The 61,058-nt window shown below is 34.2% G+C and overlaps 2 protein-coding genes across 4 annotated transcripts; both read right to left on the reverse strand.

The window, feature by feature from the left end:
* Window positions 1-18,546: 18,546 nt before the first annotated feature.
* LOC133829591 (auxin response factor 19-like) lies at window positions 18,547-25,446 on the reverse strand. Of its 3 annotated transcripts, none has more exons than XR_009891835.1 (15): window positions 25,011-25,445; window positions 23,772-23,881; window positions 22,701-22,799; window positions 22,541-22,597; window positions 22,260-22,403; window positions 22,095-22,179; window positions 21,888-21,978; window positions 21,633-21,797; window positions 21,392-21,514; window positions 21,154-21,229; window positions 20,909-21,038; window positions 20,086-20,803; window positions 19,943-19,996; window positions 19,670-19,842; window positions 18,547-19,490 (listed from the first exon to the last, which is right to left on the reverse strand). XR_009891835.1 is itself a non-coding variant. In XM_062259317.1 (14 exons), exons 1-14 carry the CDS (start codon window positions 25,045-25,047, stop codon window positions 19,761-19,763), a joined length of 1,977 nt encoding a protein of 658 aa, XP_062115301.1. In that variant the 5' UTR covers window positions 25,048-25,446; the 3' UTR covers window positions 18,547-19,760. The 3 variants fall into 3 exon arrangements, 1 of the variants encoding a protein (XP_062115301.1); XR_009891834.1 differs by having other exon boundaries at window positions 23,772-23,887; XM_062259317.1 differs by having other exon boundaries at window positions 18,547-19,842; window positions 23,772-23,887; window positions 25,011-25,446.
* A 13,304-nt stretch (window positions 25,447-38,750) lies between these two features.
* Window positions 38,751-41,735, reverse strand: LOC133829593 (purine permease 3-like). Its single transcript, XM_062259319.1, has 2 exons — window positions 40,912-41,735; window positions 38,751-39,405 (listed from the first exon to the last, which is right to left on the reverse strand). The coding sequence occupies exons 1-2, from the start codon at window positions 41,662-41,664 to the stop codon at window positions 39,031-39,033; spliced, it is 1,128 nt and encodes a 375-aa protein (XP_062115303.1). The 5' UTR covers window positions 41,665-41,735; the 3' UTR covers window positions 38,751-39,030.
* Window positions 41,736-61,058: the final 19,323 nt, after the last annotated feature.

Genomic DNA, 61,058 nt, shown 5'->3' on the forward strand with positions numbered 1-61,058 from the left:
ACTTACATTAGAACTACTATTATAGAATAATGTTTATATCATATGTGCCCTACTAAAAATATACTTGCCTAATACCTAGCTTAGCCATAATTAATTAATTCAAAATTTTTGTAATCTTCTTCTTGTATTATTATTTTTTTTTTGATAATATCTATTCTACCATGTTGAACAATTAGCATTTATATAATTTATTAAATAATTAAATTTGTTTATTTATTGATAGATGATTGCATATGATTTAAATGTTACAAACAACACATTAATTCATTTATAAATAAAATTATAATATTGTTTGATTTTATTTTTCTTTTTCAAATAATATCTTAATGAGTTCAATGGAACATTATGCTTGCATATTTTTAGCATAAATTAATTAAATATGAATGAATGTTAGGAATATTTTCATGATTTGTTCTTTAAAAAAGGAAAGTAGCCAAATATATATATCTTTTTTTATTTGTTGACATTTGAAAATGATATTTTTGGATATTTTTAGACAAAATTATTATTGAGATATCTTACAAATGTTTCTTTTTCACTATTTATTCTCTCTTTGAACAACAATCTTCTTTTCGAGTTTCTCTGTCTTGACATTCTCTTTTTAAATTCTCATCATTGTCGACAAAGTAATTTTTTTTTTATGATTTTTAATAATTTTTTTAAGTAATTTAATAGTTGGGATAATATTTTAAATAATTTTTTATATAAGTAAATAGTAATTAAAATATTTACTCTTTTCTATACTTAAATTAAAAAATTATTAAACTTTAAAATTTAACTTCAATAACAAATTAGAATTAAGTATAATTCTAAAAAAAATTAAAAAAACATGTAGTAATAATAAAATAAAATATAGGGGAATTCTCTTATAGGGCTTCACTTTAAGCTCTATCGATGAGGCTCTTAGTGTTCTCGACCCGTGAACAGTTTTCGGCGTGATTTTTTTATGACCGTGTATATTGTAGCTATTTAGAGCATCCTGCAAATTTTTAAAAAATTCCGAATAGTTTACAGTACTGAAAACTAAATTCAAACATGTTAGTGTACGCATAACTAATTTTTTATCCGTGTGGAAATCAACATATTTGAACCTAGTTTTCGGTACTGTAAACTATTCGAAATTTTCTGAAAATTTGCAGGATGCTCTAAATAGCTACAATATACACGGTCATAAAAAAATATCATGCCGAAAAATATTTATGGGTCGAGAAACACTAAGAGCCTCACCGATAAGACTTAAAGTGAAGCCTCTAAAGAATAATTGTCCTACAAATATATATAAATCTTCTTGTTTTGGTCTAAAAATATAAATAAAGAGAAATAGTAGAAAAATTATAACAAGTTAGTGGGGTGGTATATGCAATAATTTTTTTTATAGAATTATAAAAAATAAAAAATAAAAAGGTGATTGATTGAGTAGTTAGTTTTCAATGTTTGGGTTAGATTAGATTATTAATTTTTTTGAGTAAACATTATTAGAAATTAATAATTAATAAATAAATGAGTGGGTCCCACAAAAGAGAGCCGTGTTTCCTGGAAAGGTGCGTGGTAGGGCCCACTGCTCTGACCATACTCCAAAGCTTGCTTTTCCAATAAACCCATCCGACGTGGCACAATGAACGGTGGATGATGAGTTCAAAGACTTGTTAGGTTGGTATGATGAGGTTTGCTACTCTTTATTGTATTTATATTTAATTAAAATTAATAAAAAAGAAGAGAACTTATAAACTTCATTAACTAAAATTATTGAAAATTTTGATGGTGGGAGTTTAAAAAAAAAAGTCTTACTGGTGGGGTTTTGTTTTGTGTTATCAACTTGTGAAGAGTCTTCAGCGCGATTTTTTTATGATTGTGTATATTGTAGTTATTTAGAGCATCCTGCAAATTTTTAGAAAATTTTGAATAATTTACTGTACTGAAAACTAGTTTAAAAATAGGTTATTGCACGCGTGACTAATTTTTTTATACGCGTAGAAAATAGTTTGTTTGAGCCTAGTTTTCTGCACTGTAAATTATTCAGAATTTTCTGAAAATTTACAAGTGACTCTAAATAATTACAATATACACGATCATAAAAAAATCGCGACGAAAATAGTTCATGGGTCGGAAATACAAAAGAGCTCCTACCATAGAATACTCCAAAATTATTAATAAATTTTCCCGATTAAATAATTAATAGTTATTTAATTAATTAACATTTGCATGCCAAATTTTCTTAATATATGATTTGCTGGTAAATGTCACTCTTTATTTAGGATTTTTTGGTAAAATGATTTATTTTTTAAGTCATTTTGCACTCTGAATTAATTTTAATATTTTTTTACAAAATCGTCTTTGCATTCCAGTAGTTGGTCGAAATTTTTCAAACAGCTCGTCAAAATTTTTAGTCTGTTCGAAATTTTAGACAGATATCATTTTATAAAAAATTATCAAAATTATGTCAGAATACAAAATAACTATATGATTATTTTTATTAAAATATATATATAATTTATGTAAATATTGAGAGATTAATGGTCAAATAAACACTAATAATTCACATTTATTATTACGGGACTCTCTAGGCCAAAAATAATTATAATTAATAATTTTGATTAGATATAAGAGCAATTTGGAGAATAGTAATGTTATATTAGTTGGAATCAATTTAAAATGTTGTTATAATTGATATATATTTTCTAAGTGGTGATCATTAAATGTTATAATAAAAACTTTACATAAAATATTATGATGAACCTTAATCATGGCCCCCCTAATTCTTCTTTTTTTTCTTTAAATTTTATTTAATATTTAAAAAAAAACTAAACTAAAAAATATATTATTCTATGTACTGTCATAGTAAGAGTTTTTTTTGTTCTGTAGAACATAATTTACTAGTGGAGATACTTCAAGTAACTATATACAAATTCCTTAAATTTTGTAATATTACTCTGACAAAATATTCTTCAACAAATTCTTTGAGAGGGTTGAACAACTTACAATAAGAGGAACAAAAACACCATTATAAATAACAACAAATACAATCTAACATTGGTATAAACTTGGTAATATAAATATAATATAAATAATATACAAAATATATATAATGAAATAGTTTGAACCACAACCCTAACCAATAATATCTACACACATAATTCACACCGAATCATTAAACATACCTATAATCAAGGGATTAAACCTAATTGTACAAACATGCACATTATTATAAGAGTAGTCGGTGAAAATGACATCTTTTTTAAAATTATTTTGTATTTTGACATAGTTTTGATAATTTTTTGTATAAAATGATATCTGTTTGAAATTTCGACCAGCTGTTTAAAGTTTTTGACCAACTGTCTGGAGTGTCAAAGTCATTTTGCAAAAAATTATCAAAACTATGTCAAAATACAAAATAACTTAAAAAAAAAAAAGAGAAATTAGTGAAATGACATATTTTTTTAAGTGATTTTGCATTCTGGCATACTTTCGATAATTTTTTGCAAAATGACCTCTGTCTAAATTTTTCGACCGGCTGCTTTAATTTTTCGACCACCTGTCTAAATTTTCGACTAGCTGTCAAAATTATAAGAGACTATTTTGTAAAAAATTATTAAAACTAGACTAGAATACAAAATAACTTTAAAAAATATGTCATTTTACAAAAAAAAAACCCTAAAAAAAAGTCATTTTACCAATAGACGTGATTATAAACATACAAAATCTTTCTAAAAATATTAAGGGGAGAATCCATTAATATGTAAATAAATGAATTATTATTAGTTGTTCAAACAAAAATAAAAGAATTATTATTTCGTTATAATATATGGTATATTTATGATAATAATAATAATAATAATGAGTTGATAATTATGTAAAAATAATAAGAAGAGAGAGGAGCGTGCATGGAATGGAATCAGCTCAAATTCCGGCAATTATCAAGGACGCGCGGTTCCCCATGTACATGCACGCCAACACATTCACTCACCATACGTCGATTTCCACGTGTCATTCTCTAAGCATGCCACGTCATACAAATCATATCATATTATATTATTATTATTATTATTATTATTATGATTGAGATGGGACTAATATTGGAATTTAGTAACAAAGGGAGTTTTTATTTTTTTTTATATATAGTAACGTAAAGTAAGGGACAAGAGAAGAGAAATTGAATATGAGTTTGACCATGTATGTCCCCACATATCATATCTTCTATTATAATTATACCCTCCTTTCTTCTTCAAGATTTTTTTTTTTATTTTTACTATTAAACCCTTTCTTAATTTCTACTAATCATATTGCAAATTAAAACAAAAGATTAATTTATTTTAGGATGTTAATTTTAGATGAAAAGCCACACATTGTGGTTTCTTTAATTTGGAATAGTATCAATGCACGCGCGTGAAAAATAACATATTTGAACCTTGCTTTCGGTACTGTAAATTATTCGGAATTTTCGAAAAATTTACAGTATGTTCTAAATATCTATAATATACGCGGTCATAAAAAAATTAAAATGCACCTGAGAATTTGCCTATGTTATAATTTCTACGTCTATATAATTGCTTTAATTATAAATACTTTCCAAACAACAATAAAATTAATTAGAAGATTAATAGCAATGGTTTATATTTTTTTGTACCCTGTATTTTGTCTTATAATCTGTTTAGACTATATATTTTTATAAATTACTTTTTAAACACTGTATATTATAAAATAATTCAAATAAACTCGTTACAGGTCACTTAAAGTATTATCAATAATATGAGTGTCATTTTTCCTAAATATTTTGCTTCACTTATAAATTGATGCCAAATATTTTTTTTTTTATTTTAGTACATATTAAATATATTCGTATTAATAATATTATTAAAAGTAATTGAAGAATTCTAATTAGACTCTCTAATCCTCAATAAGGACATGAGAATTGTAATTATAATTATTCTTAAAAACTTAATTTTTTTTTATTTTAAATAAACATACACAACAAGCATTGAACATGTATTAAAAAAAATGTAATTAGAAAATTATGTAACTTTCAATCATATCCAAATAAAATTTATAGATTTCATGTCTAGATCATATCTAGATCATATCTATATTGTGTTGAGGTTAAATGAGAATTTGGATAGATATGAAAGAAGAATAAAAAGTCTAAATTTAGTCAAAATATAGAGATGGGAATAAATATATATATATAAGAACATATGTGTGTATATATATATATATGTGAATATGAATAAATAAGCACGAGTTTCAATAGTTTTGGTTGTTTTCTCATTGGCTTTATTTGGAGCTATAGGAGGAGTGGGTATCAATTTATTGGGATTAGTAAGTAGTGTGCCAAAAAATTATTCTTTTGTGTTTTTGCTTTTTGGATAAACCCAAAAGATTTCACAATCTATATCTCTATACATGATGAGTTGATAAGATTATATATTAATATTACTATTACATTAATATGAAAAGGTAGAAAAAAAAAGATATGGATTATGATGAGATGAGGAGATGAGATTGAATAACATTAATAATTTTGATATATATAAAGAGAGGTAATAATTAGTGATTTGATAATATTAATAATAAAATTAAAGTGTATATATATATATATAATCAAATCAAATCAATATATCACTACTCATTAGTCTTCACTATACGTACGCATGCATCAAATTATTATACACATATGATTATGTCAATATATATATGGTTAAATACTCAATTCACACCAAAATGTGTTATCGAAGTAAACAGTATCTTATATTTTTAATAATATTTATTTAATATTATATAATTTAAAATATTGTATATATTTGATATTTTGTACTTTGATCGATAAATTTTTATTAATATAACCAAACTGCCTTTAATTATTTAGGTTTCAAAATAAGTATTTAATATATATGGTTAAATACTCATTTCGTACGAAAGTATGTTATCGAAGTACATAGTATCTTATATTTTTAATAATACTTATTTAATATTCTGTAATTTAAAATATCGTATATATTTGATACTTTGTACTCAAATTTGATTGATAAGTTTTTATTAATATGACCAAACTGTCATCAATTATTTATGTTTCAAATTCAAATTTCATTACTTAATTACATATAATTTGTGGTAATTTGGTCATATTGATAAAATTTTATCGGTTATATTTTTAGTGTAGGATACCAAATATGTACTATTTCAAATTAGAGGGTACCACATGAATATTATTAAAAATAAAAAATATCAAGTTTATATTTCGATAAAATCCAAGGTGCTAAATGATTATATACCCATATATATATATATATATATATGCTTATGCGTAAAGTAGTATATAGTCTTAATAACTTTTATGTGATCACTACAAAATGCTTTTCTCACAATTTATGATGAATTAATAAGTAACTTCTTTTTCACTTTAATTATTTATTCAAAGCAATTACCCTAAACCATCTATATAAGAAAAATCGGTTCAATTAATATCAATAAAACTTGTACTTGTTTATATATATATATATATATACATACGATGGAGTTGGAGTTAATAAAAAGAGAGATAGCGATGTACAAACTTGCTTTTCATGTCATAAAATTTGATAATAAATTAGACAATTATTCTATATTTATGGACCACTATAGATATATATATATATATATGTATGTGTGTGTGTGATGAGGAGTAATAACTATATATACATGGAATTTTCAAGAACATATATGGTTGTATTAATTGAATTATCATAGATGCAAATATTAAATATCATCAATTGATATTAATTAATTGTTACTTAATTATTCAAATGTGAATTTAAAGCTATATCATCACAACTTGTTTTTTAATTAATTGTGGTGAGTTTTTTGTGTTCAAGCTGTATATACATGAACCCAAAACCCTTTCAATTGATCACTATTTGAAAAGTATATTATGTTAAATATCCATTAAAATTAACAAAAGTTAAAACCAATAATTTTTGTTATCTATACTTTTTATATAAAAGAGATATATCATGAGAAAACAAAATTTAGTAAATAAAAAAAATATCTATTGGAATAATAAATTACAAGAATGTGCTAATTAACTGATAATATATATTTTAAACAAACCAAAATTATTCCTAAATGTTATAATTTACTTAAATTCATTTTTCTTCATATATTTTTATTTAAACTTACTCTATCACATATCTCTTCTGTATAAAAAAAATGTGTAGATAACGAAAAATTATTGGTTTTAACAGTTTTTTATATTACCTTTAACAGAATATTCTTATATTTAACAGAATATTCATATATGTAACGGTAGATTATAAACATGACTTAAAATTAAATAAATAAATAATTAAACAAAGTAAAATATGATATTTTGAGATATTGACTTAAATTTAAATAAAATTAAATACGTAAATAATTAAAAAAATTAAAATAGGATATTTTTGAGATATTTTACAATGATAATTATTTAAAAATAATAAAACCATACATTTTATAACTTAAATAAAATTTAATTAAACTTAAACTTAAACTTCACATATTAAAATAATATTATATTAAACATATAATATAATATAATCTACTATCAACTAGAAATAAACTTAAATTTAAAATTAACGTATAATATTAATATTATATTAAACATTTAATATATAATTTCTTATTGTCACTATCAAATTCAAAAACTAGAACAACTTAAACAAAAATTAATTAATTAATTAATTAAAATAGTTGATGCATGTATACTACTTTACACTATGATTTTTTCTATTCTTATTTTATTTCTATTATTAATTTCTTTTTAAATATTATTGTAATTGTTGACTGTTTTTCAGCCAACGACGTGAGAACGTTAAAAACGATAAACCTTCAAGAGAATTTAAACGACACAGACAGTTTAATCAAGAAACGTAAATAACACATAAGATTTTATAGTGGTTCAGCCCCGATCAGTCAGTAATAGCCTAATCCACTTAGAGATTTTATTACTTTATTACACTCAATATCAGATGAACCAGTGTCAACTGAGTTTCTTCAGTGTAAATTTTCAGGAATACAAAAAGGGTTCTCTCAAGAAGACGCACTTTCTCTCTCTAGAAACTCAGACCAATTGTCAAATTGCCAAAAGTCCTTTTTCTGATCCCATTAACCCTCTATTTATAGGCTTGGGACCAGAAACTGATATCCCCTTAGGATCGGGATATTTTATTACTCATATTATATTTAAATTACACAAAATATTCAAAATACAACAGAATCCTCAATTTGAGCGAAGAATGAGGGATTCCCGCGCGTGCCTAGACCGATTCTTGCTGAAGCCGTTTCTGAGAATCTTGACTTAGTCCTTCTCTATCTGGTCGACCCATATCTCCTACTGACCACTCATGCAAGTGCTGGTCGGACACATGCATGCTGGACATATGCAAGTGCTGGTAGGACATACACTTGCTGGTAGGACATGCACTTGCTGGTAGGACATGTACATGTCTCTCCTCTAACATGGCACTCTCCTCTAGCATGCCATTTCTTTATTTGGACAACCATGCACTTGTTGTACATACGCATAAGGACCAGACCTTTGTCTCTCCTCGGACATGTGTCCGACCATGTCCTTAGCCTCTCCTCGGACCAAAGTCCGACCACGCCCCTTGGGCTCTCCTCGGATGCACTTAGCTTGGACGTGACACTTCTCAAGCAGTCAAAACTCTTCATCAGTCTACCGGGTCACTTTATCACAACTCTGAGGAGTCAATGTATTTATTGACTATTTAATGTGTCTTTTACAGACCATGTACTGCCACTTGTCACATTTATTGCCACGTCATCGATATCCAATTTTTGGGGATAACAGTAATTTATATATATATCATGTAGCCATGTAAATATATATTTATATCAATATTGTATTTAGATATCATATATGTATAGATTATTGATATAAATATTTATATATACTCTATAACTATAATTCATTCTATTATATATATATTTAAAAGAAAGTGAACCAGTTTTTATTAAAATTATAGATAATATTTTGCCTTAATTTTTTTAATACATTTATGTCATACATTATATTAAACATTTTTATTTATTTTTATGATATTGTTTATTTATTTAAAATTTATATGATAATGAAAAAATATAATAAAAATAAATACACACTACTACAAAAAAGGGCAATTGTGTCAGCATTTGTGGCAGTTGGGCACTGCCACAAATGCAGGGGCAATTGCGTCATAACGTACACTGACGGCGTTGAATGGGGTCATTTGCGTCAGTGGGCCACTGACGCGTTTGCGTTAGTGGCCCACTAACGGTAACGGCCTGTTTGCGTCAGTGGGGCACTGACGCAAACACCAAAGTAAAACGCGCAGTGGGCCACTGACGCAAATGACCCGTTCAGTAAATAAGCCCCATTTCGTCCCCGACAGAGCCATTACCCTAAAAACTTTCAGAGAAAAAATGAAGAGTTTCAGCGGCGCCCCATTCGATTTTCCCTCATTTTGGTAAGCTTTTTTCATTTTTTTTTTAAATTTTAATGTAAAAATAATGATGTATATATGTTTATGAAACTTATACATAGTTTTTATTTTAATATTTTGTATAGATTTTACATTTTTGAAGATTATTGTTGAAAACCCATAAACTTTCTTAGTTTTTTTGGGTTTTCTAATTCAATAACTCATATTGCTCAATTACCACAAATAAGTGCAATTTTATTAATTTTTATGATTTAAATTGAATTTTTGTGATTTTTTTTTATAAATTGATTATATTTCGGATTTTTTTTAATTTTTGGATAATTTTATATTAATAACTATGTAATTATTTTAGGTTTAATAATAAACATATTTACAACTTTAAAATTAAACAAACTACATTGATCCACAACAATATATATAACATTATTTATTTATTAGAAATTTATATATATGACAATTTGCTTCTATCTAGTATATATATATATAATTTCTGGATTATAGTACGAGAGATTTATAATTCATGAACTCAAATATATTTTTTTCCAATGTAGTCGAATTTCGAAAAAAATAAAGAGACATGCATGGCCCACAACAGTTGCTGCCACATGCAGATCGATGTATATATACTTCTAGTTAGTTCTTCTCTGCCAAACAGATTATAATATGTATATATATATTTATATATATAAATTATTAGGAGAGAACATGGTTCATCAGCTAAGAGTACAAATTATTAATATAAATATATACACACACTAGTATATATATATATATATACCAATGATTATAATATATATGGCATATGCCAATGAGATCATTTGCCCAATTTGGTCAAATTAATACAGATCCATATGTCAATGCCCGATCAATCATTCATAACACAAATGTTCATGTTATATAATAATTTATATATATATAAACTTATATACTCATATATATATGATCATACCCAAACATATATGTGGTTTAAAAATTCATCTAACCCATGTGCATGGAAGCCTAAACATTATCATTTTCCCCATCAAATACATATACATATATATAATATATATATATGCATTGTAATCTCTCTGAGCTGTATCAACAACATATATATTTGCAAGATATAATCTAATGAATCGATTTTTATTTTATACAAAAGGCCGGTGCTAGCTAATAATTATTGTGTGCATATATGGGAATATATATATATATAATCTAGTATATATATATATATATAAATCGTTATATATGCAATGGTGAAGATAGTCAGCACCATCCATCGATTTATGATATGCATAATAATTATGTTAAGAATGTGTGTGTATAATATATATAACTCTAAGAAATATATATTTTATTACGTTAATACTATATTAGGGTACTATTAAAAAAACAAATAATAATAATATGAATATATAATGAGTTATATGAAAGGAGAGGAAAGTGTACACGTACGTGCACAAATGTTTCCTTAAATGATATATATATATAATCATCTCTACCATAACAAATCATATAAATATATATATGTATATATACATGATGATCTATATGTATATTTATTCATATAGAGGCTAGAGTAGTAGTTGTGGTAGTAATATTATTGCATGCATGGCTAGGGTTGACAATGGTTTTTAATTTTGATGTTTTTTGAGAAAATATTATTAGGAATAATAATAATAATAATAGTAATAGTAATAATAATAATAAGAAGAGGAAGAAGAAGAAGAAAACGACCAAGTGTAATGGACATGTGGGTAAAGAACAAGGCAACATGTTGGGGTTTTGTTGTGTCCACAAGGCATTGACACGTCCTATGTGGATGTGGGGTCCACCAATGTCTCCTCCTAATATATATATATATAATACACATTACATCATCACAACCAACCAATCACATTTCGCCACGTCGTATCCATGCATGGTATCTCCCGTCAAATTAGTGTGTCTAACCAATGTAATTGTGACACTTCATATTTAATATTTCATTTATAAAAAATTGCTACTGCTTTTTCACAACAAGTTAGGTTTTAATATGAAGTGTCAGAATTATATTGGTTAGCCACAATATGAGACACACTAATTTGACAAGAGATCTTAATTCGTGTATTTGTGGACAATTATTTATCTTTTGTAATTTTTCTGTACATGCTAGGGTTAGGGTTTGGATTTTATCTGGTTCATATTACCTCGTTTGCTTATTTGTTTAGATGGTCTTCAATTTTATGTTATTTGGCAATTTTTGGTCCCTCATTTTTTCTCTTCTCCAAGCTTTTAATTAGTTTCAATATAATTACATTCCTAATATTAAAAAAAATATTATGAGTAGATTGATCGAACGGTTGTTAGTCAATCTAAATTTAAATCTAAAATATATAATAGTTCGGGCAGACCCAACTAATAACAAGAGAGGCAACTCGCCCTAAGGTTTTAAAAGTTAAATTTTAGTTTTTTTTTTACAAATTTTTTAAATTGTACTCTCACTAAATTATTTTGACATAATATTTTTATATATGTAATTTCTATATGTTGATACTCATCTATGTATTTATAGTATTATATCTTCAAATAATTAATTTTTTAAAAATATAAATACTTTATATAATTAATATAACTATATAATTTTTGCCTCCAATTTGTATAACAAAATTACCACAATTGGAATAAAATCGACAACTTAAAAAAGATAGTGTGTTCTATTATTATTTTTTTTCTTTTTGACAAAATGGTGTCTTCTATTATTACAACCATACAAATAATAAATGGTCCTTCTTTTATATATTATTCATAGAGCACATGCAAGTCATATACCTCAATTATTTCAATGAAAAATTCACCATATTTAGGGTAACCATATTGAAAAAAGTAGTATATAAAGCCATATTTATGTACACATTTGCTTTTTCAATTTGCCTCCAATAAAGTGGCATGTGATAATTATTTGCACATATATAGTTTTTTTTTCAATTATATAAACCAATATTTTAGGACAAAAAATCAATATCATTTGGTAAGTGACTAAACTTTCATGGCTATACTTGGGGAGTTATATGTTGGTGGTGGGTCTTTGTTAATTATGGTTTGGTTTTACCTTAAGACAAACAATTAATTATTAGACAAAGACATGTATTCCCAGCATATAAAATTATAGGGGAATTCTCCTATGGGGATTTCATTTTAAGCCCTATCGATGGGGCTCTCAGTGTTTCTTGACCCGTGAACAGTTTTTGGCGCAATTTTTTTTATGACCGTATATATTGTAGCTATTTAGAGCATCTTACAAATTTTCAGAAAATTCCGAATAGTTTACAGTACTGAAAACTAGGTTCAAACATGTTGCACGCGTGACTACTTTTTTTTATGCAAGTGGAAAACAACATGTTTGAACATAGTTTTCGCTTCTGTAAACTATTCAGAATTTTCTGAAAATTTGCAGGATGCTCTAAATAGCTATAATATACACGGTCATAAAAAAAATCGCGCCAAAAACTGTTCACGGGTCAAGAAACACTGAGAGTCCCACCGGTAGGGCTTAAAGTGAAGCCCCTATAGAAGAATTATCCTATAATTATATATATATAAATTTATAGGGAGCTTTTTAGGTAGGGGCATTACCTGCCGTAAGAACATTTTTTATTTTTGATACTCAGATAAATTATAATTAAATTTTCAGAAAATTCTGAATAATTTACAGTATCGAAATTAGAGTTCAAACAATATGTTTTCTATGCGTATAAAAAAAATTAGGCATGTGTATAAATGACTGTTTGAACTCTGATTTCGGCACCATAAATTATTCGGAATTTCTCGAAAGTTGACGGGAAGTTTGTTATAATTATATTGTACGACATCATGCAAAAAAATTAGTTTATAATTTCTCAAAATGCTGAAAATAAAAAATGTCCATACGGTAGGGGCAAAAATCATGCCCCTAGCTAAGAAAATTCCTAAATTTATATATACAAATAATTACTTAACCTAGCTAATATGCTAAGGAAAAACAACTGTATGTGCCAAATTAAGGTCCCTTCTCTGAAATTTTTGTACCCAATACAAAATTTGATTTTTTTAATTGATTATCATATATAAAAATGATAATTTTTAAATTTAGAAATCTTAATTATGCATATAAAAAAAATTATATTCTTATAAAATTTGGAGTCCCTAACTTTAGATTGAGGTCCTCGATCAACATATGCAAATCTATATATATTTGAAGATCACACAAAGATCCATATATATAAAAACATTAATTAGTTTCACAATATATATATATATATGTAGTAACGTCTAAACTTTTAATTAAACTAAAAACATCACTCTATTTTTTTAATAAGCAAAATTGTAATTCAAATAACTAAAAATATATATAGCTAGCTAGCTAACTCTAATCACACTCTATTTTAGCTAAATATAGATAATTAAAAAAAAACTTTAATGTAAGATATAAATAAATATATTTTACTTTAAAATAATAATAAAATATGATTTAACTTAATCATGTTTGTTGGTGTAGAATTTTATTCATTTGTTATATAGAATGAAGCAAATGAAAGAAATGTCAATAGTCACTAGTTGATTTACTATGCTTGAGACTTATACTTTCTCTTTAGGCTATAAATCTCAAACATGGACTTGCATGTGACACCCATTTATAGCCATTAGATGCTCATAAGCTTAGCAAAATGGACTTATCCTTGGAGGCAAAAGGAAAGGTTTGCCCTTAATTGATGTGGCAAATTACAGGATGAGCTCATTTGGCAAATAAATAGATAGACTCGGATAGCATGAAGTGACCCCGAGGCCTTGGGAGACGAACTCGGTGCTTGTAGGGCTTCCCTATACAAGCACACAAGTGTACTGGGCCAGGCCAGGCCAGCCTCTAGATTCCTACCAAAGCGTAGGGATCCAAACTTGGTCATCTTACCTCACTTTGGGCCCACTATCATGATCTCTCAAGAATTACCCAAATTGTAGCAAATTCTCTTACTATTCATTCCAAATTGTTTATTTGGTTAAAAAGAAAAGATGATGAATAAGAACAATGGGAGGAATTAAAATTAGTAAACCCCACCAATATTTATTAATTTCAAATTGAAGAGAAAAGTAGAGAATTTTTATTCTTCTTGGAATTTTGTATAATTCAGAGTAATTACTCAATTTTGCGTGTTTGTCTGACCATTTAATTTCACAGTAACTATGTAATTTGAGCTAATTGAGAGGTCTCAATCAGACTCTTTAATTCTTATAACCCTCATGAGAATTGAGTGTAATTACAATATGTTATTACTCATTACTATCAATTTGAAAACGTATTTCTTACGTAATATTATTTTTTTGTGTAATTACTAATTGTTTTGCTGAACATGACAATAAGAATTTATAAGTAATTATCACTTGACATGCAAACATACTTTGTATTTTACTATCCTAGTAATTACACAGTTGTTTCCAAAGACGTCCCTAATATACATCTAAATCAAAATAACTTATTTACTCTTATTTTTATTCAAAACTATTTATATAAAATTATAAAACTATAATTTTATATTTATCTTATTTTCCTTCATATCTCTATACTAACTAATATAACATAAATATTTTATTTCCCCTGTATTACCTCTATCACTACTTTTCTTTCCATTAAACCAATCAAAAGTTGTAAAGTAAGTAGAAAAAGATATTGAGAATATATATATATAGAGGAATTCTTCGATAGGGGCTTAACTTTAAGCCCTACCGGTGGAGCTCTCAGTGTTCTCGATCTTTAAATAGTTTTCAGCGCGATTTTTTATATAACCATATATATTGTAGCTATTTAGAGCATCAGCGCGATTTTCAGAAAATTTCGAATAGTTCACGATACTTAAAACTTGGTTCGAACATATTGTTGCACATGTGACTAATTTTTTTTATGCGCGTGGAAAGCAATATGTTTGAACCTAGTTTTCGGTACTGTAAATTATTCGGAATTTTCTGAAAATTTGCAGGATGATCACGGTCATAAAAAAAAAGTCGTGCCGAAAACTGTTCAGAGGTCGAAAAACATTGAGAGCCCTACTGGTAGGGCTTAAAGTGAAACCCTATAAAAGAATTGTCCTCTTTATATATATATTGATTGTATATAGATAAGGCTTGTGAGAAAAAGTAGACACACATGTTCAATAGTGATCTCATTGGGTGACATATCAAAAAGAGAGGACCATATATATATATATATATATATATATATCAATTGATATATCGATAGATGTACCCCATCTTTTTACAATTTATTTCATAGCTATATAGTACGTACGTAGCTATGGTAGTAGTGTAGTCCATACATAATTAATTATATATATGCATGCATCTTTTTCATCTCTAAAAATTCAAAAAAGTGTACCTACTTTTATTAATTTCACACTATAAAGCTACCTTCCCATATGGGTTTCTTCCTAACCTTTCAAAGTGAAAGCTGCTATCAAAAAAAAAAAATCTATATATATATATATAAATTCTTTTTCTTAAAAAAAAAATACAAGTGAAGTGAAAAAAAACAACACTAAATAACCCCATGTTTGGTAGTGAAGAAAAGTAAGAAGAAAGAAAATAGAGGAGAGAAAAGTGAAATGAAAAAAATTAAATTGAGTTAGTCTCATAAGATGAAAAAATGAAGGAAAAAAAATGAGAAAAAAAATGAGAAGAAAAATATATAGTGAGAACTACCAAGTTTTTTTCATCTTCAATTTCTGTTAGTCTTATAAAAAATAAAAGTAAAAAATCTAAAATATATTTGAATTAAAATATTGTCTTAATAATTTTAAGTATAAAATAGTAATTTTACAACATAATCATTTTTTTTTCTTTCCCACATACCTAACAAAAACAACTAGCATATTTTATTTTATTACATCGGACTTGTGAGGAGAAAGATCATTATTATTATTATTATTATTATTATTGTACATAATAATTAATATTGACAAGTATATATATATATATTAATATATATATGCATCAAGATAATAATTGATTAATTATATTATTGTACTTAGCTGCTCTGAATTTTTAATTCCACCATGAATGAGATATATATTTATTTTATATATATGGCCAAAAAATGCATTAATTGTATTTGTATGAATATATCCAACATCCATGTGTAAATCTTAATGGTACATCTTCCAATATATATATGTCACACTACTACAGCTAGCAATGGCAAAGACATATTTATTTAGATATTTTTTTTAGATGTAATGTATAATATAATGGACAATTCTCTTACGGAGACTTCATTTTGAGCCCTACCAGTGGGACCCTCAGTGTTTTTGACCTTTGAACAGTTTTTAGCGCGATTTTATTTTATAACCGTGTATATTGTAGCTATTTAGAACATCGGCATGATTTTTAGAAAATTCTGAATAGTTTACAGTACCGAAAATTATGTTCAAATATGTTGTTGTACGCGTGAATAATTTTTTTTATGCGTGTGAAAAGCAACCACGTAATGTTGATATTATGTAAATCGAATTTGGACATATAATTAGCTATAGGAGAATTCTCCATAATATATTTATATATATGTATATGTATAATACATTTAGTGGGGTTATTTTTTTTTACAATTTTTTTGGGATTCTGGATGGAATTAATTAATTAAAACATATAGTGGGGTTTGAATAATATTATAGTGGGGAACAATCCTCATGATATGATTGAAAAGGAGAAAATGAAATGCAACCACATAATGTTGATAATATGTAAATGGAATTTGGACATATAAACATTAGCAAAGTGTGAGAGAGATCACTTCAAAGCTACATTGAATGCAAACACACATGCCAAAGTCAAGCTCTTCTCCCACATAATGAAATCTCTAGACAAAATATAGCATTTATCTAATTAAAACATGGAAAATGACAATTTTCTTAATTTGAATATGTATATAACAAAAAATAAAGTCATGGGCGAAGACCTGACCCGCCTATATTTACAGTCAGGTCAGGTTTGATTCAAACAATTGATATCAACTATGTCGGGCTATATAAATGTATAGAGTAATTGTTGAAAATGACATCTTTTTTGAAGTCATTTTGTACTCTGTCCTATTTTTGATAATTTTTTACAAAATGATATCTGTCTAAAATTTCGACCAGCTGTCCAGAATGTGTCAGAGGTTATTTTGCAAAAAATGATTAAAACTAGACCAGAGTGTAAAATGACTTCAAAAAATAGGTCATTTTGCCAAGGACCCATATATATATAATATAAATAGTAAATATGTGTCTAACTCATAACATATCTCTCAAATCTAGGTCATCAACTATAAAATTAAAATTAATTGAAAAATAAGCAACTATAATTAATTATAGCATGTATGAAAAGTACTTCAATGGAAAGAATGAAGAGACCAAAGTGAAAAAGATGGCCACCCTTGTTGGTTCACATTGCTTTGCCTAGCTCATGTATGGTTTGAAATTCTGAAGTATCAATTGAATTGTAGAGTTTGAAATAGTGAATAATCAATTTCATCATTACCCAATAGCTAGTAAAATGTTTCATCTTCTTTTGGTGTATATGGTCAAAGTTTTTGATATTTAAAAAATAAAAATAAAATATATTTTACAAATTCAAAAGTTTAATACTCAGTATTAAATTATACTTAATCCTTTAGATCATTTATATATATATATATATGATAATTCTTTTATAGTGGCTTTACTTTAAGTCCTATCAGTGGGGCTCTCAGTATTTTCATTCCGTGAACAATTTTCGGTGCAATATTTTTTATGACCGTGTATATTGTAGGCTATTTAGAGCATCATGCAAATTTTCAGAAAATTTCGAATAGTTTATAGTACTGAAAACTAGGTTCAAACATGTTTCCACGCACATAAAAAAAATTAGTCACGCATGCAACATGTTATTTAGAATTTTATAAAAATTTGCATATATTCTAAATAGCTACAATTATAAAAAAAATTACACCAAAAACCATTCATGGGTCAAGAATATTGAAAACCCCACCAATGAAACTTAAAGCAAAACACCTCAAAGAATTCCCCTATATATATAAATAAATATATTTTCTTTTGTCAAGAATAGACTGAGATACATCTACACATTATTGTAAAAAAAAAAAAGGAGTGTTATTTCAATTTGGGCTGGTATCAAAGCCCATTGTCACATGTGACAAACAACAATTAAGCCCACACAACAACATTTCTCAATTACATGTATTCATATTAAATATAAATAACAGTTCATCATTCACCTTAAGGGTGAATAGAAAAACATAGAATTAGAATGATTTAATCCATCAAAAAAGTTTATCATCTACCCAAATTTACATCAGATATGATTGTTTGGTAACATGAGAAAAAATAAAAGAAACAAATCATCAATATTTTCAATCTTGTATTAATGGGGTTCCCTGAAGTCACCATCCCAGCTTTTCAATATCATGAGCTATATATATATATATAGGACAATTCTCCTATAAGAGAATCACTTTTAAGCCCTACCAGTAAGGCTCTCAGTGTTTCTCGACTTGTGAATAGTTTTCGGCACGACTTTTTTTTATGACCGTGTATATTGTAGCTATTTAGAGTATCTTGCAAATTTTCAGAAAATTCCAAATAATTTACAGTACCGAAAACTAAATTCAAACATGTTTTCCACGCGCATAAAAAAAATTAATCACGCGTGCAACATGTTTAAACCTAATTTTCAGTACTGTAAACTATTCGAAATTTTCTGAAAATTTGCAAGATGCTCTCAATAGCTACAATATACACAATCATAAAAAAAAAATCATGCATGAAAACTGTTCACGGATTGTAAATACTGAGAGCCCTACCGGTAGTGCTTAAAGTAAAGCTCCTATAGGAGAATTCCCCTATATATATATATATATATATATATATATAGCTACACAAGAGAGGTCAAAAGTTGCAGAGCTTGGAATTTGTGTTGCTTGCCTCTTCTCAGGTCAGTTAACATGATCATAAATGGAGGGAGGAACAAGCTGCAAGTAAGTGAAGTCATCTGAACCAGCCCATGCTAAGGGGTTCACTGCAGCAACACCAGTGATTTTCAGTTTAGCATCAGCTTTTGCTTATAGTATACCATGCAGCAAAGGCAGTTTGTACTGAAAGGTCTAACCAAACAAGAAAAAACACAAAAGCATTGCCTTTGCCATTGCTTTGTCACTTATTTTAGAGAAGAATGTAGTATAGTTTTATGCAGCATACCAAAACCAGGTCTAAGATGCCCACTTTCATCATCATCATCATCATCACAAGAAACCAGTAAATGAGTAGGGTGATCCTTTGTATGATTTCCCTACAGCAGCATTGGGATTTGAAACGAAAATCGCGACAATGTCACTCCATCTCTTGTGTGCTCTGAATGTTCCAATAAATACCTGTTAAGATGAAATCAGCAGGAAGATTAGTGCACTTTTAACACCGAGTAACAAGGCATGTCCTCATGTGAATCTATATTTACAGCAAGCAAGGACATACTTTTGGATGTCCACCATTGAACAAAGTTTCTTTCCTGATGGTGCCACATAGTACCTGCAATGTTTTGTACTCAAGAGTGTTAGAAAATGCTCAAGAGATTTTGAAGATAGTGATAACACATCAAAGAAGAGAATGATTCATACACATCTGCTGCAAACTTGGCGCTTCCTTCACCTCTGATCTGCAGCAACCGTTGCCAACCAGGAGGGGACTGAGCAATATTAGGCTTATCAATTACCCAAAGCATGCTGCCATCTTGGTTTACATCAGCTGGATCATCACATGAAATATCAGGCCGCCATTCGCGAGCAGTTTCACAGAAAAAAGGTTGCTCCAGAATATGTTCACGAAATTCTTCATACTTCTCTTTTGTTGGAATGAGCCTCCATTTAAAACAAGCAGCGCACTGAACTGTAAAAGCTCCCACAGACGGCAAAACTGTTGATGGTTGGTTTGGGGAACCAAAGTATGTTTGATATTTTTGAGGCTGACAAGGAGAAGGCTCAGGAACAGGTGTTGGTGAACCGGAGCATGTTTGATTAACCACAACATCACTCATCTGTTGCTGTGGTTGTGTTTGCATAACAGATCCCGGAGAGTTGATTGGGGAAGGCAAATTTGGGAGCTGATCATGCTGTTGTGCTTGCTGAGGTAACCTCTGGGAACCAAACTGTAAGTTGTTTGCCTGATTTGTTTGAGGTGCTGACAAGCCCAACTGCTGAAAAATATCAGCTCCAGGAAGATTTTGCATGTAATTTGGCTGGGTGGAGCAGGTTAAGGCAGGGTTGTGAGGCATGTTCAACCACTGAGCTAAGCTTAAGTCAGGAGAACCCTGGTTGCCCTTCATGACAATGCCAACATCTACAAAATAGATACCAAAGTTGATCACTTATCATATCTCCACAAGGCCATGTTAATCAACATTACAACAAAAGTTAGAGAATGGTTATATTGTTGATCTCTTACCTGGCATACTCGCTTGCCTTGGACGCTTTGGTCTGAAAAATGGACGGGAGCAGATTAAAAATGGAACAGGTTCAATCTCCCAGATTGAGACCCTGTTATGCCTTTCCCTTGACTTGTCACACCAACCAACCTATTCAAGTATACAAAAGGATATCACATTACTATTCTACAATAATAGTCAGGAAAAATACTAATATCATCAAATGAAGAGAGAGGAGAAGAAACAAGTTTCCCCATCAGCTAACCTGCAAATTACGCCACTGCGAATTCTTCCATCTAGCGGGATCAAGATCACTAATACCCGTGATTGTACCCATAAAACTGCCACATGAATTCATTTTGATTTCAGCCCAAAATTATCCTTATTCATCAGCATTGCAAAAACATTCTTGAAATTTAGAAGGCAATATGTTAATTGAGATCTAAGCAAATCTAAGCATAAACCAATGTCAGGTTCTTTTGTAAGTACAAACGTATGACTACCTTGTTGTTCTTGACTTTTCGATTTCAAACATCATCTGAAAATGCATGCCAAGTGATATTTGGTTTCTGCACACTGCCTTGTAGTACTTGGCTAAAGGAATAACAAATTCTGATGGACTATACCTGAACATGCAAAGACAAATTACACAGTTAACATAATAACATGTAATAAGATATCAAACTTTGTATTAATGAAAGCTTAGTAAGAATTTCCACTTCTAGGAAAAATTGTCATACCAACCTAGGATTGTAGAATACCGTGAAGGGTCTATTGTTGGCTGCAGCGTGAGCAGCTGCTGCCAGAGTTTCAATATGCATACTGTCACTTGACAATGCAGAAGATGATAGGTTTGTAGGTTGCCTGTTAGCACGTCTAATACCCAGACGAAGATGTTGCTTCTCATCCCTGATGACAAGCAATGACTTTCAAGAGGTTCAAACATGAGGTACTTTGCACTTCATAAAAAAAAGAAAATACAAGCTCAGTTTACCATACCTGATAAATAAAATAGAGTCATCATCAACAAGTTTCTTTCTAATAACAAACAGACTCCAACCGGCTGTAAGGAAGTGGCATTTCGGTTGTCCTAGACAAAAGAGGGAAAAAGTATTGACAGCAAAAATTTAGAAGCGAGATGACCAAATATGCACCTAAAAAGCCAAATTTGGAAGATTTTGTTTAACCAAAAAGGGAACAACATACCAAGGCAGATATGGTGGAAGATCCAAACCTTGTCATGCAAATCCCTGGCAACAAGTTCTTGAGCAGGTGATTGCATAGAGAAATCCTTGTACAGAAAAAAGAACAACATGAGAGTCTGCATTCATGTTTGGAAATCTCTAAATAGCACCAACAACAACTACTTACAAGAGGTGGAAAAATCTTCTCTGCTGCACGGCGGGGCACATGAATACTTGTATCAGTTGTTGCCAACGTTTTACAGAAAAACTCTGGTTGAGGTTTATTTGTCTTGAGAGCAAAGTCAGACCTCAGCAGTGCTTCTTTGTCGACCTACAAACGAAAGAATGCTGAATTTGCATTACTTTCCAAACTCAAATGACAATCTTTATAAATCTATAGAGATACCAATCAATAACTTTTAGAAAACAACAAAAGAAAGAATGAATTGATTTAAATAAATTGCTTACAGTCTGAACTGGCTGGAGTGTCATCTGAGCATATACTTCGTCTGTTTCTGGGTCAGCCTTATGAAAGAACACACAAGAAATAAGACAAAACTTGATTAGAAACTATTCAAAGGAATATGTGTCCAATTGTAGATAAATATCAAAGATTAGCCATACATACATGAAGGCTGACACTTTGAAGAAGACACAATAGCTTGGATGGAAGATTTGGGTAGTTGGACATTTGAGCATATACATCTTTCTTCATGGATGCTGCAACCTGAGATTGGAAGTTTCAGATATAAGACATGAGAAGACAGGAAATTGTAAACAAATTATCTATATTAATCATTATTATAGTTACAAAACTAACAACTTTATTAAACTAGTTTCAAGATAAACATATAACATACTCTAAACTGAGAATGAACAAACAATATCAGCAAAGTCAACATATTTTTATCATTTCTTTTCTTTGCTTACATCCCAGACCAGACCCCTATGAAATTTGCAGTGTTTAAAAAAGCGGTTTCTAGGCGCGCCTTAGTGTGAGGCAGAAAAAAAACGCATTGAGGCGTGCGCCTTGCTTAGCAGAGGTGAGGCATACGCCTCACTACAGTGAGGCGCTGAGTTGAGGCGGGTGAGGTGGAATTTGACTAACGCGCCTCAGGGGTAATGGGCTGTTTTATGCCCAAAAAAACCCAAAATAAAAATCTTGTATAAATAGGTCCAAAAAAACTTATTTTAAACTTATGATTTGTCAAGCAATGATGAATTGGAATATGATTTCTAAATCATCATCCCATTATTACTAAAGTTAACTTTATTTTAGAAATTTAGATAATTTATGAGATATTTATGTTTAAGTTTTATGACATTTTTTATTCTATGTTTGAGTTTTATAAGACATATTAATCTTACCTTATATCTTTAAATGTTATAAAAATATTTTTTTTAATTAAATATTTGAGGCGTACGCCTCGCCTCACAAAAACAAAACGCCTTGAGGCGTAAAAGCAGTATTTTAAACATTGGGAATTTGTGAGCTTTTTGTAATAAAAACTTCACTTTTTTACTAAACTAGTTGGACATTGATTGTAATCAAACAAATTTATTAAATATATTATCTATTATTTATAGTTTCAAACTCTAAACTAAGAATGAAGAAACAATATCAGCAAAATTAAGATGCTAATGGAGGTTTTTAGATTTTAGTAGCATAACATAATAGCAACTAGCAAACAGCACAAACCTGCTCAATGTGGCCTTGAGGAAAGTAAATCACGTGGGTCCCAGCCGGCGGCAAGTTCACCAGCGGCCCAGCGCACGCCTGCCATAGCTCCGGCTTTATGCTCTTCTTCTCTGTTCCTGCCATTGTTTGTTAGAATGCTTTACCTTTCATTTCTTCACTTTCATATGAGAATTGTGTTGTGATATTTTAAAGTATTATGATATTTTATAATGATGTATATTAAAAATCAATGATATAACTAATGGATTTTTTATTCATTTAATATATCAAATTAATTGTTTACACTTATCTGTTCAAACCAATTTGAATTTGAATTCCCTAATTTAAATCAATTAAGTTGAGAAAATATCTGCAGCAGAGACTATAAATATAAAGTACCAATCCCCAAACTCATATCTCATTCTGAAAACTTGGAAGTCGAGTACTTATTCTAATTCTTTTCTTTTTACTTTTTATTCTAATTCTTTTCTTTTTACTTTTGTAGATTAGATCGAGACTATCAATTACAATAGAGATATTTAATATTCGATCATCTATTCGTATATGTTCAATCTCTATAACAATTCTAACTACGTGTGTAGAATTGTTTATATGCATATATTTATTTTAATCTAACAAATTGTTAAGATACACTAATAGTGTTCAACAACACAAGAAATTGTAGATCGAGACTATCAATTACAACAGAGGTATTTAATATTTGATCATCTATTTATATATATATATATATGTTTAATCTCTATAACAATTCCACCAATATGTGTAGAATTATTTATATGCATATATTTATTTTAATTTTGTTAAAATACCTAGGGTCCAACACCACAATAAATGGCGAAATATAATATCAGATATAACCCAATTTAATTTAATAATTATTACAAGTATAGCTAAAAAAAGTAAAGGGTCACAATTTAAAAGTGTCATATATCAACGTTCTTCATTCATTCCCACTTATTAACCCAACAACATCTTTTCCGTTTGTTTCCCGAGAAAACAGGCCCAAAAGAAAAAAAGGACGAATCTTTATCCTCTTAAATCCCAATTGAAAGATTGAAAGTGAAGAGATAGTCCGTACAAAAACTTACAACGATCGAAACAAAGCCAGTAAAGACAAATCCAATTAACTGTTTTACCCGATTCGTCGGCTCTATCAAAGCTGTGATATATATATATCATATACATTATATATTGTATATATATATAGAGAGAGAGAGAGAGAGGAGAGAGAAATCTGACCTTCGCATGGATTAGGAGAGGCTACCGGGGCCTTCATTGCTAGTTTCGGCGACTTTGACTTTAAAAAACCACAAGAAATTGTCACTGACTCATCTCCTGCGGAATTAAAAGCAGAAACCTTTACTGGAGCTCCTCTGAGCTACCAGAACTCGCAATCAGATCGAAAAAGAAGCCAGACCCAGATGCCAAGATCTCTCCTTTGAGCTCAGATCAGCTCACTAATACAAAACCAATCGAATCACAAAAAAAGTCGAAAACTTTATGTGGATATGGGTCAAGTGAAGAAGAAATGGGAGGTGGTAGAGTTGACCCGGGTTGCAAAATCCGGCGATATGGACGGCAGCGGTGGGAAAACAAAGAAGAAGGTGAGAAAGTGGAGATGAAGATAGACAGAAAGTTGAGAACTTGATATTGAGAAAAGGAAGAGCAAAAAAATTCTCAATGGGACATGAGATGAGAGAGACAAAGAGCTTTTTTTTAAATGAAAGAAAATTTTAAAAAAAAATTCAATATATTTACCCGCTTAAATTTTCCCGCGTCAATTTTATTTTTTAGGAAATTATAGCATAACATGAATAGATATTTAAAATAAATTAATATTTTTAAAGAATTAATATTGAAAATAAATTATATTTATAGGAATTCAATTGCACTTGCGATACTAAATAGCCCCTAAGAGCAAGTTCGGTGCATGTAGTTAAATTAGTGGCTTAATGATATGGATTCACAGGCTACGAGTAGATATTGCTTTTCAAATTTGATGCAATCGTTGCCTGACCTCTATCAGGCAAGACAACGTTTACTATCCCATTTTAAAAAAAATAAATTATGCATATTATATATTATATATGTATGTAAAAATTGGCTAGCAACAATAATTATCACCGTTGCATAAAAGATGTTTGGCACACAATTGTAAACAAAATATCTAAATTATTACCATTTCTAATTGATGTTGGCACACAATTTATTAATTTTTCTTCTTCTATAAATATTCATTTATTTCATTCAATTTTCACACCATTGTAGAAATACTTTAATTTGAATTTAACCCTAATTAATTCATGAGAAATTAAACAATAAATAATAAAGATTAGCGGAAGCGTACCGGAATCTATTGAATCGATTGTACAATGGTTATGATCTTCCAAATTTGCAGTCAAATCTTTTTGGGAACCTTAGTTTCTTGATGATGGGGATTCAAGAGTGAAATGGTACGTACTGCAAATTGGGGACCATTACCTGTTTATTAATAACTGCCAAAACAGTAACTAATATTTATTGGCTATTTCTAATTTGGCCCCTCATCAAATTAGAAATTGTCCTTATGGTATCCACATATTAAAATCACGACAATCATGGTCTTAAGTCATAACTTTATTCCAAAATAGATCACATAATTTTGACTCATTTATATGATGACCCAACACACAATAAATATATACAATTGTGGCCCTAAATAAATTCCCAACAATCTCCCACTGGGCCACATATGTATACATATAAATGTGTTAACCTTATTGAGCTCATAACTTTGTCATCACAACCATAGGCATGTGCAATCTCGTCCATTAACTATATCAACATAGGATCAAAGCGGTTTTCGATGTATCAATCACAACTAATCCCATCAATGGTCACATATGTCGATATAGTCAAATGACATAGATCAATCATGATGATGTAGTATGAAAATTGCATGCATGGTGATCTATCCATGCCAATTTTCATTTGGTCCTACTTTACTTTATGGAGATCAAAACTTTAGCTTAAATGTGCAAAGTAAAATAAACTGAATAACTTAATTTCTCATCAGAAAAATATCCAAATATACAAGTTTCATGAAACAAATATAAAACATAAAGGATAATAAAGACAAACTCCCACTGAATCTAGATATCATCATACTCTAAAACACCCATATGAGCAATGTGCTCATGAAAGACTTTGGGTGGCAAACCCTTTGTAAGGGGGTCTGCAATCATGGAGTTTGTACCTAAGTGTTCTATACAAATATGTCCATTCTGCACCATTTCTTTCACAACAAGGAACTTGATGTCAATATGTTTTGACTTTGTCGAGCTCCTGTTGTTGTTGGAATACAATACAGCTGATTTATTGTCACAATACAACTTAAGTGGTCTTTCTATTCCATCTAGAATGCGCAGCCCGGTGACAAAGTTCCTTAGCCATATACCATGGTTGGATGCCTCATAACATGCAACAAATTATGCTGCCATAGTGGATGAAGCTATGAGTGTTTGTTTCGCACTTCTCCATGATATAGCTCCACCACCCAACAGATATATGTAGCCTGAAGTGGATCTCCTACTATCTTGGCATCCCGCAAAGTCGGAGTCAAAATACCCAATGATCTCAAAGTGATTTGACCTCCTATATGTGAGCATGTAATCTCTTGTTTTTTTCAAATATCTCATAACCTTTTTGGCTGCTTTCCAATGATCAATTCCTGGATTGCTTAAGTATCTGCCTAATACTCCAACAATGTACGCAATATCTGGACGCGTACAAACTTGAGCATACATTAGACTCCCAATAGCTGAAGCGTAAGGAATCTTTTGCATTTCTTGAACTTCGAGGCTTCCTTTAGGGCATTGCTTAAGACTAAATTTGTCTCCTTTAACGACAGGGGTATCACCTGGTTTGTAGTTCTGCATGCCAAATCTTTTAAGCACTTTATCAATATAGCTCTTTTGTGATAACCCAAGAATACCCCGAGAATGATCTCGATGTATTTGAATTCCTAAAACAAAAGAGGCGTCACCAAGATCTTTCATCTCAAAATTTCTTGACAGAAATTTCTTGGTTTCGTGCAACATGCCTATATCATTTGTGGCAAGCAGTATGTCATCAACATACAAAACCAGGAAAACATGTTTACTCCCACTGAACTTGTGATACACACAATCATCAACAACATTCATCTCAAAACCAAACGAGAGAATCACTTGATGAAATTTGTGGTACCATTGACGGGAAGCTTGTTTGAGCCCATAAATGGATTTGGTCAATTTGCAAACCATCTTCTTTGGGTCTCCTGACACAGTTTTCAGGCTGCATCATATATATTGTTTCATCAATGTTTCCATTTAGAAATGATGTTTTCACATCCATTTGATGAAGCTCTAAATCATAATGTGCAACAAGTGCCATGATTGTCCTAAAAGAGTCCTTTGATGAAACTGGAGAAAAGGTCTCTTTAAAGTCAATCCCTTCCTTTTGAGTATATCCTTTTGCTACAAGACGAGCTTTATACCTTTCCACATTACCTTTTGAATCCCGTTTTGTCTTAAAAATCCATTTGCAACCAATCGGTTTCTTTCCTTCTGGTAATGGGACAAGCTCCCAAACTTTATTGTCCTGCATAGACTTATACTCTTCATTCATTACTTCAATCCAATTTTGAGAGTTAGAACTTTTCACGGCCTGATGAAAGTTGATTGGGTCATCTTCCATCATTCCATTGTCATCCTCATGTTCTTGGAGAAATATAATATAATCATCCGAAATAGCACTTCTCCTTTCTCTCGTGGACCTCCTTAATGACACTGGTTCTTGAGGTTGTTGAGTTTGTTCTTCTGGAACAATTTCCTCATTTGGAATAGGGGTTTGTTCAACATTGTCTTGTTGAGGTTCTGGATTCACTTCTTGATGAATGATAGGTGTAGGAACCTGAATATTGTTAAAAGTGATAGTAGAAATTGGGTTTGAATTCAATTCCTCCTCAAAAGCAATGTCTCTTACCTTATTTCTCCCCCCAAACTCAACATCCTCAAAAAGTGTTGCAGTTCCCGTCTCACAAATATTTCTAATTGTGGGATCATAAAACTTATAGCCCCTAGATCGCTTAGAATAACTAATAAAGTAGCTGCTCACTGTTTTGGAGTCCAATTTCTTTTCAAGTGGCTTATAAGGCCTTGCTTCAGCTGGACATCCCCAAATGTGAAAGTGTTTTAAACTAGGCTTTCGTCCTGTCCAAAGCTCATAAGGTGGTTTTGCAACTGCTTTAGTTGGTACTCGATTCAGAATGTAAGCTGTTGTCTTTAAAGCTTCTCCCCAGAGGGACTCAGGTAAGGTAGAATGAGCAATCATACTCCTTACCATATCCTTAAGAGTCCTATTTCGTCTTTCAGCAACACCATTCATGCTAGGTGAGCCTGGCATGGTGTACTGTGGGACAATACCACATTCCTCTAGGAATTTAGCAAACGGTCCTAGACGTTGTTCGCCAGAGCCATCATATCTACCATAGTACTCACCACCACGATCAAATCTGACGTTTTTAATCCTTTTGTTGAGTTGATTCTCAACTTCAGCTTTATAAGCTTTGAACACGTCCACAGATTGAGATTTTTCATGAATGAGATATAGATACCCATAACGTGAGTAATCTTCTATGAATGATATAAAATATTGTTGACCATTCCAAGATGTCGTAGGGAATGACCCACAAATATCTGTATGAATCAATTCTAAGACATCTGAAGCTCTGTTGGCACCTAATCTCTTGGTTTTGGTTTGTTTTCCCTTGATGCAGTCTACACAAACATCAAAGTCTGTGAAGTCAAGAAACTCTAAAATGTCGTCATACACAAGACGCTTAATTCTACCTTTTGAAATGTGACATAAGCGTTTATGCCATAGTGACGCTGAATTTGCTTTATTTAATTTGCGTTTAGTACCACGTGATTCCACATGCAAGGTTTTATTATAGGATACAATTGTTTCTAGTAAATAAAGGTTGTCATAAGCATTCAAATAACCAGTCCCAACAACATTTGAATCTAAAGACAAACTAAACTGATTGTTTCCAAAAGAACAACAATATCCAAATTTGTCCAACAAAGAAACAGAAACTAAATTCCGTCTAAAAGACGGTACAACAAAAGTGTTTTTCAAATCCAAATAAAAACCAGTTCCTAACAACAACCTAAAATGCCAAATTGCTTCCACTTCCACCGATTTTCCATCGCCCACGAAGATGTGTCTTTCACCATCACTTGGCTTTCGGTAGATCAGACAACCCTGCATAGAAACACTTATGTGAGTAGTAGCACCAGAATCTATCCACCAAGTGTTTCTAGGTACAGAAACTAAATTAACCTCAGAACAAACCAACGTAAGAATCATACCTTTCTTTACATGCCATGCATGATACTTGGTACAATTTTTCTTCACATGTCTAGGCTTGTTACAAAAGAAACAACCATCTGAATCCTTCTGATGTTTCTTTTGGGTTGGACCCTTAGCAGCTTCATTCTCAGATTTCCTTTTCTTGCCCTTATCTTTAGAGGCACTGGCCAAATGAGCACTTTCAGTTTTATCTTGCTTCAATTTTTCTTCCTCTTGCACACAGTGAGAAATGAGCTCATTTAGAGTCCATTTCTCCCTTTGACAGTTATAACTAATTTTGAATTGGTTAAAATGTGCAGGAAGCGATATCAAAACCATAAGAACAAGCAAATCCTCATAAAGCTCGATCTTAAGTGCCTTAAGTTTCGAAGCAATTTGGTACATTTCCATAATGTACTCCCTAACATTTCCTCGACCCTTATACTTCATGGACATCAAGGAAGCCAGAAGTGAAGTCATTTCAGCCTTATCATTTCTAGCGAAACGTTTTTCAATTGCATCAAGGAAATCCTTGGCCTTAGTGATCTCTTCAGATTCTGTGCCCCGAAGGCTTCTGGAATGCATTGTTGCATGATCATTAGACTCCTGCGATTAGAACGATCCCATCTCTCAAACTCCATCTTTTCATCAGGAGTGCTTTCTGCAATAAGAGGTGAAGGTTGTTCTTGCCTTAATGCATAGTCTAATTCCATGCAACCAAGGTTTACAAGTAATTTCCCTTTCCAATTCTTGAAATTTGTCCCATTAAGCATGAGAATAGAGTTAATATTGGCAGTTATTGTGGCAGGAGTAGATGAATTAACTGAATATATAACAAAATAACAAAACAAGCTCACATAATAATCCATATAAAACAATAAATTCAAATAATGGTTAATCCCATCTCAAGATACCAAATATAACATCAATATCAAGTCTTTGGACAATAATATTAACTATAAGTGATACTCTTGTTGTAGCGATCAAACATTGACAATGAGTTATGTCAAACAATATGCAATCTTTGGACTAACATATTGCTCACACAAAATACTATATAATTGTCACACATTTATTACCACAGGTATGCATGAAATTCGAGCAAATACTAACTCACTTTTGGGTCCGTTAATAAACGCATGAATTACATACATACATACATACATACAATTATCTTAATATTTTAATTAAATTAATCTACACAAAAGTGATCACTTTGGTGATATTTTGTTTCAATTAATCTATTTAAAATATTAGATACTTTTGATAAAATCCAAAACCAAAACTAAAATTTATTGTTACTGTATCATTATTTGACTGGAACTAAAGTATTATATACGTCATATAATAATCATAATAAAACAAAAATTGAACATGACGGTTCATTCAACAATTGGAAGAATCCAATATGCAAAGAAACAAATTAATGATTATTATATTAAAGAATTATACTAAATGAGAAAGGAAAGGCTGTACTATCTTATATACATAATCATATTCACGTTGGATGAAACTGTATCCAAAATAAACCAATATAACCATGGAATTCAGTTACCAATGTTGGCAACAAATCGGCTGGGACATCCCCCAGACTGAACAGACGATCAGGATACAAAATGGACGCTCTAGCAAAGTCATGACCAACCATATTAGCTGACCGTTTAACAAAAGAAAGAACTACATTTTGCATATCACCAAGTAAGGTTCTACAATCGTTTATAATCTTCCCAAAAGAAGAGATCATCTCAGTGGTACTTCGTATAGCTTGAACCATCACTAGGCAGTCAGACTCCACATATACTTGATGCCATTGTTTCGATTTTATCCAGCTCAGGGCCTCGCACATCCCCATCACTTCTGCTAAAATTGGATCAATGCTTCCATGATAAAGGCGAGTGCCTCCTTCTAGTAACATGCCTTTGTCATCACGAGCTACAAAACCGACCCCAAACTTTTGGTGCTCCTGGAAAATTGCTGCATCCACATTCACCTTGACACTGTGTAATCTAGGAACAGTCCATTGCTCAGCTCCATCCCCCCTCTCCAACGTCGAAGATGATGAATCAAAAGCAGATTTCTGAGCATTTCTCCAATGGTCAAGGAATCCTTTTGCAGAACCAACAATATTAGAAGTACCAGTGAATTTGTTATTCCAAACTGCATTGTTTCGAGCTCCCCATATGGCCCAACAAACTGTAGACAATAGGCACTGAGTCTCTGAATCATATCTCTGAAAACATTTGATCACCCATTCTAAGAAAGTCATGCCCTATGTTGCTTTTGTTCCAATACCCACTCTATTCCATACCTGCTCAATCACTCTACAAGACACCAGACAGTGTACAATAGATTCATCTTCCATACCGCAAATTGGACATAAAGGGCTAACCTCTATTCTTTTTGTGAGTAACTGGATCATGGTAGGAAGACAGTTTGTTGCAGCCCGCCACAACAAATTCTTGACTTTCGGGGGAATCTTAAGCTTCCAAAGCCGTTTCCAAAATGGAGTAGAGTCCACCTCATTCCAACGCCCTAGCCTCTTCTGTATTAGATTATAAGCACTCTTAACTGTGTACATTCCCGAGGTCTCTTGAGACCAAATATAATGATCGTCCTGTTGGTCAAACTGGATAGGAATGTCTAATATAAGATTAATATCCCTTTGCTCAAATAAATCTCTAATGATCTCAATGTCCCAATCCCTCCCTGATATGCTCATCAGATGATTTACCTTTGCCTCCTTTAGTGCTGGGTGAGTAGAAATAACCATAGGATTGTCATTGTCTGGTAGCCAGGGGGTGTTCAACACATCTATCCTTAAACCGTTGCCCACACACCATCTAGTGCCATTACGAACCATGTCCTGAGATTCCCATATACTTTGCCAAACAAAGCTTGGATTATTCCCCAGTTGAGCAGATAGAAATGTGCCTGTCGGATAATATCTTGCCTGGAAGACTTTAGCTGCTAAGGAATGTGGTCTTGTTAGGAGACGCCAGCCTTGTTTTCCCAAAAGTGCATGGTTAAAATCTTGTAAGCTCCTGAATCCCATTCCGCCCACACTCTTGTGACGCCCTAGTTTATCCCAAGACATCCAATGAATCCCACGACCTTGTGACCCAGAAGACTTCCACCAAAATCTTGCCATTTGTTGTTCCATGTCTCTACTTATCTCAGCAGGTAATAAGAAGACACTCATTGCATAACTAGGGAGCGCCTGAGCCACTGTCTTAACCAATATCTCCTTCCCAGCTCTAGATAAATATTTTTTGTCCCACCCTTGCATTCTCTTACGAATCCTGTCCTTTAAATAACCAAAAACTGCCGTTTTATTTCTCCCTAGCGTACTAGGTAGCCCAAGATACAAACTATTGCCGTCTGCCATCCTCATTTGCAGCTGAGTACATAAATTGTTACGCATAGCATCATCAGTATTATTGTTAAAAAAGATAGAGGATTTACCAAGGTTAACCTTCTGCCCTGAAGCTTCTTCAAACTTGTTAAGTAGCTCTTGTATTTTGGACGCTTCATCAACCGTAGCCTTACAGTAGAGATAGCTGTCGTCTGCGAACAGCATATGAGAGACACGTGGTGCACCATTTGCAACTTTGCACCCATGGAGCCAGCCATTCCTTTCATATTTCCTTATCAGTGAAGACAGACCCTCAGCACACAAAATAAATAAATAAGGGGACAAAGGATCCCCTTGCCGAATACCGCGTGAAGGGACAATCGGCCCCATTTCTCTCCCCCCATGAGTGATTTTGTATCGGGCAGAGGTGACGCATTTAGATAGTAGATGAACCCAGTCTCTGTGAAAACCCATCTTCAGAAGCATAGCATTCAAAAAATCCCACTCAATGCGATCATAAGCCTTGCTCATGTCAAGTTTCAATGCCATATAGCCTTCCTTGCCTTGTCTCTTCCGTTTGAGATAATGCAGTATCTCAAAGGAAATCATGACGTTGTCAGATATTAAACGACCTGGGATGAAAGCGCTTTGATTCTCCGCCACTATTCCGTCCATAATTGGTTTCATCCGGTTAGTGAGAACTTTGGTGATGACCTTGTACATAACATTACAGAGAGAGATAGGTCTAAGATCCGCCAGAGTCTCGGGGTTCTTTTTCTTTGGGATCAAAACAACATTGGCCATACAACAATTCTCCTCAAACTCGCCCCTTGCAAAGAACTTGCGCACTTCACTTACAACATCACTGCCAACGATAGTCCAACAATTTTGGTAGAAAGCAGGTGTCATTCCGTCAGGTCCCGGGCTCTTGTCTGGATGCATTTGGAAAACCGCCTTCTTCACTTCCTCTTCATTGACTGGTTTGAGTGATTCTTCATTGACTGCGTTGGGGATGCGATGCTGAACACACTCCAATATCTCGGTGTATTGAGCCCTTGAAGTCGAAAATAAGCTATTAAAATATTCAATCATCACTGATTGAAGTCCATTTTCCCAATCAACAAACTCCCCTGCCTCATTTTTTAGCTTCTGGATTGTATTATTCCGTCTTCTAGTGCTAGCTGCCTTGTGGAAATATTTACTATTTTGGTCCCCCTCTTTAAACCAAAATTGTTTGGCTCTTTGTTTCCAAAACACTTCCCTCTGGTCAAGAATGTAAAAAAGCTTCCTCTTTACGTCATCATACCTTTGAATGGAAGCAGAGTCTCGCTGCCTTTTTAAATACTCCAGCTCTTGTTTACAAAGTCGAAGTCGTCGTCGGAAATTACCAGTTAGCTCCCTTCCCCACGTATTCAATTTCTCAGCACAAAAATGCAATTTTTCTTCAAAAGATTTCCCTTCTTGACTGTTCCAGCAATCCCGAACCAATTGGTAGCAAAGTGGCTCTTTGAGCCAAGCATTTTCGAAGCGGAAATGACGATGAGTGAAATGATTCTGCACGACAATTGGTTCCAGAAAAATAGGATTATGATCCGAAGGAGAGGTTTCCAAATTAGAGAGCTTCGAATTCGGAAATAGTCCATTCCACCTGGAGTTGACGATTGCTCTATCCAGCCTAATTTCAGTCCAATACTCAGTTCCTCTCCCCCTTTCCCATGTAAATGGATATCCCACCAGATCAAGGTCAGTAAGATCGCCATGGTTCATAGCCGCTTGGAAGCCATCAATCAACCACTGAGGATACAAACTACCCCCTCTTTTGTCTTCATGAGCTGCAATATTATTGAAGTCACCAATGACACACCAAGGAAGCTGGGACGATGCCGCCAGTGAATGGAGAAGAGTCCATGAGGTGCGACGAAAATTTCTTCTGGGTTCTCCATAAAATCCAGTGAGACGCCAACGTGGTTCACCCTCCTTAATCACTTCCAGGTCTATGTGGTTGCTTGAATAGCCCAATAGAAACCCCTCTTCGGCATGTTTCCAGAGTAAACCGAGCCCCCTACTTCTGCCTTGGGCCTCCACACAAATTATCCCTTCAAAGCCCAACTGATGACCAACCCATTCCAGCCTTTGTTTTTGACATTTTGTTTCACACAAAAAAAAGAAAATTGGGTTTCTTTTGAGCAACAAGCTCCTTAAGGAATTGAAAGGTCCCTGGGTTCCCAAGCCCACGGCAATTCCAGCTCAATACATTCATAATGCTTGGCGGGTCTGTGACACAGAACCCGCCCCAAATACGTTTTTTGGACCACTTGCTTCTCCCGAACTCACTCCAGTAGCCTCTGAAATGATAAATTCAGAATTGTTGTTCTCAAAGTGACTTGGGCCTAATGCCAAGCTTTCATTGATGTGGGAGCCCATTACAACATCTTCCTCCAAAACAAGCCCAGTTGAATCATTCCTTGGGCCTATAATTCCATGCCCGATATTCCCCCTTCCCAATTGTTCCACGCGCTTCCTTTTGGCCTCCATAACAAGAAGGGTATTTGGATAAGTCACACGTGGAGCCTCATCACTTACATTAGCAGTGGACTTTCCATTATGGTTATATCGTGGGCTGGCCGAAATCAAATGACTTGTCGGTCCCATAACTGCTCCTTCAACCCCATTAGCTTCGCCTATATTGTTGGGAGGGTCATATAGTGGTTCCTGATTTTTCGCCAAAAACATGTTGTCTTGCATGGTCCTGTTAACACTTGGAGGACCCGAATTTGGTTGCTCTCCACCACTGTAAACCGCTCCTTGCCGTAGCCACCGTGAGCCAATAGTATGGTTCCGACGTCGAGGTGCAGCCTTCATGCCCAGACCATACGGTTTGACGAGAAGATGCTGAGGAGTATCGAAGATTTTTTCACAAAAACGTTCAGAATGACCAAATATGCCGCAGATGAAGCAGAACGTAGTCAAATCTTCATACTTAAACTGTACACAGCAAATCTGCCCATTTTGGTTCTTGATATTCATTTTCCGCTTCAAAGGGAGATCCACATTTAGCAAAACCCGAACGCGCATATAATCACGCCAAACGCCATTAAAATTGTTTAAGTCGGATTCCACGAATTCTCCAATACGATTACCAATATCCCGTACCACGCATTCCGACATAAACCCCGGAGTCATGCCATGAATTTGCACCCAAAAGTGTAACCTGTCAAAACCACAGCCTGTGGATTCTCTCCTACTTTTAGACGCTCAAAAACCAACGGGACCCGATCGAAAGTCCATGGACTGCCTTCCATCACACGTGATATATCTACCTCATGGTAGAACTGAAAAAGATACCGGTTCTGCTCAAGCTCCTTAACGTATACCCCCCGTCCCGGTCTCCACAACGACGCCATTTTGTGTTGCATCGCCTGAAAGTCAAAACATCTGTCTGTGAGAAAGCGACCAACCAAGCACCATCTAGCATCGACTTCAGATAAATCTTCCACTCCTTGATCATATATCAGATCCTCCTCCTCTTCATTTTCCAGTGAGATGTTCATGTATTGATCCTCCAGGCTTATTTCATTGTCTTCCATTGATAAGATGATAGTTTGAGACAGAAACTTACGAAGTTATACAAAGACAGAGAGAATATCTACCATGTCAAAAGACAAGACTTGGGAACCTCTACAATCAACAAATTACATATGTTTATTTATTACTATTATCTTGTTATTCTTATCTCACAAATATGAGAAAAGGACAATGGATTATGGAACATAAATTATCTTACTTGTCATTCTTATCACTTTAAATGCATATAGTGTACCACCATTCACAGAGCAACTACACCATTACAGAACACGGAGAAAGAAATAGAAAAAATTGTTGATACCCATAAGTATTAATAAACAACAAACACAATATTAATATCTATTTCTCTCACCCACCTGATACTGATAAAAAAATGTTGAGTAAACTATTTTAAAGTAAAACAATTACATGACTTTCAAAAAAAAAATCAAAACTGAAAGCATACTATTTTTAAGGCACCAAGAAGGACGCTATTTTTTTCAGTGGTAAAACCCTAATTCTTTCCCTTTTTTTCCTTTTTCCCTTTCTTTCCAACTTTGAAATGGCCCTCCCACCAAATAACTGAATCTGCCCTTTGTTAACGGAAGAGATAAACATAAACGTTTTAAGGACCCAAGTGATACAAATTAGAAAGGTTGGAAATTTAATTACTATAAAATTAACTTTTGAGACCGTAGTGTTACAAAAATAAGTACTGGACCTAAAAAAAACTCTAAATAATAATAATAATCATAATAATAATAATAATAAACGGCACAAATAAACCCATAGGGACAAAACAACCTTCCCCACATTAGCCTTCCCTTACTATAATTATACATGGTATTGACCATTTAATCTCTCTCACACCACAAATTCGGGCGGAAGATTCTTTGTTTTTTGGTAATGATTCGGGTTGATTATTTTAAATTAATGACCACCAACTACTCAAAACATGGAACAGTTTGACTTGATTGATATTGGTGATACACAATACAATATACTCGGAAGATTAAAAATATATATACATCTGCAAAGGGATAACTTGAAAAATACCCAGTTTTAGAATTAGTTAACTAAAAATAGCCACTAATAACATTTAATTGAATGTTACCCACTTTTTTAAGCACATTTCTCATATTACCCTTAAAACACTATTAGAAGTCCAATATAAAAATCTTAATCTTTGTCTCTATGAATTTTAACGTAGAAGAGTTTATAGTTATGTGAAAAAAAGAACCATGTATTTTGGGTATAATGGGTAGAGTCATTAATATTTTGAGTATTAATCTAAGAGTTTTAAAATGAGGGTAAAAATTAAAAAAATTAACTTAAAATAGGTACTAGGTGTAATTTTCACATCTTTTCTGCAAAAGCACAAGGCTTGTGACCTGTTATTTCGTCTAATTTATTCATATAATTTTGTAACTACCACAACAACAAAAAAACGAAATTAAAATGAGAAAAAATTAGAAGAAAAATATATGGAATCAAAGCCCTTGCTTCACCGTCCCCTTACACTTGGCAAGATTTCTTTCTCCTAATAAATCCATACACAGGATTGATTGACAAATGCCATGACAATTAAATACACATGCACATAATTACTAATATATAATAAATATATATATAGAAAATTATTTGGTTATCCCTGAGACTAATGGTACATTTTATTGTGTTTTTTTTTAACATAATTTGATAGTTATAATTATAATATTTTATATAACAATGTATATTATAATTATAACAAGCATCTTATTAATTCTTAAGAAAATTTTAATAATTTATTGAGTAGATAATTAGATTTAAATAGTTTGTTGCACGCATATTTAATTTTTTTTTATAAATACATGAAACACACTATTTAAACTCTAATTACAACATTATAAATTATTTAAAAATTTTCAAAAATACTAGCTAAATATATATATATATATATTGTATATGTGTGCGAGAAATGTGATGATGAGATCATGGGGTCTGAATACGAGGCATCTCTAATTGTGGTTGTGGGGAAGTGGACCTATTCTGCATCTGTGCCTCTTGTTTTTCAAGTTTTTTGCTTTGTTTGATTTCACCATAAAAATATGAAACGAAACCCCACAAGGAAAGTGCGAGTGCCACACCTTTCTCGGCTTGGAAATTTTCTTTGTAGAAAATAACAGCTAATATCTCCGTCACCGGAAGAAGAACCGCAATTACTATTCCAGACAGTAACGACGAGGCACAGAATATTAGTCCTATGGCTCCCAAGAAAAACCCTTGCCAAATTATCGCACTCCATGCAAGCACCACGTAATACATTGTTTCTCCTAGATCAAATTTTCTAGCTTCTTTAGGAATAGCCTGAAATAATATACATGTAATTAAATTATTAATTATTTATTACCTTAGAGCATATGCAACCCAACTGCATTACGGCATTTATATGCCGTATAATGGTATTTCAGTCTCCAACCCAACTGCAATCTCTCCTCTATTTAGCCGTGGATGAACAGTGCCACGGCATATATATATTTTTTTTTATAAAGATAAATATATTATATATATATTTATATATATAAACATATGAGTATTATTTGGGTCTATACTTTATGTTGGGTTTTTTAAATTATAAATACACATATAATTTAATTTTTTAAATAAAATTTCAAATATTTCATAATTAATTTTTTATATAATTTATTTTAATTTGTGTGAAAATTCTTACTCTACACTATAAGAAAATAAAATTAACATTGAAATTGATTAAATATACAAAAGATAATTAATAATGATATTTTTATTTAATTGATTAATTAAATAAATAAACTATAAAATAATATAATAATAAAAAGAATATTTTATTTTATTAAAAAATAATATAATAATAAATAATATATTTTTTGGTGTAACTTTTGGTGTTGTGGTTGGAATGGAAAAAAAATATGGTGCTAAGATTCTTTAATTTTGGTGTTGGTGCAACACCATAATAAGGTAATGGGTTAGAGATGCCCTTAATATTTCTTCAACACCATTTTCTCAATAAAATATATATCGAGGACAGTTTATAACAATAATAAAAATATATTTTTATCCCTTTTCTTTTTCTGTCTAGACAAAGTAAGGGTAGCTAGGAAGGAGGATAGGGTAGGTAGGTTATTATAATATATATATATATATATTTATATAATTATATGGAATGGGAGCGATTTATAATTCTTCATCGCACATACTGGTTTTCTACTTAATAATAGAAAAAGGAATAAAAATATTGTTTGTATAGATATGTAGCAATACCATTGTTATTATCGAATTATAATAGTTAAGAAGGAAAAAGGCAATAATTTAACAACTTTTTTGGCCAGGTCAAACAAAAATCATAATAACAATAATAATCTTTCTAAAATTAGTCATTTTTTTGTTGTAAAAAATCTTTGAAACTTGAGCAAAAGCACAAATAATTTTTTTAAAAAAAATTATTGTGTTTATATAAAATAAAAATCAGTATACTCCTGATTTTCTTTTTGTATAATCAAATATATAGGTGTGCTGCAGGATAAGGATAGAGAGACAGTGTAGTTATTATGGAGATCTCCGAAGTCTTGATAAAATCAAGTATTAATTTAACTTTTTGTTTGGCTCCTAATTATATTTGTCAATTGTTAAAATTTATGAGTGCAGCGACCTTGTTGGACCGGCAGTTGTAGTAACTGCGTATATTTTATAATTTTATTTCAAGAAAAAAAATTATATATTTAAACTATCTAATAATAAATATACATAAACAAAAAATAAAAATAAGCACTGATCATGATCAGTTAATAATAAATAAATAAATAAATAAAGGAGATTAATAAACCAACCAAATACCTTGAAATCTCTGCCAATAAGCATGCCGACGGTGCAAAAAGCAGTGGCGAAAAAACACATGACCAACTGAATCTCCAACACCAATGAGTATGTAATCCTCTGCTTCGACTTCTTGTACATCAACTCTATGAGCGGCAATATGAAGCCGTACAGCACCGCCGCCGCCACCGTCATCAGAAACCCCAACACGTAAGCCTTCTCCGACTCCCCCTTGGGCCGGTCACCGCTCGTGTGGAGCGCCAGCACGGCCCCACCGATCGTCAGCAAAACGACCGCGTTTACCGAATACGGCGTGAACTTCTGCTTCACCAGAAGGTAAGCGAATCCAGCTGTGAAAGCCAGCTGCGATGCGATTATAAGAGAGGAAGTCGAGACCGGGAGCCGAGCCACGCCATAGGCGTACAGGTAGTCGTCGAAGCCGGTGATCAAGCCGACCACGGCTGAACCCATGAACAAAGACGGCTTCATCTGGATGATCTTGTTGGATGGACTGCCACGGCGCCGGCGATGGTAGTAGGCGGCGGCTAACGGGAAAATGATTATGGGCCAGCCACCTGTCTCGAGCCAGCTGGAGAGCCAGACTCGTTTCCCGCCGTGGAGGAAGTAGAGCCGCATGATTAGTGGCCCCCCACAGTTTCCGATCGTTAATAATATGCAGTTGATTATAAGAAGGATCCTTCTTTGTTTGGTTTTTTTGCTCTGATCTTCCTCCATTTCTATGGAGTTTGATTTTGGACTTGAAGTTTGCTCCATTTTTGAGGACTGTTGTAAGTGTGGGGACTTCTTTATAATAACGAAGAAACTCCACCCACAAGTTGATAAATATACAGCCTTCATTTTTACTTTTTTTTTAGATAATATTACAAAATCTTTCCAAAAGTATTCAATACTCTACTAGAAACATAGTTATTATAAAAAAAAAATACTTTTATGGTTTTAAAAAAATGTTGGAAAGACCTCAACTTTAATTTTTTTAATTTTTTTTAGAAATTATAGTAAATGACCCAAAATAATGACACGAAGAAGTTAATGTTCTCATTTTTATAATTGTAGAGAAATTGCTATTTTATATTGTTGATTAACTAAGTTATCATTTTGCACCAAGTTCCAAGTAAATATTATGGTTTACCTAATGCTAAAGAGGTTAAAAAAAGGAAGGGTAAATGTGGAATTTCGCTATACTAATTTGTTATATTTGACTATTTATTGATTTTTTTTAAAACTGAGACATTTATCTAAATAATAGTTGTTTTGAAAGTTATTTTGCTCGTTTCCCTCTTTTTTTTTTTTTTTTTTCTGAACGGCACCTATTATAAAAGCCCTTTGAAAATCTATGTGAAAAAACATAGGCATGTTTGTCATTTTAATTTGTTTTCTTTTCAAAGTTGCATTTTAGAAATATGAATAAAAAAATCATTTTTGTTGTTTGGTGAAATAAGAGGTGTGTCCATAATATTTTCTAAAAATAATTTTTTTAATTTTTTTTAAAAATTAATAATATACTTAGAAAGAGAAAATGTTGTGAATGTCCATAATAAATAATGAGAGAAAATAATCAAAAGAAATAGATTTTTTTGGGGGAATTTACTCATTTGGTACTTGTGTTTTTATAAAGTATCGTTTTGGTACACTCTGTTTTCAATAATGCTCATATGGTACCTTGTATTTTAAAATCATACATATTTGGTACCCTAGACTTGGATTTGATAGATAAAATTTTGTCAATATGATCAAACTGCCATCAGTTATATGTAAATAAGTAATTAAATATAAATTTGGAACTCATATAATTTAGAGCATTTTGATTAAATTTGCAAAATTTTATTAATTAAATTTGAGTTTAAGGTATCAAATATGTACGATTTTATAATTCAGGATACAAAATATGTACGATTTCAAAATACAGGATACCAAATGAGCATTATTGTAAACACAGGGTACCAAAATGATACTTTGCAAAAACACAGGGTACCAAATAGTTACCTACCTTTTTTTTTAGAAAATGAGACTATTATGCAAGAATATGAGAAAGAAAGAAAGTGATAATACAACATTGAGATAATAAAAGAGAAAATGAAGAAAGAAAGTAATGTGAGAGAAAATGAAGAGATAAAGTAATGTCAGTGAAAACGAGAAGAGAGAAAGTAATGTGAAAGAATATGATGAGAGAGGAAGTAATGTGAGAGAAAGTAATTATAGAGGAAAATAATAAGAGATAAAGTGATCATGTGAGAGAAAATGATGAGAGAAAGTGATGTGAAAGAACATAATGAGAGATAATACCCCCCCAGACCCCTCTCTCTTCTTCACTAGACACCTCTATTCTCTCTCTCTCTTTCTCCTCAGAGTTTCCTCACGCCAGCGTCGCATCCCCTCCGTCTGCTCTAGTAAGTTTTATTTTTTCTCTAGTTTTTCTAGTTCTATCCTCTCTCTCTCTCCTTCTTTGATTCTCTATCTCTCTCATACACACATAGATCTCGCAGTCACTGCCTTATGCCGCCTTCACTCTCTCCCACCGACTCTCATTACAAGAAAAAAGTCTTTTAGCGGCGACAAATGTTTGCCATTAATAATGTGGTTATTAGCGACAATTAGGATTTGTCGCCACTGATCATTGTCGTGATTTAAAATTTAATTTAAGATATTATCAGCAGCAACATAGTCATCGCTACTTGCAGATAGGTTGTCGCTGATAGTTGTAGCAAATAAAAATTTTAATTTGAAAAATTATTAGCGGTGACGTGATGCCGCTAATGGTGGTTCAAAATTTTTTGTGGGAAACCTTGGTGGTTAAATTTTCGATGCCACTATTAGCGACGATGACATCGCCGCTAAAAATTTTCTCGGTATTAATAATTGTTATAGAAACAGTGTCATTTTCTATTAGCGGTGAATTTTTGCAGCGACAGGTATCGCCGTTAAAAGTAACCTCAATATACCAGACGAACCATCGTCTTCCTCTTCATCCTTCCTCATTTGAACGAAATCAGAACCTCTCTATAACGTCTCAAATTCTCTAATAAGATTTATTGTCTTGATTTGGGGGTCAGGTGTAACGCCCTAAACTCCAGGGACCGTTACAGTGTGCCTTTTAAACAGTGATAAACTCGCTAATCGAGTCATTTGACCACAATCGTGTAACTAAGTATGATTAGCGGTTTAGGATTAAAAATTTTGGTTAAGTTATAACGTTTCACTAAAACGTTTATTGTATACATTGGGATCCCAAAAATATAATTTAAAGGTTCATTACAAGAAAATATTTACAACCAGCCGATCTAAGCGGCAAAATAAGGTTTAACCCTAGTTCCTCTTTAAACCCTCGGGCGTGGTGGTCGAGCAGCCGCATATGTACACATCGTCACCAAAGCTCTCCAATTCAAGGATGGACTAGCTTTCTTTTGCCTTTACCTGCACCACATAGTATCCGTGAGCTGAAGCCCAGCAAGAAAACTCAATATGCTCACGATCAGTATTATCGTGTCATAAAATCATAAAGTGCATGTCTAGTAATAACAACCTTAATCATGCATGCAAATAAGTTCAGATAATGATGGGGTATCCAGGATAAGGAATTCCTGCCCTCCTGATTGGATGACTGTCAAGTCAATCCTAATCAGATGGGTGATTTAACACTAGTGAATATAACATCAAACGATGATCATAATAATCATCCAGGGCTTTTAGCCCTAAGTAGAGGAGTGACAGTTGTAAAAGTCAGTCAGGTGGGTTCCATTCCCTTTACAAATAAGTGATCACATCACTAGCTTAAACAGAATAAGTGATTGATAAGCAAATCACCAATGCAAACTAATCAAGTGACCATAGAGTCACTATTGTGGGTTCCGTTCCCTTAGCCATGTGACAATAGAGTCACTTGGGCCTTTTGGCCCTGGCTCTGAGTAACTAGTTATAGAACTAGGCAAGAGGGAATGACCATAGGGTCACAACTGTGGGTACTACTCCCTTGGCCATGTGACGATAGGGTTACCCGGGCCTTTGGCCCCGGCTCTAAGTAATTAGTCATAGAACTAGGCAAGCGCTTTTAGTTTTCATCGAACTTAGGGTTGGTCCAGCATTAATGCTCATAACGAGTCATTCAATGCAGATGTCGATTAGATCTAATCTTTCATCGGCTCTACGTTCATGACGCCTATGCCGCTCCTGACTCTTAGGTCAGTAACACATGACCAGTGCTCAGTACCGTTGATGAACTTGACTAGTAAGTCACAGCTTCACAGACGGATCTGACACCATTGTCGATTCTGACTAGTAAGTCAGTGCCATTCACAAGTAAGCAAGATTTGCTAAGCATTTAATATGCAATCCATGTCCACATTTAAACTCTCAACATGCCTCAATATTCACCATGCATGTCACATACGGGGTGCAATTTTCTTACCTCTGATTCAAGCAAGAAACAGTAAAAGAACGACCCTTGAGAAGATCGACCTTTTGATTCCTTAACGGTCACCTAGTCATAACCAATTACAACTTCCATTAATGAAAATCAACAATAATAGGGTCTTGACCTAAACCTCACTCCCGGGACCCCAAATTGTACCCAAACGGTGAGTAGATTCGATCCCAAGCCAAAAAACCTTAAAAACGCCCAAAACAGAAATCTAATGGAACAGGGTAACGCCACAGCGCTATACTTAGACCCAAAGCCTCATGAGTAGCATTGTAGCGCACCCTAGTGGGCGCTATAACGCTACACCCAGCCAGAAAGTGCCCTGAAACTTTCCCCTTTGACTCCTCCATTTCCAACCTGAACCAATAGCTTACCAACTTCATTTTAAGTCCCAAATGAACCCAAAAACCATCTATACATGTCCTAGGTTTCACAACCTAAGAAACCCTTGCCAAAAAATCCAATTGAAACTCAACTTTCAAACCAAAATCCCAACTAAAACTCAATGAGAAAACAGAACAAGAACTACGGTTTTAATGGCTAAAAACTCACCTCAATCTCAGCTTAGCATCCTCTTCAATGGTAGAACACAACCCTAGATTATCAAAGCTTGGTTCCTCAAAAGAAGCTTCAAAAATCAAAGAGAAAATGGAAGAAGAAGATGATCGGGAGAGGAAGATGAAGCTATGCTCTATTTTGGTTACTTCCACAAACATCTAATGGTTAATATATATCCTTTTAGGGTGAAAAGATTAAAATACCCCTAGATCATTTCAAATCCTCTTAAGGCCACCAAGGGCAAAACTGTCTTTTCCCACATATTTCGTTAATTAAAATTAACACCCTCCAATTCCCGCTATTCTAAAAAATTCTCAAATGCCAATAAATCATATCCCATTACCCTTTAATTCCTGGTAATGTTCTAATCACCTCGAGCCCCGAACTTAATCTCGTTATGGCTAGACCGAAAACTTACATTCCATGATCATCTCATGCCGAATGACTCGAACCATTCCACATACAATGTGGTATTATTTATAACTCACCCACAAGCATGAAAATACACAATCACGCCATCAACGAGTGAAATTACCAAAATGCCCTTCTAATTAAAAATGAACCCATATGCATGCATTTATCATCATATTATAATATAATTCACATAAATATGCATATAATCATTTAATAACATAATAAATCAATTATGGTCCTCCCAACCTCCTAATCAAGGTCCTAAACCTTATTGGGGATTTTGGGGCATTACATCAGGAGGGCAATAATTGGATTATTTATGTGTATGCGATATTACATGCATTTTTATGATTATATACATGATTATATGAATTATGTGAGTTATATTATGATATGACTAGTGTTGCATGTTTAGGTGTATTAAGCATGCGTGTGGGCCCGTTTCTTAATAGAGTTGTATTTTCGTAATTTTGACCCATTGATGGTATATTTGTAAATATATGTGGTTTATGATTGAGACCTGATGGACCCAAAACGGGTATGTTTTAAAAATTTATAACTCGCAAGCGCATGAATCGTATATGAAGTATAGTGTTCGTGTAAGCACGAGATCGAACCCAAAGAAGTTGTCTAAAATAAAAAAGAAAACTATTTTAAAACAAAATTAATAAATTATAACCTAGCTCCAAAGATTGATGAGATTTAATGTCACGAACATAAAAATAAAAGATTTAAAATAAAGCTATTTAAGAGAATAAAAATAAATCAATTATGATTTGAAAATAAATGTTAAAAGGAAAGATTATTAAGATACTAAAATCTACAAAATATAAGTTTAATAATACTTATTAGTATATTGATTCCCAAGTTTTAGTGATAGTTAAAATAAGTCAAACTATCATTTTCCAAATAGATTTATACTTTTAAGAACAAATTATTTCTAAAAAAATAGGATTTTTCTTCACTTTTAAAAAAAGTATAATTTCAAAGTATTTAATGTGAATCAACCTAATGAAACAAAAAAAAAATCAAATAACATTATTTATAAGGCCAAACATAATATTTTTGTTCTAAGCATTGGATGTGTACAATTTAATGACATCTTACACAAAGAATATTATGTTTTGCAAAATGAAGAACAAAGTGCAATATTATCTAACAATCCAAAATATGAGATATTAAAGATGAAAGACATATATGAAGAAGAAAAATCCATAAACTTTATTGCATTACAAGGGAAATCAACATACACTACAAGAAAAAGGCTCTACAGCGACGACATCTATTGCGACGACTCTAACGTCGTCGCTGTATGTAGGCAAAATCCACGAAAAATTATTTTCTCTTAATTTATTAAAAAATAAGCTACAGCGACGACATGTCGTCGATGTAGGGTCGTCAACAACACACAATCTGTCCTCCAAAATTCCTGATACGCTACAGCGACAACTAGTCGTTGTTGTAGGGTTCCAGGAATTTAGAGGGAACAAGAGGCGGTAACTGACTATACAACGATGACATGTCATGCTGTAGGGTATTCGTAGGAAAAAAAGAGGGAAATATGTTTGTCTACAGCGACGACATGCCGTCGCTGTAGGATGCTCAGGGAACTCAACCGTCCAGAGTTGGTTGCCTATTTTGCACACCCTATAGCGACGACATGTCGTCGTTGTAGAGTCCTATATAATCCATTGATCAGTTATTTTGTACTCTACAGCGACGACATTTCGTCGCTATAGGGTCAAAATAAAACGTGGGAACATGAACCGCCAAAAAATTTAAGTCAAATTTCACTGACTACAGCGACGACATGTCATCGCTGTAGAGTGAACGCGTAGCACACGAGGGGATTCGTGTACTATTCACTATCCTACAACGACAACATGCCGTCACTATAGCGTCTCACCATTTGAGTAAAATAGTGCGTTTGATATCAGCGACGACGTGTCGTCGCTATATGTCACAGTGATATAACCCCCCAGACAGAGCCTTCTTCCTCATTCTGCTCTATTTTCTTAAAAAAAAAAAACTGAGGCTTCTCTTGTTTTCTTCCCCTCCCAGCGCCGCCCAACGTTGCCCAACCCCGTTTTGGCCAATTTCTCCCATGTTTTGGTAGTCTAAACCCATTATCTTGCTATTATATCCCTTAATATGTATTTTTTTTCTTAATATATGTGTGTAAACTATGTATTTGGTGGAAATGAGTTTTGACATTTTTTGTTTTGTTTTCTTTTTCAGATTTGGATATTGGATCATCATCCCGAGCCTTTGTCTTTGGATAATCCCCTATCCCAAGCCTTGGGTAATTTTTTTTTAAATATTTTGTGATTGATTAATGGTTAAATTATTTTTTTAATCGTGTAATTGGTTATTTTAGGTAGTGTTGAATTTTGTTTTTCATTTTAGGAATTTGTATTGTTATTTTAATTAAATTTGTGATTTTTAATTTTGTTTTATGTTAATTTTATTTAATTATATGTTATGTAATAAAAAAAATGTATAATAGGTTAAATATATGTATATAAATGTGGATATGTTTATATGTATATAAATGTGAATGTGAAATATATTTTTAAATTGTGTGGTAGGTTAGATTAATATGATTAGATGTTTATTATAATTTTTTGTTTTCAATTAAATATTAGATGTTATAAAAAATGCATATGATAGGTTTAGATATTAGATGATATAATTTTATTTATTAATATATGTATGTTTATTTTTTAATTGTATATGAATGTATGTATAAAAAATGTGAATATGTTTTTATGATTTAATGTGGATGTGAATATTAGAATTTAAATAATAATTAGATTATTATGCTAAATAAATATAATTAAATATTTATAATATGATTTATGTTGTTGATATGAGATATAAATCTTTAAAATTAATTATATGTATGTTTTGGGACTGGTTTTGTAGTTTTTATGCAGGTTTTAAATTTTGAGATAGGTTAGATTATAGCCGTTATGCTGCCAAGATTTTAGTAGTTTTAGAAATATTAAATATTACAATTTAATTTTTAATTAATTTTAAAACAATTAATTAAAAATAAAAAGTACAAATTTTAACAATGTAATTTTAAAACTAGTGTTATTAGAATTTTTATGATTGTAAATTTTAAATCAATTAATTAAAAAATTATAAAGTGTAAATTAAAATAATAATATTAAATAGAAAATTATAAATATATAATTAAAAATAAAAAGTACAAATTTTAACAATGTAATTATAAAATTAGTTTTATGATTGTAAATTTTAAATCAATTAATTAAAAAATTATAAAGTGTAAATCAAAATAATAATATTATATAGAAAATTATAAATATATTATTAAAAATAAAAAGTGCAAATTTTAACAATGTAATTTTAAAATTAGTGTGATTAGAATTTTTATGATTGTAAATTTTAAATTAATTAATTAAAAAATTATAAAGCGTAAATTAAAATAATAATATTAAATAGTAAATTAATAAATATATAATTAAAAAAAAGAAATAAAATTTTTAACAAAGTAATTTTAAAATTTGATAATATATTCATAAAATTTACTAATGTATTCATAAAATTCAATAAGATATCATAAGTTAATTGAAACAATTAGTGCTTTGGTGATAAAAAATTTATTACCAAGTAAATGTAGTTTTTTTTTTATGATTATCACATTGTGATAATTTATTTTCCACTTGAATCAGTTATGACGATTGACAAGAGTTGGATAACTAATAGACGACGTAACTCTGATGAGTTTTGGAATGGTGTTCAAGCATTTGTACAAATGACCAAGAATCATGTGAATGCTTCGTGAGAAGTCAGATGCCCATGTGTTCAGTGTGTCAATATGATGAAATAGAAATTGGATGTGGTGGAGGCTCACATACACAGATATGGGTTTCTGCAGTGATACGTGAAGTGGACCTTCCACGGTGAAGTTGATATGCCTCTAGTAGTGGACGACGGGGCTCCAGTGACTAATGAGATGATTGACATCATCAATGATGTTATTGGTGAACAAGACACTAACGAAGAAGGCGTAAATGAAGGAATTTCAGATGGTGGTGGAAATAGTGCGGAGAATCAATTTGATGATATGTTTCAAGAGGTCGAAGTTCAGTTATACCCTGTGTTGACCACGTTTTTGGCCAACGACGTGTAGATATCAAAATGACAAAAACCTTCAAGAGAAATAAATGACACAGACAATTTTTATAGTGGTTCAGCCTCAATGTGTTGGTAATAGCCTAATCCACTTAGAGTTATGATTATAGATCTACACTCAAGATCAGATGAACCTGAGTCAACTGAGTTTCTTCAGTGCAGATTACAAGAATACAAGAGTTCTCTCAAGATACAATTACTCTCTCTAGAAAATCTGAATCTGAATCCTTTTATGATGCCATGAGCCTTGTATTTATAGGCTGAGGATCGTACATATGATGTCCACCATAATCGGGATATTTTGTTATTCTCACTATATTTAATTCACAATAATATTCAAAATATAACGATACACTATATGTATGGGGTAAACTGAGAGATTCCCGTGCAAGCCAAGACCGATTCTTGTTGAAGCCGTTTCTGGGTTCTTTTACGTAGCCTTGCTCCGTCTAATCGATCCATATCACATTCAGGCTGGTCTGCCAAACCTTCACTGGTCGGACAAACACCTTATTGGGCAGACATGCACTTGACTGGGCAGACATGCACCTGACTGGACTTGACTGGGCAGACATGCACTTGACTGGGCAGACATGCACTTGACTGGTCGGACATGGTCATGACTGGTCGGACATGGTCATGACTGGTCGGCCAAGGTCATGCCTGGGTGGTCATGACACTTGCCTGGCTAGTCAAAATTCCTCACTGGTCTACCGGGTCATTCCTAAGCCAGATCACCCAACCATTCCTTTTCATTTGTCATTTCTATTGCCACGTCATCAATTTCATATTTTGGGGATAACATTTGCCCCCCAAGTTTATTATATGATGCTCTCACATAATAAACTTTTTTCTCCACAGTTGACGGCATAATAAAAAATAAATTCAACTGTTCATTTTCCCGCCCATGCAACAGACCACGACTCCATAGCAGACCACGATCACTGCAATTAACTGCTCACAGTCGTGGAGAGAAAAAATATCCAAGGAATTCCAAGGGTCCAAAAATAAGTGGCAATTCCCACTTTTTTCCTTTAAATAGACTCATACATGCCCACACTCCCACAAACACAAGAGAGCAAAAAAGCAAGAACTTCTCTCATCTTCTCTTATTCCTCTCTTTGGCCGAAAGTTTAAGGATCTTCAAGGAGGATCTCTTATTTCTTCAAGCTTTGTTCAAGCAAATCCAAGGGCTCTTCAAGATTGGGTAAGTCCTTCTCCTTCATCTTCACCTGTATTGTTGTTTTTTTTTTCAAAATTTCAAGAAAAATGGGTGTGTTGGCCAAAACCCTATTGGAAATTTTCCCCTTGAGTCTATGTATGAATCTTTGAAATGCAATGCATTTTGTGGCTGTTTTGATGTTGTTTAGGTTATGGGTAACTCAATTTTATCTTCAATTTCATAGAAATTTAAAGAAAAATGAGTTTTTCAACCTAAATCACATATATGGTTTTATGGGCAATGGATGATATGAATATGGTCTCTAGAACATTTGAAACCTTACAAATTCCCCATTTTGATCTTGTGGTTATGTGTTTTGGATGAGAAATTGTGTTTATGTCCTAGGGATTTAGGGTCTTTGTTTTTCGGCATAGGTTTAGGGTTGAGGTTTGGGGTATGGCCGATTGGCCACTACTCTTTGTATTTTGAAAGCTTTAGTCCGATCGGATGCTTAGCATTGGGCTCGGACTAGGGACTCACTGCTCGGACTAGGTCCCTCGGCACTCTTCGGACATGCACACTTTGGACACGATGGTCTCCTCTGACACAGGTGTCCGCTCAGACATCACACGCTGCTCCTCGAACCCAGACGCAGCCCCTCGGACCAGGAGTCCGCTCGGACATCAGACGCTGCTCCTCGGACCCAGACGTAGCCCCTCGGACCAGGCGTCCGCTCGGACATCAGACGCTGCTCCTCGGACCCAGACGTAGCCCCTCGGACCAGGTGTCCGTTCAGACACCACTCGCTTCTCCTTGGACCCAGACGCAGCCCCTCGGACCAGGTGTCCGCTCGGACACTACACGCTGCTCCTCGGACAGCTGCCCAGACGCAACCCCTCGAACCAGGCGTGATGCTCAGACGCTCGTTGGCTCCTCGGACAGCAGCTTAGGCACACACACACGGACACTAAGCAACCCACTCGGACATAGGCACACACAGCACCAAATTTTTTTGCCTATCACCATAATTTTTCATTCATGCTCATTCTAGGGACCTTAAGCACTTTTAGGCACAAAAATTATTTTTTCCTCACGCATGCTATAATTTTACTACTTAGATAAATTTTTTCTAAGTAGAAAAATAAACATTGCTCTGTTGAACTGATTGATTTATGTTTGTATGGTTACTCACCTCCCCATTTTTATTTTTTGTAGATGAATCGCTTTGACTATAGGGGAGGTGACAACCACACAAACTCTGACACATCCATCCCGCAATCGAGTGACACTCCTCAAAGAACCGACTCCTCGTCAAAGTCTCCTAACAGTCGCAGTCCTGAGGACCGCCTCCGCCATTTTAAGAAAATCCTCCCCTGGTCAGCTTTATATTTTCTTCACGAAGAGCAGTTCCTCCATCAACAGGCTGAACAATCAATAATGAGGGTAAAGAAGTCTAACAGACTCCCGCAAGACCAGGATCCTCAAGTAGCCCGCAGAGCGGTACAAAAAGTGGTGGAACGTAGTGAGGTCCGAACTGCGGCTTCTTCGAGACCACCTCGCCAGACGCAAAAACCAAATAAGCCTCGGAGAAAAATTACCCAGAAATTCGCTACCGAGATCCAGCGTTTGGCTGTCCAAAAGCCAAGAAAGGAAGGCGAAGAAACACCTTCTTCGTTTACCGCCAAACCTACGAAACTTAACCCTGGGATGTTTGACAAACACATCCAAGCCTTAGGCTTGAGAGGGGTTAATGTGATATGTCCGCGCCCTCATCAGAGAGCTAACAGGCCTGGCGGACCTTACTGTGCTTGGTCTAGGCACCATGTATATGCAGGAGCTACTATTCCGCTACACCCCTTCTTCTGGTCAGTAGTGGATTATTTCAACATCTCTCCCTTTCAGATCACTCCTAACGGGATTCAGGCGTTGTTTGCCCTGTTCATCCTTTACTTCCTGCAAGGCTGGGATCTGCCTACTCCTCACGAAATTCACTACCTATTCGACTTTAGAACCAACCCGAGCCACAAGAACACATGTTTTTTCCACCTCTTTCATAGGCATAAAGGGGTTAAATACCTTTATGGCATTGCTCACAAGTCGAATCCTGGGAAATACTATACAGAGTATTTTCTCACTTTGGACATCAAAGCCAACAACCTGGCTTTTACGCATGCGGGTCCATTTCACCAACCCTTGCCTACAAAAGAAATGTTTGACCAAGCAGAGGAGTTGGCCAATATGTGCATCGAGGAGAAGGATGTGAAAGAGTTGGTTACTATAGATAATCTTCAGATGGTGAGCCTGCTACCAAGTAACCAGAACATCACAGTAGAGAGCACTACCGAGGAAGCTAATGCAACTGATCAGTCCAACGCTGATACTGAGGTAGTGACCAATCAGTTCTCTCCTGGACCGTCTCCCCACTCTCGCAGACTAGGTGATCTCATCATTAGGGAGCCTCAGCCAGAGGACCAGCGCAGGCCTGCTATTCCCACACAGCCTGGGAAGGGAAAGGCCATCCAGCTTGAGAGGGACTTAAGCTTAGACGACGAGGATGACTTCCTCGACCAAATTCTAAACTCAGGTCTAGTAGTCATAGTGAGATGTTTGATAACTTGGTTATATGGGATTTATAGAGCTGTCTGGTAGTAGTAATTTAACGCCCCTCTTTCCCCAAAGAGGAAATCCGGGGAAGGAAGTGGCTTCACCCCTCCAAGAAAAGTCCCAAGGACCACTCCGCCCAGCCAAGGGAGACAACCCGATGAGTCGACCGCAATCCCACAGCTGACTCCTTCCTCGCTTCCTCCCTTTGCGAGCCTAACTCCTACTCGCTTGACTGGCTCGAGTGAGGTCCTTCGCACCGCTGGTGGCCTCGGGAAGGAACTGCTTGACCAGACTCTCCATGATACTTCAATGCTTCAAAGCTTTGAATCCTTTCCTCGGCTTAGCGTTGAAGTCGTCTTACGAAGAGGGCTTGCGCAGTTGATGAATGTAAGTGTTTTATCTTAAGACAGTTTGTTATTAATATTTTTACTTGTAATAACTTCCTGTTTTCCATGCAGTCGCTTGTCACCATCAATCACGCTCAGCTCCGAGCAGTTGACTATAAGGAGTTGATCAAGGTCCTAAATGATCAACTAGTGGATGCCCAAGCTAGAGTGGAGACTCTAACTGCTTCGGAGAAAGACCTCAAATCTAAGCTGGAGCAGGTAAAGGGGACCGTGGCTGAGCGGGATGAGTCTCTTAGGAGACTGTCTGATGAGAATCAAAAACAAATTCAAACCAACAAGTCACTGACCGATCAGCTGGAGAAACTGACTTGTGAGAATGAGGAGCTAAGGCGGGAGAAAGAAGCCGATCTTGCTCGCTACGAGGAAATATGCTTCAACTGCTTTTACCAGGTGTGGAAGTGGAACAAGCCTCTCAACCTCGACTTTCTCACAGAGGAGCTTGCGAAATGTGAGGCAAAGGCTGCCGAGGAAGCAGCTAATCCTGTCGGCACTACATCTGTTTCCCCCACGATGTCATTCCGACCGGAAGAAGCACCTGATGCTGAGGAAGGGGTTGATCAACCTACCATAGCCGACCAGCGACCAGAGAGGCCTCCATTCGAACAGTTTGACTAGTAGACTTTTATTTTCCATTTGCTATGTACTTTTTCTCGTATGGCCGAGCTGTGCACACTTTACTTTTATAGACTTGATTATTTAAAAGTTTTATTACATAGATGCCTTATAATTTCATGTGAGTACTTAGTTTTCTAACTTAGAAATTACAGACATTTCATAAGTCCATACTAGGCATACTTTCTCACTCTCTTATTGCTCTAACATTTTATGAGCATAATTTTTATTGTCACACGAATATCTGCTTCTAACTTAAAATTTTGAAAAAACTCCAAGTTAATTAAGCTTTGTAAAACAAGTTAGCTTAACGACCCTTTCGACTTCAAAAACTTACAAGTCAGCCTGAAAACAAATATCTTTGCTCGTGTTCTTATTGCCTGTGTTGAAGTGTATGCCAGTATACCCTATCTGCCCCCCAAGTGATTGAGGGTTGAAAAATCCTTGATCACTTGCTACTTGACCGAATTTGTCCAAACAGTTATTACTCGTGAAACACATTGAATATACAAAAGATATTTGAGCAGTTAACCACTGCAAAAACATGCAACTATTTAAACGTGGGTATTCATCTGATGGATACCGACCAGTTGAACACTTCCCGGTATTTCTTTTAGAAACCATTTTTTGTTTTAAGTTGTAATGACAGTTGAACACTATCAAAGCAAGAATAATCAACACATATCCAAAATTTGTAGCAAGATTCGACCGCACTGCGCGTGATCTCTTTTATTACTCGTAAAAAAAAGGACGAAACGTGTCTAATTACGAGTCTCAAACAAAATAACATTGTTCAAAATAATATGACTGGTTAGCAAATAGCCAGTTCACAAACAAACTTAAATAACAAGTTAAACACTTGATACAAAGCTACTACTCTGTAAGCAGTATTTATTGATAATATTTCCTCAAGTGCTCGCCATTCCAATAGTTCCTGATCAGCTCTCCATTTAATCGAGCAAGTTTGTAGGTACCGGGTGGCAAGACTTGCTCAATTTGATACGGTCCCTCCCAGTTTGGTCCTAGTACTCCAGCTGCCGGGTCTCTGATGAACACCTTCCTGAGGACCAAATCTCCGACCTGGAACTTTCGATCTCTGACTTTGGAATTAAAATATCGGGACACCTTTTGCTGATGAGCAGCAACTCTCAAGCATGCTTTTTCTGGTCTCTCCTCAAGGAAATCTAAAGATTCAGCTAGCAATTGGTGATTCTCCTCTTGTTCGTACATGGCTCTTCGGTGAGATGGTGGGTCTACTTCCACAGGTAACATGGCCTCATACCCATATGCCAAGGAAAAGGGGGTATGACCAGTTGCTGTCCGGGCAGTAGTCCTGTATGACCAAAGGACTTCTGGTAATTCTTCCGCCCAAGCACCCTTAGCTCGCTCTAGTCATTTTTTTAAAGTATCCTTCAAAGTTTTATTTACAGCTTCAACTTGCCCATTGGCTTGTGGATGGGCTACCGAGGAGAAACTTTTTGTGATGCCATGCCGAGTGCAGAAATTGGCAAATATGTCACTGTCGAACTGAGTGCCGTTGTCAGACACTATCTTCTTGGGTAGACCATAGCGACATATTATATTCTTAACCATAAGTTCTAACACTTTCTTCGAGGTGATCGTGGCTAGTGGTTCGGCTTCAGTCCACTTGGTGAAATAATCCACAGCAACCACTACAAACTGTACTCCTCCTTTCCCTTTGGGTAATTTCCCGATCAGATCAATGCCCCCATACTACAAAAGGCCATGGGCTCTGCATTTGCTTCAAGGCATTCAGAGGCACCCTGGGTACTTTAGAAAATCTCTGGCATTTATCACACTTCTTTACGTACTCCATAGAATCTTCATTCATTGTAGGCCAGAAAAATCCTTGCCGCAAAATCGTTTTAGATAGACTCTGCCCCCCAGCATGATCTCCACAGAACCCCTCGTGCACTTCAGCTAATAAGTTTTTTGACTGGTTGGGTGCTATGCACCTGAGTAGAGGTAAAGAGTACCCTCTTCTATACAGCACCCCGTCCATCATAATGTACCCAGCAGCTTGCCTCATAATCTTCCTTGCTTCATTACGATCATCTGGGAGGGTTCCTTGCTCAAGGTAAGCAATGATGGGTATCATCCAAGTGTCAACTATTGTGATGGGCATGGCTTCTTATTCATTAATGCTCGGCTCTGCCAAGTATTCCACTGGTACTATATTCAGAGTTTCAACATCTTTTGCACTAGCTAGCTTTGCTAGAGCATCTGCGTTAGAGTTCTGCTCCCGTGGTACCAACTTAAGAGTATACTCCTCAAATTGTGCTAGTAGGTCCTTGGTCTTATTTAAGTATGCCATCATGCGCAGGCCCCTTGCCTGATATTCCCCTAAGATTTGGTAGACCACTAATTGGGAATCACTGTTCACTTCAACCGACCGGGCTTGTACATCTCTAGCCAAGCGCAAGCCTGCTAGAAGGGCTTCATACTCCACCTCATTGTTAGAAGCATTGAATCCGAATCTTAATGCGTAATGAATTCGATGCTTCTCTGGAGTGACCAATATAATTCCAGCTCCTGAATGATGCTCATTCGATGACCCATCAACAAAAAGTTGCCAAGTAGGAAGATCCTCTCTCTGCTCAGCTGTACGCTCTTGTTGATCAGGAATATCAGCAATCCCAGTGCATTCAGCAATGAAATCCACCAAAGCCTGGCCCTTAATAGCAGATCTCGGTTGGTACTTGATTTCGAATTGGCCCAACTCAACCGCCCATTTAAGTAGCCGACTAGATGACTTCGACTTCTGTAAAACTGGACGTAGGGGCTGGTCGGTAAAGACTTTAATGGTGTGCACCTGGAAGTACGGTCGCAACTTGCGAGATGCAAGTACCAAGCAATAGGCCAACTTCTCGATCACGGGGTACCTGGACTCTGCTCCTTCTAGTCTCTTGCTAACGTAGTACACCGGATGTTGTACTCTATCTTCTTCTCGTACTAGAGCAGCACTAACAGCGTGCTTTGTAACTGCTAGGTAAATTAAGAGGTCCTCCCCATCAACCGGCTTCGATAGAACAGGAGGTTGAGCCATGTGCTCCTTTATGGCTTGAAAGGCTTGTTCACATTCTTCCATCCATTCAAACTTCTTGCTTCCTCTAAGCAGATTAAAAAACAGGACACACTTGTCCGTCGATTTAGAGATGAACCTGCTTAGAGCAGCAATCCGCCCAGTCAAGCTTTGCACATCCTTAATTCTGGCCGGGGACTTCATTTCAGCGAGCGCCCTTATCTTTTCAGGATTTGCCTCTATTCCTCGGGAGTTCACAATAAACCCAAGAAATTTTCCAGAACTTACTCCAAATGAGCATTTGAGGGGATTCAACTTCATGCTGTACTTTCTCAGTACTGCAAAGCATTCCTCTAAGTCTCGTACATGTCCTTCAGCTTCCTTTGACTTTACCAACATATCGTCTATGTACACCTCCATGTTCTTGCCGATTAAATCACGGAACATACCATTCACCAGACGCTGGTAGGTGGCTCCCGCGTTCTTCAAGCCGAATGGCATGACCTTGTAGCAGTATAGCCCTATGTATGTTCGGAAACTGGTATGCTCTTCGTCGAGAGGATGCATGCTAATCTGGTTATACCCCGAATAAGCATCCATGAAGGACAATGTTTCATGACCAGAGGTTGCATCCATCAACTGGTCTATTCTGGGCAGAGGAAAACAGTCCTTTGGAAATGCTTTGTTCAGGTCGGTAAAATCCACACAAGTTCTCCACTTTCCATTGTACTTGGGCACTAACACTGGGTTTGAAACCCAGGCAGGGTAATATGCTTCCCTTATAAACCTGTTTTCCTTTAGCCGCTCTACCTCCTCTTTGAGAGCCTTTGCTCGATCTTTGTCAAGCAATCTTCTCTTCTGCTGCACTGCTGGATAGCTTTCATCCACGTTGAGCACGTGGCTAATCATAGTTGGTGAGATACCCACAATATCATTGTGAGACCAGGCGAAGACATCTTGATTCCTTCGCACAAATTCTATCAGCTGTGCTTTTATTTCTGCTTTCATCTTTTTTCCAATCTTGACTCCTTTGGTCGGATCGTTCTCATCTATTAGGACCTCCTATAACTCCTTGTACAATCCCACCTCACTTTCATAATCCCCAAAGCGAGGATCAAAGTCCCATCCCTCGCTTTGGGCAACGCCCTATTTGGTGACTTCATTACCGGATGGGGCTTGTTGTTCTCTTAAACCAAGAGTGCTTTCTTGGCCAAACTCTTCTAACATTTCTTCCTGATTGGTTACGACTGTGAAACTTTGGTCGACATCCATCTCGTCTACCTCCTCTCTCTCGGCACATACAATCATGTTGTTTTCCTTGGCCCGCTTCCTTGCTTTAGCTACCGAGGCATTATAACACTCCCTAGCCTTTCTCTGGTCTCCTCGAATGCAACCTATGCTTGCACTGGTCAGGAACTTCATAGAAAGGTGCCATATAGAGACTGCCGCATGCAAGGTTGTGAGTAGTGGTCGACCAATAACCACATTATAGGCGGACGGGCAATCGACTATCAAAAATTCTGTCATCACTGTCTCATGCTTGGGAGCATCCCCCGTTGTGACTGGCAACTTGATCGTTCCAGCTGGTGACAATCCTTCTCCAGTGAATCCATAAATGACTTGAGAGCATGGCTTCAAGTCATTGATAGATAGCTTCATCCTCTCAAAGGATGATTTATAGATGATGTTCACAGAACTCCCTGTGTCAATAAAACATCTCTTCACCTTCATATTTGCTATTTGGACTGTCACGACGAGTGGGTCATTATGAGGATATCTCACGTGTCGAGCATCATCTTCAGTGAAAGTGAGGGACTCACTTTCGTATCGTGGGTTCTTCGGAGGTCGCTCCTCTATAGCCATGACTTCGGAGGTTGATGCTGCCTCCAACTCATGACGAAGGGTGCGAGCATACCTCTCCCTTGCCTTGTTACTATCCCTAGCTAGATGTGGACCTCCACATATGGTGTCTAGAGTGAAGTCCACAGGCTCAGGTTGCAAAGGTGGGGATCGTTGCCGCTTGAACCCAGGATTGTTGTTACTTCCCTCTCCTTGGGTCTTTTTGCTCGATACTTTTTCAATTTCCCGAACCGGAGGAGAAACTCTATCTCATCCTTGAGATGATTGCATTCATTCGTGTCGTGACCATAGTCTCCATGGAAATGACAGAACTTGTTCATATCTCTCTTACTCATCTCCTTCTTGATGAGTGGGGGTTTCCGGTAAGGGACCTCCTGATGACTTGCGAGATATATCTCCGCTCGACTCGTCGAAAGAGTGGTGTAATTGGTGAACTGAGGTTCATACTTAGTTGGCTTGTCGTTTGATCCCGACTTAGCCTCTTTTCATTGCGGCGGTCAGACCCGTTATTCCCACGTTTCTTACCACCACTTTGATCATTTCCACCATTCTTGGGAGGTTCAGTCGATCTGCTCGGATTGTTCAAGCCCTTCTCTCCTTTCTCAATCGCATCATCCAATTTCATATACTTGTCCGCCCGGTCAAGAAATTGTTGCAACGTTGAAATTGGGTTGCGATGAATACTGTCCCAGGACTCCGATAGATTATGCCAGAAGAGATTGCCACCATCTTCCCTTCATCTCCAACTGCAGTAGCCCGGTTAGCTTCTCTCATGAACCTTTGTATGTAGTTCTTGAGGGATTCATCCTTCCCTTGTTTAATATCTGCTAAGTGATTGGTGTAAACTGGAGGGGTCCGAGCAGCACTGAACTGCCTGCAAAATTACTTCCTGAAACTTTCCCAAGAAGTGAT

The sequence above is a fragment of the Humulus lupulus genome, chromosome 4 (genome assembly GCF_963169125.1).
Source record: "Humulus lupulus chromosome 4, drHumLupu1.1, whole genome shotgun sequence".
NCBI classification, from domain to species: Eukaryota; Viridiplantae; Streptophyta; class Magnoliopsida; order Rosales; family Cannabaceae; genus Humulus; species Humulus lupulus.

Coding starts and splice junctions, on each gene's coding strand:
- LOC133829593 (XM_062259319.1), bottom strand. CDS start 41,664: ATGGAGCAAACTTCAAGTCCAAAATCAAACTCCATAGAAATGGAGGAA. Junction 39,406..40,911: donor TTATTGGCAGAGATTTCAAG/GTATTTGGTTGG, acceptor ATATTATTTCAG/GCTATTCCTAAAGAAGCTAG.
- LOC133829591 (XM_062259317.1), bottom strand. CDS start 25,047: ATGAAGGCCCCGGTAGCCTCTCCTAATCCATGCGAAG. Junction 22,180..22,259: donor AGAAGATTTTTCCACCTCTT/GTAAGTAGTTGT, acceptor TTTCTGTACAAG/GATTTCTCTATGCAATCACC. Junction 21,798..21,887: donor GACTCTATTTTATTTATCAG/GTATGGTAAACT, acceptor GCTTGTCATCAG/GGATGAGAAGCAACATCTTC.